The sequence below is a fragment of the Puntigrus tetrazona genome, chromosome 15 (assembly GCF_018831695.1).
Source record: "Puntigrus tetrazona isolate hp1 chromosome 15, ASM1883169v1, whole genome shotgun sequence".
Classification (NCBI taxonomy): Eukaryota; Metazoa; Chordata; class Actinopteri; order Cypriniformes; family Cyprinidae; genus Puntigrus; species Puntigrus tetrazona.
The window spans coordinates 9,467,670-9,530,619 of NC_056713.1; the positions used below are offsets into that span (position 1 = coordinate 9,467,670).

Genomic DNA, 62,950 nt, shown 5'->3' on the forward strand with positions numbered 1-62,950 from the left:
CAAACATCCAACTTTGTAATTAATATTTTCTGTCCTCTCGTTCCGTTTCGTCTCCGAGTTACACCGAGCATCTGTTCGCCAGAATGCAAGGTTGTTTTTCTCCGAGGGTCTCGATGGTCACACGTTTGCATGCCGGTTGAAAAAGATACGGCAGTTGCTAATGCTTGGATTCAGTGTTCATAAATCAGCGGCAGTGTTGCTACAGCTGCAGTACGGCCTGTTTTACGTTTTCAAGATAAAAGTCTTTTTTTTTTTTTTTTTTTGTTCAACAATTTGGGCTGCTTCTCAGCTGTATCTTAATGAGGCAGTTATTTGTATCGCTAATTATAAGCAGGAAAGTCTTGAATCATGTTACAAAGTCCGTATCGTAAGAGTTTACCACACTGTAAAAGAATTTGGAGGACAAAACTCAACATTTCATGTTCATTGTTGCAGAAATTAATATAAAACTTAATTTTGAACTCCACAATTTTTTATAGTGCATTCAGTCCCATTGTTTTATTATTTCACTTGCCTTTTTTCTAATTTCACCTGCAAAAGGTTTTATTTTATTTTTTATTATTTTTATTTTATATTCTGTATTTTTTTTTTGTTGGCTCTTGCCAGAAAACACATTAAAATGTGTTCATTTAACTACATAAAACATTTCTTTCTTTTGAATAAATGTATATGTACAAGCATAGTGCCTTTGGCCGTACATAAAAGCATCAGATATTTCTTTTTTCACTATTCAATGACACCCTTTTCTGTTCTGTATTCCTGAAGTGTTATTTGTGTTACTGTTATACTGTATTTTCTGTATTTGCCTTTCTTTAACAAGACAGCTCTTGTTTTAAAGTTTAAAAGCACCAGCAATGGTGCAAACTCACTGGATATTTACAATAGTAGCACTTCTAAGTGTTACAATGGCCAGTTGCGGTATATATTATTTTTTGTACATATTCTGGCAGGAGATATTTGTCTATGGAATAAACATATTTTTATATAAGGCCAGAACATTAGGCAGAGGATGTTCACGCTTACTTAACATGTGCTTTGTATCTTCCCATGTTCATTTTTTTATATTTAGTTCTCAGGAGTTTGAAAGATTATTTTGTACATATTAGAGTTATACAAATGATTGATGACTTGCGAATCATTTTGGAAATGAGGGAAAGATGTCGCTTTGTTTTTGATGCCTTCTGTTTATAATAAAAAAGTTCTTTTTGAACGTGTCAAAGTGTTTGTGATTTTGATGTGTTGTGTAACACTTACCCTGCGATAGATTGTTCCCACTTTGATTGATTTGGCTATTTTGGATAAAATAGATGAATAGTTCATGCAGTTATTATTTACGTTTTTTTTTTTTCTGGAACGCACAAGGATATACTTAACACAATGTTCAAGCTGCACTTTTCCATACAATGACAAATAATAAAGCTGTTAAAACTGCACTGAACCCAGAAAATTTAATTAAAATGACTAAAACCTTTTGAAACAAGATACATTTACTTGAGAAGCAACAGATTAAGACGTATTTTGTAGAGAATTTTATTTTGAAGTCAAAATTGAGAAAACACCAATAGCGTAAAAGAAAATACGTCAATAAAGTGATTTATCGTCCAACAGATTGGCCTGCTTCTCATCCTTATAACAATGGGAGAGTTATTTGTATCACTAATTTTCAGAAATATATTCTTGTGACCCAGGTATTTTCTAATTTCATCCAGAAGCAAATAATAATAATAATAATAAGGTTATAACTCATGTATGCATTTCTGATATAATGCTAAATTACTGAATGGCAAAAATATGTGAAATTTGATCATTCTTGTTTGGCTTCTTTTTTAATTAATTAATTTTAATATTTATTTTCCTCTTCCGTGTTCCCCAAGTTCAAAGAGGAAAACAAAATACATGCTTTTATTGACGATGCAATGTAAATAATATTTTATGCATTGTTGCAGAATAAACCGATCTTGTTTGATGGAGTTTACATTTTAAGTCAACAACAGAGGACGTACAGCAAATACTGCCTGCTTCTCAAACAAAGCTACTGTATGTACTCAACGAAAATTGGCAATAGACAACAAAACTACCTTTATGAAAACTAGCTTTCTGAAGCTTGGCTTCTTCTCGGTACTTGTGCGGAATGAAAAAGAGCAGTTCGGACTCTCATTTTGGGTTCAGCAATCAAAACAATGTCTCATGCCTCCGTAGCAATATAAGAGGGAGTAAATGATGACAGAATTTCCATAATGGCCAAACAACATGCCTTTAATCTTCAAGTATCGTCAATAACCAAATAAACCTGTTGGAGGTCCAATCGGTCACGGACCCCAACTATGAGCTTTTTTGTCATTGATTTCTGTCAGCAGAATATTCTTATGCGTCTCTGAAAGGATTAAGGGTATTTGTGTTTGGGAATACCAACAAAGCAAAGTCCATTTCTTCATTGAAATCTTCAACTTTGTGGGGCCTGATTAAATTTGAACTTCAGCACAAAACGGGACCCAAAAGCCACGTCCCCAAAGGCCCCATGTGAAAGAATGCTTCGCACCTGTGATTATTGGCTACTGACCCGTCGCATCACCCTCCATTAGGTCCAACTCAGCACCCTCTCCATCACCGGGAAGGAAAATAGATTTTTGGCAATGAGAGGTAATCGATCACATCAGCACAGCCCTGATGCATCATGCTGTCTATTCTTCTCAGTATTGACCAACCACACAAAAACATAGACACAACCCACACACAACGTCAGCTCTGGATCTGCCCCATCAGGACAGTCTTGAGTATTTCTCCCCGCTGTTGATTGATCCTGCAATGCGATCCTGTTAAAAAAAAACACGAGAACCCCTGAAGTTTTGGTTTCATTCCAGTAGCCTTTTGTTGGAGGACGCTTTCATGACCTGTTTGGAATAACCCAATTGAAAGTTGACATCAAATTGACATCCTTGTGGTTAATCAGCAGCTTTTATGGGTTTTTTAAGGGAAAGCTCCAGGAGGCAAGCAGGCCCTCGGTCACCCCTCATGTCCTACCCTCTGTTATGCTTTCAGCACTCAAGTGGCTCTAGTGTCTTCTCTGCAGCGGGACAGCTTTTGTGTTGTCGTGTTATTTCACCGCACTGGCCCCAATCTCATCCATCACTGCTTTCAGCAGCACGTTTGTCCAGTTTGTGTATAAATATCTCGCTGCTGGTGGCCTCAAGTTACCTTCTCCCTGCTTCTCTAATTTCAGCTATTTTTCATATGTATCACCTCTTCTTGATGTTTTACACTTAGTAAATCTCTTGTCCAAAACGACACTTCTGATACTAGTTATAGTTAAAAAAAAACAAAACTAAAAACATCAGTTTTGTATTTCTATTTAATATTTATTACCAATGATGTTATCAGCAGTGATAATAATAATAATAATTTGTTATTGTATTGTAATATTTTAATTAGTTGTTTTTTTTTCTGGTAAATCCTTAAAACAGTATAAAGTATGATGGCCAAGAGAGCTCAACTTGTTGTAAAGGAACACTTTTTTTTTAAATAAGCTCATTCTCCAACTCCCCATTTAGCTGATCTTTGGGTCTGGTGATTTCACTTTTAGCATATCTAAGCATAGATCATTAAATCTGATTAGACCAGAAGCATCTTTTTAAAAAATGGCCTTCTCTGAAATAGATGTCATCCGGAGGGGAGCATAAGTTGCTTTAAAACCTTTATATACCTTTCAGCATTCATAGTGCCTTCCAAAGCATGAAAACTACCAATGCCGTATGCACTTATGCACCCCCATAACATTAGAGACACTGACTTTTGAACTGAATGCTGATGACAAGCTGAAAGGTCTTTTCTTTAGGAGTACATGATTTTTAACAAAAATGTCAAATTCGGACTCGTCTGACCATAGAATACTTTTCCACTTTGAAGAAGTCCTTTTCAAAATGTCTTGCTTTTTCAACCCTTTGTTGCCCCCGTGTAAACTATTTTGAGCTCTTTTAGTAGTAGTTTAGTTTAGTTAAGTCTTTTAAGTCATTTTATGCTAATTTAAAAGATGTCCTAACTGGAATGTATAGAATTTAAGTTGTAAAAAAAATACAAACAATACTAAATGTTTAAATTATATAAGCTTAATAGAAAATTAGCATTTCGAGGAATTAGATTTTTTTTCTTTTTAAATCTGTCACGTCTTTGGACTCTGTGTTGTAGTTTTTGTCTTGTGCCATGTGCTCTGTGTGTCCTACATTCCGTTCTTGTTAATAGTATCATTGTCTTCAGCTGTGTCTTTTGTTAATTTAGTAAATTACGTCGTATATTTAAGTCCTGTGTGTTTGAGTTCACCTTTGTCCGATCGTCAAGGTTTTTATGTGTGGTTTATGTTCTGCCTGCCTACCTGTATATTATTATTTTGCCCGTTTGAAGAGGATGAAAACTATTTAAGTTTATTTATTCTCGTCGAGTGCTTCTTCATGCCAAACCACACCTTGACGATCTGACATACACTACAAAGTTAATATAGTTAATATAACAAATAAAAATGCTTCTTTCTTTCTTATTTTAAACGAAGCATTTGAATGAATTTATAATTTTTTCATAAAATACAAAATGTTTACTATATTGAAGCAGAAAATCTGACCTACAACTTTCTTTTTTTCTATTGAGATTGTTCTGAAAACAATCTCAAAACAGCCTCAAGCCATTCAAAATCCCAGTATTTGACGTCAAACTTTTTGACGTCAAACTTCCATTTAAATGATGAGCAGCACCGTTACACATCAAGGTACCGCGCTCTCCAGTAACTACTTAAGTGTTGTTCAAATGTTCTGAGGTCTGAAACTGGGACTCCCGCTGGGTTCCAGCAGCTCGGATTTAAAGGTTGTATAGCAGGCTATGCTCTCATTCTTGTTCATCCTAGAAAAAAAAATGAGCACAAGATCACACCATTGTTGGCTAATGAACACAACCCAAGCATCGGGGAGCTCACATCAAAGGCCACAACTGACACAGCAGAACACACAAATTGTCTGAGCTCATGGATTTGGAAATAATGAAATGCTTCAGAGGGGGAGAGAGTGGGTGATAGTTAAAACACAAAGTGGGGTCCTGTGGAAAGAATGCCTGGTTTGGAAAATTCGTCCAGAAAATGAAATAGAGTCGCAATCTACTTCTGTCTTGAACAAGTGTTCCCTATGGGTCAATGCTTCACGTCTGATTATGTGAGTGACTCTGGAGGTAAATGCGGGAATGTGGGGGGTTTAAAGAGGTTCTTCTTACATCAGCAGAAAAATGCGGTCTCCATAGAAACTTGGCTTGCTGCGCTCTGTGAATGAGGACAAGTCATTGAGCGCGACAGGCCTCTCCAATATTTACCAAATGACTCCCACAACTGTTTGTTGTTTGGTGTTAGAGAAACAGCAGCCAACTGCATGCTCAGAAACTTGTTAAGTCAACAGTACATTTTTAGCAGCTGTGTTTAACATAACCCTTGCACAAAATACAATGACGATGTAGAACAATAGCTTACAGTAATAAACAACTAACACATAACAATAAAAATGTGACGGAATTAACGTGGAATTAAGATGTATTCATAATTGATTCATAAATTAATGTATACAGGCATCTATCTATTTAGTGTATATTTATATATTGTGACGAGTCGGCTGCCCCTCCTCTTTATTGTCACCATCACCCCGTCCTTTATTCGCCGCCCTTCACCAGGCTCCCGACGGGAGAGGGTGTGTTCGAGAGGAGGGGCGTGGTATTGGCCAGGTCTGGCGGCGTGTGACGAGGCACACCTGAAGTGAGTTAGCCTCGTTACCGTCGCCGTTAAATACCGAACGCGCCTCTCCTCGGGAGACCGGTCTCTTCCCCCGTGCATGCACGCTGGTGTCCTCGTGGGTCCAGGAAGGGTGCGTGATGGACCTCACCCCGCCGTCCGAGAAGCGCGTCGTGGGACCCCGTAGTCCAGGCTGTGAACACAGAGCTCATCCCACTCTGCCGCCCGGAGCAACGAAGCGACGGAGACGCCGCGGAAGAAGCCGCCGCCCCTCGCGCCCCGGACCAGAAAAAGGGGAGCGCGTGCGACCGCCGGACTCCGCCCCTTACCTGGACCCTTCCCCCCTGGAACACGGCCTCAACCTTCACTTTCCCACGCGCGCACGCGAGGACACCAGATCCCCCTTTTATTTGGACACTTTTCCCATGGACACTTTATTTTGTATTATTATTATTTTGTCAATAAAAGCCTCTCCGAGGCCTGACGCCACGCCCACTGTGTCTGTCGCTGGCTCCTCCCGTCACAATATGTTTGTTTTTTTTCTCGTTTAAAAGCCTATTTTTACTGTACATAGTAAACTAACTTACACTTAATTACTGTAAAATTCTACTGTGAATATTTACACTCTTGTCCTGTTAAAATTCTATTTCTTTTTATAAAATGTTTAAAGAGAAACGTCTCGACTGTTTACAAAAATAATAATAAAAAAAAAATGAACCTAAACATTTACACAGAAATTCAAATAAGAAACGTTTAAACGAACCAGTGGACTCTTAATTGCTTTCTAAATGAGGCATTTTATATACAGAAATTTCTTGACCTCAAGGCAACAAAAGACTGTTTGTTATTATTGATCCCCAGTGAGAGGGAGAACAAAGACCCAACGGGTTATGTTTCATCACTGGAGGCAGATGGTAAAGGCAAAATGTGAGAAGTTATCACAGAATCCATGAGAAACCTCAGATGCCTTGTGCGTATTGGCTCCAGCCATTCGGCTAGTCTTGGGATCTGTCGAGAACCAGCACCTAAAAATACAGTTCAGTAGTTTGTGGTTTTGCTAATGAGAACATGTGTGATTTAAAGCTTCTCTCGTGACCTGGGCTCTAATTGGGATCGTGGCATGTAAGCCCTGTGAACAATTTGGGTGGGCAACAATTTCACTGTAAACTGACGGTGAAACAACTCCACGGTGTTTTCAGCGCTGAGGCAGATATAATCCTACATGAACCCAGATCCTTTGAAACAATACACAACCCCCGGGTTCTTGAAGGTCTGCACTTTTGGCTTCTTTAATGATTTCTTTTTCAAGCCTATTGATTGTAATACCATGTGTGGCCATCTGCCTCGCTTGTAACTTACTGCAACGGTTTCTTTGTGTTGCTGAGGTATTTTGATGTGTTTATCCCACCTGTTGTGCTGCTGACAGGTGGACAGTAACCAGACAAGAACCACAAGAAAAGACAGAGGATTTCGTACAGTGCCGTCTCAGAATGAGCATTATGTGGGTTCAAGGTCTATAATTAGAATATATGAGAGTATATTAATAGTTTGTGCACATGGTCACTCATCAACACTGCCTCTATCATTAAACATCTATCAACATCTGGTTTTTAATTTCCTAAAGCCTCTGTAGTTGCTGCCATATTGAGACTTGGAGAAAGATTTTATATTGTTCTCTATATCTTACAGATTGATGCAAATTGAACTGCATTTTAGAAATACTGATTTAGGAGTTATTTTGTCAATTTTGTGTTATTTCTTTATTTTTTATTTTTTTTATTTATTTAACGCTTTAAATGTATTTATTTATTTTTAAATGACAGTGAATATGTGTTATGTTTTGTTTAAAAAATCTGATAAATCTGTTAAATCACCAACCTTAAAATATATATTTAAATACAAAACAGTTCTTTGAACATTTAAGAATATTTCACAATGCTGCTGTTTTGTTGTTGGTTTTTTTACTGTTTTAAAATGTTTTGATTAAAATTAAGTGGTGACTGCTGAGAATTCAGCTTTGCCAAAATTACACTTAAAAATATTTAAATAGAAAGTTAATTTAAATTATAATATTAAATTAAATTATATTTCACAACTGTACTGGTAAGACAGTGCTTGTAAAAATATTAATATACATTTTACTATATATATATATATATATATATATATATATATATATATATATATATATATATATATATATATATATATATATATATATAAATGCACACACATATACTTTATACACATATAATTTATATTGTATATAAATATATTTAATACAAAAACCTAACATTTTTTTGTTAAATATATACTTGCATGTGTGTGTATTTATATATACATAATATATAAATTACATATATTATATAAATCATTTATTTTTATTTTGGATGCAATTACTACAATTAATCATTTGTCAGCACTAAATATTGTAATGTTTAATCAGTTGTCAAAGAAACTAACAAGGGGCAAGGAGCACAAACTGCCCACCGATGAACAGTTTGTGCTACTCTTATTATGAAGTGTTTGTTCCTCATCATGTCTGCGTTGCCTTGCCCCTTGTTATTTCCCTTGACAACTGATTAACTCCGCCCCCTTGTTATCTCGTGTATTTAAGTCCTGTTTGTGATTCAGCTCGTTGGCTGACCCCCCTTGCATTGTCAATTATTTTTGTGTTTTCGCCCACACCATGCCTGTATAAAAACCTGCATATGGATCCGCTCGTCTCCGTCCCTTTCATCACAAATATAATGTAACATAATAAAAATCTTTACTAAATAATTTTTACTATTTCACCCCATTTCAACACAAGTTCGTCAAACTGGTCCCATCCCTCACTCCCCATCTGCCTTACTGTAAGCAACTTAGCAGCTGCTCGGCAAAAAGTTCTTGCCACAGTCGTTTGCTTTGATTAATTGCCGTTTCTTCTTGATTCTTTTAATGAAAGCAGAGGAGACCAAGGATTAAGGCATCCCGGCTCTGCTGTATTTTTAAAAATGGTTCGCCACAAAATACATTTCTACAATGGCAGGGAGGAGGATGAGGTTAAGGAGTCTAATAAATTGCTTATGATAGAATGTTAGGGGAACAGGCAGCCTTTAAAAGCCATTAAAGGCAAGCGGCTTGAAGCCCTAATTACAGGGACTTAACATCGAGCTGTGCTGCATTCATGCTGTGACGGTCAGAAGTTAGCCTCTGTTTTGGCCTGCTGCGCTGGAGGAAGCGAAATAGACTCTCCCTGTCAAAGCCGTGAAGAGCTGCGCATTGCTAAGATTTTCGTCACATTGCCAAGAAACCAAACGAGAAGAGAAAATGGTAAGAATGCAAATTCAGACTTCGGTGTTTAATGCCACTCGACTTTATCCATGGTTACACCCCAAAAAGCCATTAAAACATGTAATAAATAAGTCTAAATTGCCCCCGAACGCTCTATTATGTGTCTGTGCCAACTAAAATTCCACAGGAAGAAAGATGAACTGTGGAGGAGACGGAGAAGAAAAGAGCTAAGCATTTCTAGAGTCGAAAAAGCAACCGTAAGGAAGCATTCATGTAACACCTCTTAACCTCGGCCTTGCTCCGTTTCTTTCAGCGTAATCTCTCCTCCGGGCCCCCGTTGCAGTTTTCTAATCAATACCACATTGCAGGGTAACTAATGTCATACTCTTTATGTAATGTTATTAGTTGCCAAACGTTTTAGACGGTGCATTAACTAAAGTTATTGAAATTCCATACACAACACACCCTCCATAAATTACTCCAAGACAAAATCTAAAAAAAATATTTTGCCTTCTTCATCCTAGCATTGCCTGACAACGATACAGGGGCTAAACGTTTTATAGCAAAACTCAGACGCAGTTTAATCTTGCTGTCAAAGTAGTCAGTTTGGCTTAGGTTTTAATTTGTCTAATGGCCTGCGTTTGATCTTAAAATGCGCGCTTTGTTTGCGGAATGATATTCAAGTGTAAACTATGAAAATTAAAATTCTAATCAGTGGAAAGAGAACAAAACAAAACAAAAACATAAAACTAACCAACTTTTTAGGCCCGAGGGGCCATTCGTAAAGAGAACACGCGGTTAAAAACACAAAACAAACGGGCAGAAGACATGTTTTTTAAACATTGCATCATGCCGAGACGCCGCAAATGCTGCAAGGCTCAAGTACAGCTGTCAGACACGTCCGTCCAGTGTGTGTCCACGAAGAAAGAGACGGTTAAAGAAACAACAACAATAACCAAAAAAAACACAAACGACTGCACAGACGGGTTTTGCTACAGAAGCTTTCTTTGGGAAATATGCATTTATTGTGCACATTATAGTCTCTACACTCACACGAGTTCGCAATTCTTACATTAAAACATTAAAAAGATCATTTCGACTTTATGACCCACAATTCTCACTTTGTGCGATATAAACTTCCGATTACAAGAAAACAAGTCAGAACCGCAGGATGAAGTCGCGGTTGTTACGTGAACGTACAATGGTTACGTAAAGTCAAAACCGCCTGATAAGAACTGGGAATTGCTAAATATAAAATAAAATATAAATATAAACTTATTTATAGTTATATATAAACTAAGAAAATGCGTATTTCGCAATTTTGATCCGTAGCTGTAAGGTTATATCTCACGGTTCCTATAACTGCGCCATTCTTCTGAGGTTAAAAAGGCTATTTTCTCACAATTCCTAGTTTATGTTGTTAAAAAGTGCAGCAAAAACTGGAAAATGTCAAAAAGTCAGAATTGTGAGCTGGTGTCTTCTTTTCCGGTTTGAAAAGTCAGAAATCCCGACTGTTTTTTTTTTTTAAACCTTGCATTACTTTCTCGCAGTTGTGAGTTCCTTATGCAATTATGATTTTATTTCTCAAAATTCCGACTTCTGCCAATTGAGTTTCTATCTAACTATCTTTCTAACCATAGCTATATATAAGTCGTCGCCGTTTTACATTTTTGCTGAGCAAGTCATTTAAAATCAGTACGTTTGTCGCTCTATGTTAATACAGCGAATAATAACACATGCGGTTTAATGGCAGACTTATATCTTAATTAAGTACAGTGTTATGTCCGAGCCTGGCGTCTGTGTAGTCTACTTGTGTAAAGTACATTTTCACCCCCAAACAAGCAGGTGATTAAATACAGCCCGCGAGGCCGCGAGACCTTAAAAAGTTATACTTGTAACCCCACCGACTGTAAATCACAGAGTAATATAGCGCTTTCAATTAGTTCCGTCTCGCTAGTGGCACCTCCGGTGTCTGAATAACAAAAGGCCCTCCGACAGCTCCTCAGCTCCCGTCCAGTCACGTTATTAAATTCACCACTGGCAGCGATACCTGGAGGGCTCGTGCATTTATGTCATTCCGTCATCGGGGGATAAAGGCTCTGGAAGCCGTGACAATGCAATTTCATTTCTCCCTGCTTTTGTAATGCCAGAACGCAATAAAACTGTCTGGACCTCACGTCTGGCTCCAGTCGGACCGTTTTACTGACCCCAAATTCGAGCCTCGAAAACTATTAGTAGCGAAAACGTCTCGTAGAATAATGGCGTCTTGTTCCTTGTAGGTTTAAATGTTAGACACTATAAAGCGGGTGCTGATGAACAAGTGAGTCACTAACTACCCGGGAGGTAAACCCTCACGTGTTTTAATGACTGGCCTGCACTGAAACACGGCTTGGGCTGCGGGTCCAATCAAAGATCTGCTTATATGATTCGGCAGTCGTAACTTTGGGCTAAGAGGTCTGTGTGTGGGAATTGAATGTCTCTTATCTGCTAGGAGTTTATGGAGTCACAGTTTCTCGCTTTTCGGTAGAAGCCGCTGATTTTTAAGGGAAAAAGGTGGATTTTCCACTCTAGACGGTTTTGGGTGATTTTTTTTGTTCGCGGTTATAAAATGTCTGCCTTTCGGTATTCAGGGAAATTATCGTGAGAAAAAAAAAAAACCTCCTCTCTTTGCGGTTTTATCTTTTAGGTAAACCACGTGATTAAACGAACTAGCAATTTATTTGTTAAGTCAGAACGCCCTTGAGGAGAGGAATACATTTACTGGGCATATCAGCCCAACTGATGCATAACATTTGCTTTTAATAATTAAATTTGTGGGGAGTGTGCCGTATGGAGATGTTTCGACTGAATTATAGCCGGCTTTTGCCTCAATTGCAGACCTGGGAAGGTCGTTCAGAAGGTTTGCAGAACAAAATAAATAAATATAAATGAACAGATTTACTACCCGCCGATGAGAACTTGGGCTTCTGCTGTGGCACATAAAAAGCTACAATATTTTTTTTTTTTTTTTAGCAGCTTAATATCGGTTATCTTTGAACTTTATTACAATTATTTTCTATTATGTATTTATTGTATAAGAAAAATATTTGATTTAACATTTGTTGACAAATGCATTATTAACAGCTAAATATTGTTTATCTTTGTACTTTAAATCCATTACAATATTTCCTATGCATTTATTGTACATATATAATAAAATATTACATTTATTTAACAGTTATTTATTTATTGTTTGTTTTTATACATTTCTTAATAGTCATCAGTAGCAACTAAATATATTGTTGTCATTATGTGTGAAACGTACACACACACACACAAGCTATTTATTAATTAATTAACTTATAATATTTCATTATTTAATTTAACATTTCATGTGTTTTGTCGCTTCTGTTGTATAAAGAGTGGATTTTTATTGATTGATACGTAACACTTTTTTTCAGCCTAATTTTCTGGGCAGAAGTGCATGGCTGTGCGTATCTTGAGCCGAAATGACCTCACGTTTAGCGTTAATAGCACGACTAATTACTAGCAATTAACACGGGCCTATTAACGAAAGTGATTTACTACAGCTGTTGTTTATAAACATCAAGGGCAAGACCTCCTGACTGATTCTCCTTCTACAGTCAGCACAAGCAAACTGAATCTTTTGTCTTTGTTGTATCACATTAAAGGCCGAGCAGTGATTATCCGGTCGGAGCGGTTTGGCTGGGAGCTACAAAATCAGACTTCTATCTCGAGTCCACCTCTTTCTAAACGTTTATTTGCGATAACATCAGTGCAGGGTCATCGTTTAGCTCTTTGACACTATCAAAAACCTAATTGCGCCACTAACTTGACGCTGAAAGCAAAGGCTGACTGTAAGGTCGTTAGAGCCGGATCAATAATGCAAATGGACAGACAGTTGCGAGAGCGAGTGTGACGGACCATTTTAGATGAACACCACTTTGAACCTATTAGATCAGCACAGAGACAGCTCCCCTGGGAAGTGCAGCTTTAAGGGGATTTTAGTTTGATTCGCTTCTATTCGTGCATTTGATTATTAGAATTTGAGGGTTTGAGATAATGTAACGAAAGAATAAATGTGTTTCTTTATTCTAGCTGCGCTGCTCATTACATCTAATGTGCGGTTAATACTGTTACAACGGCCCAATGGATTCACGTAAATGCAGCTTCCTCCAAAATTGAATTCAATGCACTTTTGGAAGGGGCCCTAATAGACATCTGTGTTAATTTGGGTCATTACTTTTAGATTATATGAAATATATGTATACAGTATTTTATATTAGACATGTACAGATACATATGTACATTTTGTGCTGTGCTGTGAAACAATTAACCATGAATAATCCAAAATGTATATATATATATATGTGTGTGATAAATCATGACAGTACTATACTGTATATATATATGTATGTGCCGGTGTAAAGAATATTAATAACATTTTAAAGTTTTAAAGAAATTCTAACAAATATTTAGCTGTTGATGACGAAATATATATATATATATATATATATATATATATATATATATATATATATATATATATATATATATATATATATATATATATATATAATAATTTATTATTATTACATATTATTTATATGCTGTTTCAGTTTAATTTCTATTTTGTTATTTACTTGTATTTTCAGTCTCGTCATCAACAGCTAAATATTTGTTATAAATAAATGTTATTAATATTCTTGTACACTAAATATATAAGCTCTCTAATGACCATAACCTGTGCACATTTGAATACAAATACACTATATGTATGTGGGTTTTTTTTTTCTTTTATTTATTGTTATTATTTGAGAATTTATTTACTTGTTGACTTGTTTCATGTAATATTTTCTAAAAATGTTCTCACACGCTAAATATGTATTATTATTATTATCGTTTTTGAAAAGTTTTTAACATTTCTTTACTATTCATGAATTCATTCAGTGCAGGTTTTGTCTGTCTGATGAACGTCTGTGTCATTGTGTTTTTACCCTTAGATGGCAGTCACGGGTTTTGCTTGACACCCTGGCGATTGTTTTAAGGACGTTTCCTTACAATTTCTTTTCCTTCTAAAATTTCCCTCAGAAAGTGACGCTAGTTTGATTGAGCGCTCATCATAAAAGACGGGAATGATTAGACCTATTGCTGAAAACAATAAAAAAACATAAAGTTTTAATGGCCTCATAAAAATACGTGATATCTGGTTGGCCGGCCAGGAGGAATGCTGACTATGCTTAAATTATATTCCCCAGGGCACGAAATATAGCACACTTAAGTGAGCATTTATGTATGATTCGGCTTCAAGAAACGTATCGATTAATCGCTCCAGTGTCGTGCCTCTACAAGCAGCGCTTTATGCTCTCATTCACGGGTTACGTGTGGATTTTCTGTTGTGTCAGCTTGAAGAAACAACGCATGAAAGGAGATGTAATCGTAATTACTTGCCGCTTAATTAATAGCATTCTGTTCCCAATCCTCACAAGCTCGTTTGCTCAGCATGCAGCGCTTTGATCACAACCGGACTTTCGTCTTTTTGCAGTTTATTATATGAAGGAGTTAGCTTTTTAAAATCAAACCTAGCATGAAAGTGCCACCCATTATACGTCTGTTATGTAAGATTGATCGATTTTATTCATCCGAAATGGAGCAGGCTTGGTAAAATGTCCCTCGAGCTCCGCTATGAGAAGGATGTTTTTGCTGATATCATCCCTTGGCTGGAGGAAATGTGGACTCCCCGATGTTAGGACATCGGTGCTTGTTGGCATGGAAAAGCTTCCTAGTTTGCTAGTTTTTCGCAGTGACAGAGAGTGGTTGATGGGTTGCCAGGAGCGGTGGGTTGAAAGTTTGGCTTCCTCTCAGAAACGTGGTGTGGACATCAAATCATCTGCCATCTGGTATCAGCGGCATCGGTATTCGATTTTTCTATATAAGCGCCATGCTTCCTTTTAAGTTCTAAGTACAAGTTTATCGTTACTACTACCATTATCAGACTAATAGACAACATGAAAGAAAGCTGTTCTGGCCACATTGCGGCTTAAAATGCATGGCCTTTCCACGACAATGGACGGCAATTCCCAAAAACTATGGTAAAGGTGTAAACTTACAGTTAACCAAAATATTTTTATTCTGTGGCAGAACTAAAAAAGACATGTAGCCTCAGAATTCCGAGGATAAAAGTTACAATTGTGGGACAAACACTTGCTATTGCATGTTTAAAACCTGAAACTCTAACATAATTCTTAGAATTCTAATAAAAAATCTGGATTGTGGCATAAAATGTAAGTTTTTGTGATGTAAATCACAATTGTTGGAATGAAAGGCTAGAATTGAAAAGAAAAAATATTTTTTTTATTTCATGGCAGAGAAAAGCTTTCATAATTCATTATTTTTACTTTCAAAGCCAATTGTTTTACAGTAAAATTACACGCGTTGTTTTGGTAAATACAGTGCTTCGCTGTATATGATAACGTACCAATACAGTTTTTTACTGTAACTTTTTTACACTGTTTTATGTGCTGCATTTTTTTATTATTATTATTTCCATATATTTGTAAGGTTTTCGTTGTCTCCTAATCAAAGTGAATCCCAGCGTAGGTCGTGTCAGCCGACCCTGTATCGATAAACAATTTATCCCCAAAAGTAATTACTGTAAATGTAATTGCAATTGATTTTTAGAAGTGATAGCTCCAGAAATTCAATTGCATTACAGTCCTTCCAAACTATAAGGTGTGACAATGATACAGTATCATTATAGACCAATCTAACAACATTTCAAACGCTATTTCTCTAGCAATCACACGCTGATATGGAAACGGAGCGAACATGCGATGAATACAGAGGGTTCGGCACAAGCTCCACTGCCTTTAAAGGAGATTTTAACAGTGACTAACAGGAACCCTGTGCTGAGGTTGGTGTCTGGCTCATAGTCTTCCTGTTTACCTTGATAACTGTCATTCTGTGGTGTAAATGTGTGAGAATACGAATCTGTGACTACGGCTGAGCATTACAGTTTTTCTGTGCCCATCTGAGAGTGTTTTTGTGCACAGTAATACTCGTAGCAAGTTACAGTTAGTCCTACATCTTCAACAGAACAGCCGGCAAACGATCCGGCCACCTACTATTTGAAGTAGGAAACTGAGAAACCTCAAGTGAAGTGTCTGCCGTGGACTGAAACTGCCTTTTCATTGTTTAGTGAATGAGTAAAAAATCTTGTTGAAACCTCAGTACCCCGTAACCCGATGAGTCAACAGTTTTAGCGCAGTTTCCTATGTGACCTCCATTCTCTACAAAAACACTTGTCAAACGTTACTGAAAGAGGATGCATGACTAAGAATAATAACTGAAAAATCGACAGTTGCAAGAGAATGGGTTATACTTGAAGTGACAGGAGCTACACAACTGTTTTGACTTCTTTCTACAGACTTCTGAAAGCTTTTTCAGCTATATCTAATCTGTTAATCTAGTAATTAATCACGTAATTTTCCTTATTCATATATAAAACCGAATTATTTTCGCTGTTAAGACCGATTTAGTTTCTCTATTCCTATTTTTTTTCTCAACGGTTGGCGTTAAAATGTTATCAACATGTAAATGGAAACTTTTGTGGTACATCTTTCCAAATTTGTGCTTTCATCTTTTTTTTTGTTAAATGCAGACAACTAGTCATCTTATTATAATGTCATTATCATGAGATCATTACAGGTTGTCATACCAAAACACGCTGGGAAGAGATGCTATATCATATCTATGACCATAATAAATGGGTGTGAAATTTATTTTTGAAGTAATGACCTAAAAATGTGTAGTGTAGACAAGCCGTTTGTGGGTTATTCAAAGCTTGACTATTTTGGGGTTTGGGGTGAGCAGCACACACACACACACACACACACACACACACATTCACACACTTCTTTGGCAGCTGACTATGACCTCTTCTGCCCCACAGTCTAACAGATTCAACCACACACACACCCTGGCACACACATTCAAGTGTTTTTGCTCCAGTTGCCTTCTTTAATGACTTCAACATGGGCCTGCCAATATTTTTTATTTTAGCAATGGCTCTGAATTTTGCTCACAGCTGGGACATGCAAGGTAGGTTCACATTGTTTCAGGTTCTGTTCTTTTTGCTCAATTTGATCAGATGATGCTGTTGGGTTTTCTGACCCTTTTGAAGATCCTGCATAGTTTGTTTGTTTTTTTTGACAGATTATGGATGTGAATGAATGCATTTGACAATTTTAAAAAAACATTGTGAACACACAATCTGTGCATTTCAGTCTGTGACTTTAGGCAGGGGAAGGGAGGGGATGAAAATTTCTGGTATGCTTTGCAGTTATGCATTATAAATATTGTTATTTTTTGCATTTAGACTTTTGTTTGAATTATTGCTATTGATATTTTGGGCTTTTTTTTGAGCATTTTAAGTATGTGATGAAGATGGTGATAAAAATCTGTTGCTCATTGAGAGAAGCTGCATGCAATGAATGAAGATTCTTTCGCAAATTCTGCTTTAGGCATTTCCACTGTCCTTCGCCAGACGTCCTTATTTGAGAAAAACATTTAACCACTTAACCTTTCATTCTGAAACTAATAAATGCTTAGGCATGGAAACAATCAATTAGATCCCTAGAAATGATTAAATTCTTTATATAAAAATGGGTTTAAATTGTTCAGTAGACATATAGTAGCAAAATATTGCAAGATGCTTTTTTAGATAACAAAAATGCTTTTTGCAATTGTATGTTCTGCTGGCTTTATAAATGATAATTATTATTTTTTTGTTATTTTAAGATTTATAACATCAAATCAGGGTAGTAATGACGCATTTAACAGCTGTGATTCTGAACACAGAATTGTGTTTGCATGTAATCAGTTAAATGACGTACAGTGGTATGCATGTGGTTTACAGAAGCACGCAACATGTGTGTAAAAAAACTGTGTTGGAAAGTGTTGTCACGTGACTGAAAAACCAAAAACATCTGCTTCCTTTTGTGCAAAGCAGCTCAATTTCCATCCCAGACTCTATGCACTCTGCATGTGATGCAGTATGTTATATGGAATGCATTTTAAAGATAACTTTAGCTTTTGTAAACAGTGAAAAATTTTGAATGGTCCTTGCAATTCACCCAGAATTCAAACGCTTTCATCATATACCGTACTTACCCTGAAATCCTTTCTTCTTTGTAACACAAATAAAGATATTTTGAATAATGTGCTATCACAATGAATGGCCACCTCATGCAAAAAGGATGTCGAAGCACCATAAAAGTAGTTGCATGATGCTGGTGATTTTAGTGATGCTTTTAGTTATTTAGGAGTTTGACAGGCCCAGTCCCCATTAACTTTAATTATATGCAAAAGAGCAGCCTGGACATTCTTCAAAATGTCTTTTTTTTTCCTTTGCACAAGAAAATAAAGTCTTTCAAGTTTAGAGGGTGAGCAAACAATGACAGAAATTCTATTTAAACTCTCCTTTCAAGAAAGTGATTTTGTAATTTACTTTGAGTTACGTAATGTGCCCTTCAGGATTAACTTCCCAAAATGTTAGGGGGTGTTAAATGGACGTGTCAAGAAATCCTTTTGTTGGCCACCCTATCACAAATGATTCTTTATTATTGTGCCAAGTAATGACACCGACTGTGCTTTATATATTTGGGGTTAGAAAGGGACATAATGGACATAAAAGAACAGGAAAAAAATAGTTGTTGCTGTAATGATTACTGTAATGGACTATGTAATATTCATTCATCCCTCTGTATTTTTTTTATAGACTCAGAGACCAAAGACTTGGTTCTTGACCAAACAGTGACAGGGATTTTGGGAGAGGAGGTCTACTTGCGTTGTCTGTACACCGGACAAAGTAGCATAACGATCTCCTCCTGGAACCGTATCGATTCTACAAACAAGGCAAAGAAAATGGCAGGCTACGCATTTGGAGGCAAACCATACAAAAGAGACAAAAACTTTGACATCCCAACATCAGTTTCAAACCTTACTGTAAAGTTGAATGTGACCAGTTTTGATCAAGAGGGAGAATACACGTGTGTCTTTGACTCTGATGATTATGAAACAAAGGACACTTTATTTCTCAGCGTTATTGGTGAGTATGCAAAAATGTATGTTTTCTCCCAGAAAAACAGAAACTTGTATAGTTTTGAAATGATGACAAATTCATCAATGCCTCTGTTTTGTCTCTAAGCTCGGCCTGATGTTGACATAACTGTGAAAAAGGAAGTTGTGAATAGGACCCTCTACCATGCTGTCACTTGCTCTGCCTCCGGTGCCAAGCCTGAGGCTGTGATTAGATGGGAGATCTCTGGTGCCCTTCCAAGAGACGACATCTTCTCTGTGAACATGATTAATCCGGTTCATCCCAATGGCACAACCAGTTCAATCAGTGTACTTCGCTTCCCCTTAATTATGAATAATGAGAGCACTGTTACCTGCGTGGTCGAGCATCCAGCTTTTACTGAACCCAAAAGAGCCAGCATAGAGGTGGACACGTTTGGTAAGTTCTGTTCTGTAGCGTTATTAGGAAAAGTCAGGCAGTGCAAGACAACATACGCTACTTTTCTGTGCTTTTGCATTGGCTAAGAATGTGCAGAGTGAAACCTAAAAGAAAGAACTGAGAAATCAAGTTAGTATTATTCAACTGCCTTCTCTTTGTGCCAAGGTTGCAATTGTTTCCTGTGGTACACCGTCACATTTGCTGCAGCTGTCTGACCACAAATGCAGCATACTGTGAAAATACAGAATAGATGTGTTCATTTTAAAATACAGTAACAGCAACATTGTAGAGACTAAACATGAGTATTTCTTTATTTTTTACCAGTTGTTACAGAGCAAAATATACAGTCATGGCCAAAAATATCAGCACCCTTGGTAAATATGATCACAGAAGGCTGTGAAAAGTCTGTTCGCCGTCATTTGTTCAGCTATAGCGGTCGTGATTGATAGAAAATGTACAGTAAAAGAGCAAGACAGACATTTGGCTTGTAATTTTAGTTTATAAGACAATCAGTAAAGGCTTCATTGACATATAAAGTGTTTGCTTATGGCAGTAGCGTTGGCGCTGAAACAAACAGCTTAGGTTAGTGAATGGGTTTTTGCATTCAGAATGCTGCAATTGGCACAACTAGTGAATTGGCCTTTTATCTTTTCTTGAATCATGCCATCTAAACCAAGCGTCTTTCATTCACTGAGAAATACCTTGCTTGCAGCTATAGTTAGCATTTCCAACAGCTTGGTAAACAGACAGAACAGCTGTTTAAACTCCTCTAAACTCATATGCTTGTTTAACCTTAAGATAAACTCACAGATACTCTTCTCAGTTTTCTACAAAGAACTCTTTGTGATGAACTTCCCCTGCTCTTATTGGCACGTTTCTTCTTTTTAACAGTTTCTCCTGTTATAAGCGTGGAGACTGTCCTAGTCCAAGAAGAAGGAGAAGACTTTCAAGATGTCATCTGTACAGCAACAGGAGGGAGGCCAAACCCAAATATCACATGGTTACTGCCTGAATTCAAAAACATGCCACCTTTACAGAGAAATGTCTCCGAACCAGATTCAGTTATCAGTTCATATAGATTCCCATTAGACACTTATGAAGGAGAAAATATCTCTTGTGTCTTCGGCTATGCGTTTCTCTCATTCACAAACACAAGGACAGTCACTTTGCCAGTTTACTGTAAGTACCAACGCTATTTAAACTGAATAGATGCACATATGTGCAATATTTGGAGCACTTTCTAATTTGTAAATCTTTTTCCATTTAGATCTTTCCTCCCTTCAGCTGAAGAACCTTGATTATGCCATTAACAGTGAGAACCAGACTTCACTGACGCTTGTGGAGGGGGGCACAGACATTACAATAAGGATGGATGTTTTGGGCAATGTACCAAGTTATAAAGTGAAATGTTACAGGTAAGACGTTGTAATATCATCCCTGAAGACCTTAAATGTGAGCTTAAAATTTTAATATTACAACAATGATACTGTCAATTTCATCCATAATAAAAAAGTTGACCACAGAGCTGTAAAAAGCTTGCTTTTCACTTTTGTATCACTTGATCAAGGGAAGGAAAGCCACTACCTGAGGAAATGAATGTGGTTGGCAACAATCTCTTCATCAGAGGACCTGTTGAGTTGCATTTTGCTGGACAATATCTCTGCCAGGCCTCTTACAGAAGACATCAAGTTTCCCTGCAGTTTACAATTGAAGTAAATCCAGAAGTCTTACTGCCAGGTACTATATTTCCTTTCATAATATAATCACATTGTATTGATATTCTACACTCTATAGCTAAAGGTGGTCAGCTAGAGTATAAACTTGATTTGATTTGATTTTCAGTGACATTTCCCCCAAATATCAGTGTGAATTTAGTAGAGAATTCAGACTACGTTCACATTGAGTGTTTGGCCTCCAATGCTGTACCCGCTGCAAATGTTTCCTGGGTTCTTCCAAAAGAAATTAATAGTACAATACGGTCTGAAGGCACAAACCATAATGGATCGTATTCTGTCAAAAGTGTGTTGACTGTGCCTAGCTGCATGACCCCCAAAAGTGTAATTGAGTGTGTAGTCGAACATCCTGACTTAACGGAAGAAGAGAGGCGGAAGATTGCTTTTCCTGTGTGTGGTAAGACATGGATGGATGGTACAATGATGATTATAAATCAATGAATGGATGGATGAATGGGTGGATGGATGGAGAGATGGATGAATGCATGCATGCGTGAATAAATAGCACAATGATAATAACAGAACAATGTATGGATGGATGTATAAGTTGACAGATGGATGGATGAATGGATGGATGCATGGTACAGTGATGATGATGATAGAACTATGGATGGATGGATGGAGAGATAGATCAGATGGATGGATGGAGAGATAGATCAGTCAATATAAACAATAGATGGATGAATGGATGAGTAGATGAATAACAAATAGATGTTTTAGCATATACGAATAGAATAATGGATGAATGTATAGAACAATGAACGATTGGTTGAATGGATGAATAGATGCATGAATAAACAATAGATGAATGGATGGATGGATAGATGGATAAGTGAATGAATAGCTAGATGGGTGCATGGATGGATGATAGAACAATCTAGGAAAGGTGGATGATAGAAGGATAAAGAAAAGATGGATGAATAGATGGTAGATGGATGGATGGATGGATGATGGAAAGGTGGGTGGATGGATGGATGGATAGAACAATGTACGAATGGTTGATGAATAGAAGGATAAAGTATAGATGATGGGTGGGTAAATGGAACAATAGATAATGTAATAATGGATGGTTGGTTGGATGGATAGAGCAATGGATGGATTGATGATGATAAAATGATGGATAATAGTATGAATGCATTGAATAATAGATGGATGGAGGTATGGATGGAAAGAACACTGAATGGATAGATGTATAGATAAATGCTGTTGACATAGGCACCTCGCTACTTTTACAACAAACCTATCAATCAAACATTCTGATCTTCTATATGTTTTTTGTTTGCAGCACCACCGAATATTACCCTGCAGTCTGGTGTTGAATGGGACAGTGACGTTGCTCACACAAGGCTGGTGTGTTCAGTGCAGAGCCAAACCCCAGCAGCGACCATCACTTGGGCTGTGGAGTGCAATGGCATTGATATTAGCTCCAGTGAATTTGTAATGACTCAATCTGAGCTTCAGCAGAGTCATACTGTTGTCGTTCAGAGCAAAGCTCGTATTCCTATTTACTCACATTCCGGATGCACCGTGACCTGTGTGGTTGAGCATCGAGGGTTAGAGAAACCAGAGAACAAGAGCGTTGTCCTCCCATCCTTGGGTAAGTTTTACTATTACATTGACCTCAAAAGTAGTTAAACGCTTTAGCCAGACTTAAACATGAATGAATGTGATTGCATTAGGAAGCCAAATGTCAATCCATTCATACATTTTAAACATAATTATCAGTGTGAAACTGCTATGCTTCTTACCACTTGTGTTAATCTGGGATCAATATAAGTCAAGTGTTAACCCTAAAATGTCCACAATATCAAATAATGAAAATGTCTTTGTTTTTAGGGCCGTCTGTAAGCCGTGTATTTCTGGCTGCAGAGAGTGACACTCTTACTTGGCATGCTGTGTGTGAGTACAGCGGCGTTGGGGTGAAACCCAACATCTCCTGGGTCTTTCCGGATAAAGACACTGTAATACCAGTGACTACTGAATCCAGATATGATGGAATTAAGGTAGAAGTCAATTCAACTTTTGAATTTCAACTCAGTCAGTATGAAGGGAAAGATCTGAGCTGTCTGATCCAGCACAAGCTCGGGAGGGATGAAAGACGGACAATACACGTTCCAAAATACTGTAAGATTTTGTCAGCCCCAAAATTTTGATTAGCATGATTTCTAGCTATTCATTCAGTAAATGTAATCCGCTTTTTCTCTCACTTAGCTATCTCATCTATTGAGGTTTTAAACAAAACCACACTTGATCGAAGAAGTCATGGCCAGAATGAGCATCGTTTAGCTCTGCAAGAAAACCTCTCGAATCAGAAGATACTTCTCAGAGTAAGAGGCAATGCTCCATCGTACAAGATGACATGTTACAGGTATATTGAATTATGCATGCTTCAAAAGTGTGGTTATTGGTAACTAATATTAACTTGTGTTAACTAAAATTAAGCTAAAATTAAGCACTTGTGTTAACTGAAATAAAGCTAATTAACAATTAATCTCCGCACACCCTGACGTCAATCGATACGTGCATAAGAGACAAAGACCAAAAAGATCAAAACCGAAATACAAAAACAAATCCCGCACACCATTTACAAAAATTGCTAACTGCAGCTAAGGAAATGAAGTGAAAGAAGTTTTTGAAATACTAAAATGACTAAAACTAGTAAATAGTAATGCTACAAATAAAAAGACAGCAAACTAGAAATATTTAAATATACAAAAAACCCCAAAAGTAAGATTTAAAAAAAAGATATATAAAAATAAAACATTAAACAAAAAAACTAAAATTAAGATATTTTTGTGTTCAGAGCTTAAAAGCATGTGCCAACACTGATAAGTAAAATATTAACATGCTCCACGAGTGAGTAAATTATAAAAACTTTTTTTTTTTAACTATCCCTTTAATTTTTTGTTTCATCCATTTTAATTCAGTTTTGTTTGTGCTAATTCCATACATATTGACCAAACCTCTAAATCCTCCATCTCCCAGTTTCTACACTGTAAAAAAAAACTTAAAATCTGAAGGCGATGGCTTCAGCAGATTTTTAAGTTTTCTCAACTTATTTTTGTAAGTTTTGTAAGTATTTTCTAAGTTGAGAAAACTCAAAAAGCTGGTTGCCTTAAAATGTTAAGTTTGCCCAACTTTTTTTCTTTTGCAGTGTAACGAAAAAGAGACTACTTAAAGTTGTTATTTAAGAAATGCCTCTTTTTTTCCCCCCAGGGAGGACGGCTCAGCGGCAGACACAGAGGGCATGGCGTTGGTTTTCACGGAGCCGGTGTCTGAACTGGATGCAGGACTGTACATATGCCACATCTCGTACCACCACCACACGTCAAACGTTTTCATTCGGGTGGATGTAACTAGTGAAGAGACTGAACACAGTGAGTTTTCCACATAAGGGGCCTGGATTATCGATACTGATATCATATAGAAGTGTGGTGAATTGGTTTGTAATGCATGTTTGTTTTCCACAGTGATATTCATCATTATCTCCTTCTCATCAGCTGCTGCAATCAGCCTCATCTTGATTATCGTTTTGCTTGTCCTCTGGTGAGTAGACTCGCTTTCTAACAAACTTAGGTACATTTCTGCAGTTGTCTTTTTGGATATTACCAATACAGGTGAGAACGGTGGAGGCAAACAGGAAGCAAGGTAGCTCACCTAGACCAATGGCATGCATGGTGTGCATAAACAGGATACACGGTGGCTTGCATAAAACATGACCACATGCCACATTTGTGCTTTCACGCGACATAAACAGATTCATGTGCATGTCTCAGCAGCCAATTTTAATTGCAAACGTACCTGTGGCTTTGATTTCGAAAAAAAAAAAAAAAAAAAAACCTTGAGATGTAAATATCCTATTGTTATTTCTTTCTAGCAAAAGTGGGAGAAGTCACTCATCAAAAAAGGTACAAAAGGTAGACAAGCTGTTATATACTTATTTCAATTTTGTCCAATAAATATCAAAGGCTCATTTCGGTTTTATTTTTATTTTTTTCAAAAGAAAAACCGGACAGAGCGCGAGTCTCTAGCGGCCCTGATGCAGGACCCTCGCTGCCCAGAGAAGATGGTGATTCCAGGCACGGCTGGGCCGCATTATGCCGAGCTCGTGCACTATTCCATTGTTTTCGATGCTAAAAGCACCGTGTGACACACCTGTTGGGTTTTACGACTGTAATATATCAGTTTTTTTGCACATACTTGTGGAGTTCGTGGCAGCTTGAGTGCATGCTTTTAAAATGGCGACATGCTTAAGACGTTTGCTCATTTTTAATCAGACTGTTACGCCGGTTATGTAACTGGCAACGTAAAAAGAAAATGGAAATGCAAGTTTTCTCAACTCAAGCCGTCTAAGATTTAGATGAGTTCGTTTCTTCATCGGAACAGATTTGAGAGAAATTTTGCATTAGTTGCTCAACAATGGATCCAAACAGACACCACAATAATTCACAAGTAATCCATGACTCCAAATAATATTTTGTGAATTTGTTGGGTCTGTCGGGTTTCTCCAAATCCATTCCAATGAAGAAACAATCTTGACTGGTCAAACTTTTACGTTTTGAATGAATTATTCAGTTAATGTGAATATTTTACTAGTGGCCTCAGGGGTTTTGTACACATTATATACATATTGCATTTAATGTTTGTGATATGCAGTTTGTCTTCCTCAAATACAAATAGTAAGGAAAAGATTGAAGTAGCTTAGCATTACGTTTAGCATTATGATTTACTTCAATAAGTAGCATTGTTTTGGAAATAATATAGGCATATTTTTATTGTTTTAATACTTTTTAAGACTGTTGTTTTATTCAGACTTACTCTGAGATATACTTCAAAGGTCTGGTTGGTGTCTTCTATCTTGTTTCTTCGGTTCTCTCAAACTGACTGAATGTGCAGCGCTTTAGCGCTCTCTGGTGACCCTGCAGTATATCCACATCTGGGCCTGTACAATCCAGTCTGATATTTTGGTTGTATTTTGTCTTGCTCCCCTCATTTGAATGATGACCGTTCTTCCTTTGTGTTGCTCTGAGATGTTTAGGCATCTCCAGAGTAAATAACGTCACTGTGACACTTGTAAAAATATAATAAAATACCTGACAAGTTTAACACTTTGAGTCTTTGTGTTTATCAGGTAAAAACTAGTATTTAAACATAAGACAGTAAATGACAAATACAGTTTTCACAAATAATAAAATGTACTTTCCTGACACACTCATTTACAAAACATACAAACCAACGTTAAGAAGAGATTTGACTTGCTCATAAAACGTCATGCACAGTCCATACATAAAGTAGCAAAATATTCACTTTATGTACATTTATCGTTTCTTGTACAGACAAGGTTTAAGCTGAAGACCGACTTTCTTCACGTTCCCAGGTGCTTTTCCAGTCTTTATGAATTCAAAGGTGAAAAAGTGGCTGTTTTCTGTGTCCTAGAAAAAAAAGAAGAAGATGAAAATAGCTTGAAAACAGCACTTTCCTTTAAATAGTAAATTTTACATTTTGCTTACTTAATTATGATCTCTTTTACCTAAGAATGGAGAACACTTTATGTTAGTGCTGTTAATATATTCTATTATTGATCTCCATACTTGCAGATCAGCACAATTCTAGTCTGTAAAACTGCACACTTGACCTGACTTTCCATATCTAGTACAGCATTAGACCCGCAGCTAACAATCATTAATGATAATTAAGGAGGAGATTATTCTAATGATTTAATATATTTTTGACAGCAGTTCTCTATTACTCGTATGCTTGTCCAATTTTGTTTTGCATCTAAAGAATAAATCGTGATGAGTAATTACCATTTGCCTCATTTTTTTTGCTCTGCACCACGGTTATTTTAGTATTAATAATGCACTCATAGTATTTATTAATATTTCGAATTAGCTTATATTTTGAGTTTTAAGTAATGACAAGCACTGCATATTAAGTAATGTGTTTAGAAGCTGCTTGTTTCCAAAGGAAGTACAGGACATGAATATCCTGGTGTAAAAAGCAGAAAACATGACCCTGGAATAAGTAATGTGACCAGGCGAATCATATTTTACCCTGTTTTCTCCATGCCAGGGGGTGCCTTCAGCAGCGTAATGGTCTTTCTCATGAGAGTTATTAAACGGACAAAATATGAGGCCATTACGCCAGAAACATGTTTTTTAAAACTCACCAAGGATGTATTCATTTGATGAAAAGTAAAGTAAAATCCATAATAAGACGATATATAATTTCAAATAACTGGTTTCTATTATAATACATTTATTCGTTTTATTTCTGTGATGAAAGCAGAAACCTTCAGAAACCATTCCAACATGCTGATTTGATGAAACATTTATTATCAATGTTGAAAACAGTTGTACTGCAAATTTTTTAAGGAAACTGTGATATATTTTGTGATTCCTTCATTAATAGAAAGTTCAACAAACTATAAATAATAAAGTAAGTTCTTTGGCGCATTACCTTTTGTACTAACTTGAAGCCCAGACTTGACAACGCACTAATGAACGAACGCACATTTTCAAACCTGCTGGCCACTTCAGCAATTTTAAGAACGCCCCTGCAAGAAAACAAATAAACGGTAAGAACGCGTATATTGGCTAAACACTGGCGAATAGTAACAGAACAGTTACCCCATCACCAGGACTCTGTTAGCTTCTGCCAAAAAGTCTCCCAGATTTGTCCCCATCAAAGAAAGACAGAAAACAGCAATATTTACAGTAGAGTCACGAAGCGGCACCTGTGGAGAAAGTAATAAACGGTGCTGCTTTTAGTCTTCCAGCAGCATTACGAATTAAAGCTTTATTACTACAACGACTTACTTTTGCCATGTCGCATGCGGTGGCGAGATCACAAACCGGAGCCAAATCAAAAGAATGCACTTTATTCTTTACACTCCGAGCTATTTTACAGTCTCCACAGCCGAAGTCAGCAACTACTAAAGAAGTTGGTCTGGGGGAAAAAAGAAAACAGAAATTCATTGACTTTCATTATATATTATATACACACACATATACATATATATATGTGTGTGTAAAAGTAATGAGTGCAAAAAAAAAAACAAACACTGCATAAAGGAAGCAGCAAAAGGAAGGCCATCTCACTTTTTACAGATATAGGAAATGATTGAATCCACAGGGTTTGTGGGCCAGTGCTGAACTTGTGCCATGTAGCCCTTGTGGTAAATTGCAATGGCCTCTGGGTCCTGCTGAAACATGCGCTTGGCCTCGCCGCTGGTCGACGTGTAAAGCTGCTCATTGATGTAGCGGAATCGAGCGGCTTCTAACCGCTTCTCCATCTTCGTCCTTAAAGCAGCCGAGGGGTCAGGAGCCACTCGCTCTTCATGACCCTTCAGACTTATTGTTGCATCTTTGAGCTCTTCTGGTTCCTCCGAGGCTTTATCGCCGTCATCGGGAAGCTGCGACTTAAAAATGTGGCGCAACCTTTCTACCCGTGATCTATTCATCACTTTCGTATGTTTCACTTTATCGTCCACTTTATGCGAGACTGCATTATTACTCAGGGATTCATCTACTTCTACTTCTCCAGCTCCTGTGCTGGGCATTTGATCTGTTTTAAAGTTTTCGCAATTTTGAGCACCGTCCGTGAAGGAAACACCATTCTTTTTATGGGATTTCTTCGTTTTTTGGGACGCCTTGTCATGTTTCTTCACCTTCTTAAGCTCTTTGATATCCTGTGTTTGAACTAACGGTTCCTCCTTTGCACTGGAATCCTCTACGCCTGTCGTTTTGGGAAGATATTTGTTCTTGCTCTTTCTTTTGTTTTTCATCTTGTTCTTCCACTGCTTTCTGCTTAGCTTGTTTTCTGCTTGACTTTCATTTTTCTCCAGCTGAGGTCCGTCTCCTTTGCCAATCTCATATTTTCTGGACTCTCGTGACGCTTTAGAATCTGCAAACACAAACGTTATTGACTTTTTCTCATCAGTTTAAGAGCGTACACATAAAATGACTCGAACGTGTTCTCACTCTTTTCTTCAACGGTCTTCTTTTTTGGCTGCTTCTTCTTTTTCACAGGCGGTTCAGATGTGTCCCCTTTATCCTGCTGCGTTCCTTCGTTTTCAGCGTTAGACTTTCTTTTACGCTTTTTCAACCTTTTCTTTTTTTCTGGTTTGACTGTAGCGGAGGCGTCCTTCTCTTCGTCGCTATCCTCTACAGCATCCCCGGCTCCCCAGTCTGGAACTGAACCCAGCGTTTGCAAGGTTCTCAAAAGGCTTCGTTTACCCACAACCTTATTCTGTTGGGATAAAAATGCTAGATGAAAAACTCAATTCATAAGACAGAACTACACTTAAATATGATATAATCATAATACCTTTCTGGAGGCAGGAGACTTGCTAACGGTGTGAGATGATACATCTGGTATTAGAGGCTCGGCCCATTCTTCTTCAGCAAACATGTTTGTAAAAACTGATAATTTTGGATAACGCTGTAAACCGTCACAATGATTTTGAATTTGCAAACTAACTATTACGCGCTAGCATATTTTGTCAGATGATAAAATTGATCATAGTGCTGGTTGAAATAATTGCTGACATCCCCCAGACACTTATGGAAATATCCTACAACGCTTTTTAAATTAACTTACAACATACTTACATCTTTCTCGCTCTTCCACACGTGCGATGAGCCGTCACGTGGTTTTGTGTACATCCGGGTTACCGCGACAACTTCCTTTCCAGCGTATTTGGATTCTTAAAATACGCCAAATCTTCAATTAAATATATGTATTTGTATAAAGCTTGTTTATTAGGCTCAGTTGTTTATAACAACATGAAAGACAAATGGTCTATTAAATGAAAATCGTGACCGTATTAACACTTAGATGCGTAAAGTTATAATAACGATAACTAGTCATAAGACAAGGCAACTTTTCCCCTTGGAAATTTATTAAAATCGTGTTTTTATTCTTGGGCATGAATGATTGTTCGGAGCATTTGTGATAGATGTATTTATTTATTGACCCTGGTGAAAAAGATGTACTTTAAAAACAGTATTTATCACAGAAATAATATACTTATATGTGTGTGTAAATTTAATGTAAAGAATGGTTTCAATATTACTATTATGTATTTGTTGTTTAAATTAATATTAAATGGAATTCGTTATACTTTTTAGCAAGTAAAAGGCATCTTGGTATTTATGTAAAAATGTCCCACTTCTTGTAGTTACAGATTTTTATTAAATAGGTGTAAGAATACTTTTTATATTGTTAGTAATATTTTTGTAAATATTGCTTAATAAACTGAAGCAACTGGGTTTACTTGATCATCCATCCATACATCTTATTGTTCCTTTGAATATCAAATATGATACATCAGGGCAGCCTTTCGAGGAATGTTTGCACATTACTGCACTGCATTGACATGTTAGATCAAATAATACACTTTTTAAAATATAATTAACACGTTTTTATAGCATCCATCATATTTCAAGCAGACTGTCTAGTCGCTTCTCAGAATAAAAGTATAGTTTATTCCTCTAGATGGCGCCAATTGATTTCATTTCAACCAAGTTTGGCTCCACGACCCTGTTGTTTGACCAAAGATTTGCTTTGACCTTCCACTTAAATCAAAAAATGCAATTTATCAGTTTCTGAGTACATTCCTTTTTGTTGTTTAGGTTTATTGTCTTATTTAGAAATCTAAATTTGGCATAGCTTATGAATTATATATATATATATATATATATATATATATATATATATATATATATATATGTGTGTGTGTGTGTGTGTGTGTGTGTGTGTGTGTAGTATATATATATATATATATATATATATATATATATATATATATATATATATACACATATATATATATATATATATATACTATAATAAATTAAGCATATATATGTTTCTTTGAAATATTAATAGCTACAGCAACAACAAAAAGACATATGTACACTACGGAATTAAATGGTTCTTCTGAATTTTATCATTTTAATATTCTTCGCCGTGTATTAGGAGCCTATTGTCTTAAGTTTTCAGTCATTCGAGTGAGTCAGGCCGTAATTAATCATGTATCTGTTACTTCTCTGAGCGCTGGGTCTCTTCTAGCGCCCTCTGTTGGAGTCTGTCTTTGTCTCCTGACCAGCAGCTACTAGCTTAGCAACGTTTTGGGTAGTTAGCCTTTTAGCGGAAGTGCTCGCGCGTCTTCCCGGTCGCATCAACGATGGCGTCGCAGCAGATGGTCGCTAACAGCGCTCAAATGGGCGTTCAGCAAGGGGCTCTTTTACAGCAGACCCAGTCTCAGCAGCATCCGCAGCAGCAGCAGCAGCTCAGCCAGCAGCAAGATTTCGACCCCGTTCACAGGTTCAAGATGCTGATTCCTCTGCTCAAAGATAGTCTGCAGGTTTGTTTTGGTGCCTTTCGTTGAACACTGGGAGCTGGAAGCGGGTTTGAAATGTAATGTTAACATTGTGTCTTTTCAGAACGTCATGACTATCGCTTCACTAAATTTTGGACACAATGCAGCTATTGACAACGGCTTGAAAACAACAGAGTAAGTTTCCATTATTATTATTAAGTAAATACCATTGTAACGTTGCATGAATATGTAATCATGCTTATATGTATGTATGCAAGCTGTATTTATGTGTATAATACAAGGCAACTTTTCCTCTTGTTTTTATTCTTGGGCACGAATGACTGTTTGGAGCATTTGTAATAGATTTATTTATTTATTGACCCTGGTTTAAAAACAGTATTTATCACAGAAACGTTGCATGAATATGTAATCGGCCCATGCTCATAAATACAGCTTGCATACATATGTTTATGCTTGTTTTGTCCATTTAATGTACATAAATAAACGAAAGCCTGTTATTGCAGTAGGAAAAAAATCTCAAAACGGTTCTTTTCTTGTTATTCTGACTTATATCTCACCGTTCAGACTTAATAAAGACAGAATTAAGCATAAATCCCAAAATTTGGGTTTTTTGTTATTCTTCACAGACTTATTTTCCCCCTCACAATTAATGCGTTCTTCTCAGAACTGAGCTATAAACACAGTTTTGAGAGGAAAACATTTTTTTGAATTGTGAGATAAAGTGTCTCGATTTCATCCCTGCGACGGAAATAAGCTTCACCAGAAACATTTCTGGCTGTTTAACAGGAAGGGTAACGATGCAGCAGTCCAGCGGTTTGACAAAAGCTTAGAGGAGTTTTACGCTCTCTGTGATCAACTGGAGCTTTGTCTGGTGAGCACCTGCTGTGATTTAAAAAAAAAAAAAAAAAAAAAAAGGAATCTCAGGTATCTTGTTTGATTTCGGTTAACGGTGACGTTTTGTTTTTCCAGCGGCTGGCCCACGAGTGCCTGTCGCAGAGCATCGACAGCACGAAGCACTCCCCGAATCTCGTACCCACGGCCACCAAGCCTGACACGGTGCAAACAGAGTCTCTGTCTTACTCCCAGTATCTCAGCATGATCAAATCTCAGATCTCTTGCGCTAAAGACATTCACAACGCTCTCTTAGAGTGCTCCAAAAAGATTGCTGGGAAAGGTCAAGGAGCTTGCAATTAAGTAGCTGCCAACTGTATTTAGTTTGCTTTATTTTTTATTTGTACTTTAAGTGTGTTTGATGCTGATCGAAGAATATATATTTTTTGTATTGTCAATTGCTTTTGTCTGTTTACTGTTGGGACAAATGTACTCGTACAATTAAATTTATATATTCTTAAAAATAAATGTGTGTGTGTGTGTGTGTTATACATACTAACAAGCTACTAAATTGCAAAAAATATTGTAATATTTATATGCTGTGCTAATGTTATTCAGTAATATTTATTGATATTTATAATTAGCTTTTATTTAATTTTTTTTCCCTTTTTGGTTTTTATTTTTTTTATTTTATTCAGCTTTAACTACATTAAAAAAAAAATTGTTGTAGTATTTAGCATTTCGACTTCTATTTCAGTAATTTGCCAATATCTACGTTTTGTGATATTTAGCCAATAATTATATTTAATTGTAATCTTTGAATTAGCAAAAAATAAGTAATTTAAAAAATGTTCTCTCTCGTGTGATTTAGTATTTTTACTGTACTCAAGTCATGCTTTTCTTAGGATCTGAAAAATCTGCAATGAATATGTGAATAGTGATAAGTTTGAAACCAACTTTTTATACAGAAACATCGCTTATGTAAACATAACAGAGTTGAAAAGAAGTGCACCGAACACAAGGATCACTGTAAATGTCATAAAGTTAGCTTTTTTTTATGTTTTTGAATTATTTTTCCTCAGTAATTTGAATTCCACTGTACTGGCACAAGCGTGTTTTGAGTGGTTTATACAATTAATTTATCACAGTAAAATCTGTTTAAGTATTCGTGGGATTACGATTACAATATTTGTGTTTTAAAAAATCTTCGTGGTACCCTTGTAATTTCACATCTTTCCTTGAGAGGCGCTAAAACCCCCTCCGCACCACTTGTGAAAGCAAAGAGAAGAAGTCGCTCCGGGCTCTGATTGGTCGAGCCGTTGCTCAGCGGTATTATGTTTGTTAATGCAACTGTCAACAGAGTATGTTAGCTTTGCTTCATTAATAACATTATTAAGTACACTCTCGATGTGAGGAATGAAGAATAAAAAGGCGAAACCCTCAAAGGGTGTAAGCAACAGAAAATTAGGTGAGTGTAATGTGTCTATAACTTGTATTTGTCGCAAATCAAGTTAAAGAGATTTAAATATCGTAACCTCTGCGAGGACAAAACCTGCTTCTTAAGATGAATCTGTCTACCCAGAAAGCATTTTCGGGCTTCCTGAATTTTAAAACAGCCGAAGCGAAGACGAATGCTAAATTGCTGTTGGCTGCGCTTGGATTATTAAGAGAAATTTGACAGCTGTGCACCGAGTATCGGACGTTAGGAAACGCTTTTGGTCCTCATGTCTTTCTTATTGTCCTCGTTCTGCAGTGCTCAGTGATGTGACTCCATCCACCAGCATCCCTCCTCTGGTGGAGGGTCAGCTGAGGTGTTTTCTGAGAGTGACGGTGAGTAAAGTGCTGTGGACCATCACCAGACCTCCTCCTGTGACTCTGATCAGGCTCAGATGGTGGGGAGAGTCATCTCATGGCACCTTCTTCAGGCCCAGAGATGGGCACGGTGAACAGAAAGGGATCAAATCGACAGCCCGCTTTCCAGTTCGATGTGGGCCCAAACAGTTGACGTCTTATTTGACAGGTTTGGCTTGATTGCTTTTGCTGTTAGTATAGTTTTGTGTAGCTGATGGATCATTATTGCCAGTTTATTTTGAGAGAAGTATATTTGACCTTACATACCACATGTGTGGATTTCAGGGTTTTTGTTGTCTTTGTTGAACCTACAGAAGCCCTGAATTTATTCACGTGATGCGTAACTGAGTATAATATGTCTTTGCTCACAGATATGGGCTCATTGGTGCTGGATGTGCTTACAAAGGTTAATCATCTGCCCATAGCTCGAGCTCAAATCCCCGGGATTGCCCGACTTTCTCTGTCTCACTCCATAAATGGATATTTCACTCTTGTTTCCCCATCATCAGAAAAACTTGGAGAGCTACAGGTGGGTGAGATGCTCAGAAGAACTCGCATTTATTTAGCTGATCAAATTAACTGTAATTTTATGTTCTCAGTTTAACTGTATTCTGTTCATTTTGACCCAGAGAGAATTTTTTTAACCTTAGTTAATGCAATCGAATCTTAATGTGTATCTTTATTTTTTCCCCCACCTTGTTACATTTTATGGAGTTCCCAGTCAAAAACAGAATTGCCTGCAGAAATCTCTCGTAATGCTGTATTACAATACCGTATCACCAAATATTGTATTTAATTATTTTTTGTCACCTTGTTTTCTTTCAGTTAGCACCGTTTTGTTTTTGAGTGATCACACAACGTCTTTATTTGAGCTTATATGCTCCTTTTGTGAAAGACTGTTGCCATAACTATCCACAATGACATTTTTATCCCTCTCAAATACTGAAGTACATCATTTCATCAATTTGGACTGGGAACACAAATTTAGGTAAAAGATTTTGAGCACAGCACAGTGGTGAGTTATGTGTTGCTTCATGTCTACTGTAGGTCACACTTGTACTGGAAGCGTTAACTGAGGGATACGACAGCAGTAGTTCAGTTCCCACAACCGATATGAGCCTCGACGTACGGGCTCCTGGAGTAACACCTGACCACAACATGTCTGTACATTCATCCCTGGATCGGGCTCTCCCAAGTGTGAAGGAGACAGCTGGCAGCAGCTCTGGCTACATGCCTAGGTTTGTTTTTATATTTTGGATGGTTTGAGTGTGAAATGAATACTGAGAAACAAACTGTCGTTAGAGCGTTAGTTCAGTTCACAGCTGATCTTGTAATTAGTTACAGACCTGACTGTGGTCTATGAATGGACAAGTTAAATTTGAAACACTGAAGATTTTGGATAAAATGTCTTTAAAAGTAGTCTTTTAAAAATGTTGTTATAATAGAAAAATGTTTTAAGTAGTTATGTTTACAGTTCTTCCCTAGTGTTTTTTTGTATTGTTATTATTATTTATATTTTTTTAATTAATTATCTATTAACTTTCTAATGTAATTTCAATATTATTATTTCTTTAAAGACAATAATTGTAATAATAAAAATGATAATAATTATTATATATTATTTATTTGTAATATTTCTTAATGTTTAAATTAACGTTTGTTAAGTTTTAATGACATTGTGTTTTTATTTAGCTTTACTTAATTTTAAAATAATTTTTTGTTGTACTGCAATTTTTCAAGTCATTTTCTTCTCGTTTCTAATTTTTTTTTTTCTTTTTCATTTTAATTCATTAAGCAAATATTCTTTAATTCATTTGTCCAATATTCTTGTTTTAGAGGAAAGGATTACTTGTATTTTCAAGAAAACAATAACGTCATACCGGATTCTTCTACTGGAAAACATAAACCTGGTACTGCCCAAACTCTTTCAGCAAATATCCACACACCTGTTGACCTTTTGTCAGGTAAACTTCAACGCAATACCTTCATTTACTTAATTCACTTTAATTGACTTTACTGTTGAACACAGCAGCATTTTGGTTGAAATACATCTGTCTTTAGTCTGTGTGTTTTGTATTCTTCCAGTTCTTCTGGAGCGTGGCAGCAAACTGAGAAATGCTATGGTGGTTTCAGCCTTGAAATCCGATGTGGCATCAGATGTTCCTCTGAAGGACATTCCCCTGCCTCTCTCCAAAGACAACACTGATGCCTTGTATGAACTCTACTCACTCTTTCACATACCTATCAGGTGGCAAAATAGATTGATAAATCGGCAGAATGTTGTTGATTATAAATGTCGTTAAACATCATTTTCCTCCTAAAGGCCAGCCAGGCCCTCATCGGGACAGTTTCTGGAGAACATCCTTCAAGCAGAACACCAGCATCCTGTTCAGGACCTCGAAGAGCCAAGTGAAAATAGAGTCACAGAGGACATGGCTGTGGATCTGCTGCTGGGAAGGTAGTCAAGGCTACTGATTGCTTTCGATTAAGTGATAAAAGACTTGCTAAAGACTTGATTGAAAAGTTTTTTTTGTCTGTGTTTGCAAACTCTATGCTTTAATGTTTGTAACGCTCTGTTCCTCAGTGTTAGTGGATCAGTGCTGCAGTTCTGGGATGGAGAGGGTTCTTTCCCAGATTCTCTTTCTGGTCACAGTAGTGTGCTCATGGACAGTGAACTTAACGACCCTCAGTATGATCAGAGTCTTCTGGAGAACCTCTTCTACAAAGCTCCTGTAAGTCATGCAGTGTAACACAGCACACTGTTATATGTAGTTCAGTGTACTTAAACACATAACTAATTTACTAAATAATTTCTCCTATTTTTTTTAGATGTCAGATGAATGCTTGGAAGAGGAGCATCAAAAGAAAGATCCAGGAGAGAAGCCAGTTCACATAAGACCAACTAAATATGCCCAGTCAGTTACACCAATTCAAGGAGAAAAAATATTATAATACATTAAAAAAATAAAAACTGTTTAATTCCAAACAGGTTCTTTCTTATCTGCTGTTGTGCAAACTCCCTTTTTTCGAAGGCTTGATTCTGAAGATGTCCAGCATTCAGAAGCAGGAGATGATTTCTCTGGACTTAGCATGGATAAAATATCCCTGCTTGGAGATATTCGTTTTGCCAGGGCCACCATCATCGAGTTAAAAATTTCCACTGAGAGTATTTCAAGAAGCCTCTCTAAAAAAGGAAGACCACCTCGCCCCCTCAACACAAAGAAATGGTACAACATTTATATTATTTCATATCTGATAATAATAATAGATGTTGATGGCTAGAAGATAAAGATTAACCTGATGTAAATTTTGTATATCTAGCTTTTATATCGTAGAGTACCTCTTTCCACTGGTCTCTGCTGGGTTTGAGGATGTTCAGCTTGTACCTTCAGAGATTACAAAAGTTGTCTCTAGTAAAGTAACAGAGGGCGGTGAGTATATTTGTTTTAGAGAACTACGAGAAACCAGAAGTACTGTAATAATCTGGTGATTCATTTTTGTTTCAGTCGTGACGTTTCAGCACCAAAGTTTGTTTCCTGTGAGGTTCAGTAGGTCATCTATTAAACAATGGTGGGAGATGAACGTCACATTCAACATCTACTCCAGAAATAGCCTTCAAAAGACAGTAAGTCCAATCACGTAATCAAACAACCTCAGAAATAAAGGCTATTTTGGTTTTATCTGTTAGAGACCTGATCTTCTCATTTGTTTTTTTTTTAGCCCATTCTCATTGGATCAGCAATGTTTCCACTGAGCTCCCTGATGCAGAGTGAATCGCTGAGCATTTCTGCTGTCCTTCCTGTTCAAAAAACAGATGGAAACACTGATAAACAAGCAGTTGGTCCCCTGAAGGTAACGAAACGATTATAAGAACCAAATTTCTTTCTTTTTTTTATATAAGCGGGTTGTTTATTGTCCCTTATTTTTTTTAAGGTGTCATTTGAATTAGCAGCAGACAAAAATGATTTCTCCACCAAAAAGAGACCTGCGAAACGAATGCTAAGTCCGACAAGACCTCCCCCTTGTCATTTAACTGAAGAGCATGATGGGCCGAAGGGTTTATGTGTGACTGATCACAGGAGAGACCCATCTCCTAGTGCAAGCGTTTATCAAGTCCAGAGTATCCTGATACCTCCAACCAGATCACGATCCACATCACCACGTGTCAGATACCAGAGCTCTCTTCATGAGCCTCTGCAGCAGGAAGTAGAGGAGGAGACTGAGATTTTGCTTCATATGTTGCTCATGGTGCCCGATGGGAAAGATTTTAACTGTGCACCTATGCAGCCTAACATCTACTTGAACTGTAAGCTCCTCGGGTCAGATGAAACCGCTCGGTCGGCGGTGAGCTGGCGTCAAAAACATCCATCATTCGGCTTTATCCAGGTTGGTGCTAAATATTGAATCAAGGAAAGTTCAGAGGCTTTACCCATGTTACTCTGTGGTGGCAAGCTTTTAATCTAATTTCTAATATGATGTAGGTGGCTCCAGTCACACTGACCAGCAAACTGCTGGAGAGAATGAAGAACAACATGATGGTCATTGAAGTTTGGTTGAGGGCCAGTAGTTCAGACAATGATAAACTTCTTGGTTTGGTAAAACTACCTCTTAACCAGTTCTACATGTCCTTCAGGTAGATCAATCTGTATGTATGTTGTCTGTCTGTCAACATAATGTATGTAATGTGTATAGCATAGATATAACATTAGTTTTTTTTTTCCTTTGCACTTTGTCACTAGAGAGCCCAAGATCACAGAGCTGCTCCTGCAGTCTCAGTATCCAGTGGTTGGAGTGGACAGTTTTATGCCAGTGGTTGATGTGTTCAGCGGAAGCACTCGTGGAAACCTCAGGGTGTGTCTAGCGATGGGTTTAGCTCAGCAGATCACGGCACTGCAGCGAATGAGGGACGGCGAGCAGACCCACGAATCACCGCTGCATCGACCAGCGCACATGCTAGACCACCGGCCTCGAGTAGAAACCAAGGCTAGTTCACTTTAAAATTCCCAAAAGCAGCACTTAAAGAGTGCTTAAAAAAAATTAAGCTCATTTGTTTCTGAATTGATGTTCTTGTAGGCCAGTACCACTCTGGATGTCCTGCGTGAGCATGTCTTCATGGTCCGAGTAGAGCGAGTAAAGGGTCTGACACCTCTGCAGTCCACAGTGTGGGGAGAAGCCGACTGTTACGTCCAGTACTCATTCCCTGCGCAAAATGAGTCGATAGATGACACGGACCCACACGTTGTGGAGAGCAGTAAGCTGTTTTTTTTGCTGAATGTATTAAAGGCCTTTTTTCTGTTCAGGTGAACTAACTTTCTGTTCCACAGATGTGGAGCTTAAGGCCTACCGCACTGAGACCACTCTCTGCGTGCCTGACCCTGTGTTCGGACATAATGAGACTCATGTCCTGCTGGCTCCTCCTGATGTCCCAGTGCAAAGAATCCTGCTGAGCTCACTGGCCACTCAGGGGCTGAAGAACGGTGGAGGGGTGCAGTTTGAGGTCTGGTGCAGGTACAGTAAATGTATTTATTACAATTCGAATTTAAAAAGTGTCTTTTTTGGCAATGTTTTTTGTTGTTGTGTGTGTTTATTCATTTATTTAGTTTTACAATGTAGTGTTATTTATTTGCTGTTTACATTTGCTGACTTTTTGGCTTTTTTGTGTGATTTTTATTTTTTTTAATTTTGAGTAATTAAAAGCACATTTTAAAACTTTTATTTATATGCTTAGTTGTCTCTTTTATTTGGTAATATTTTAATTGATTTATTAATTAGCTTTTTATGTTTAAGCATTCAAAGCATCGTTTCATTTTAGCACTACTTATAATGTTATCATTTTAGTTTTATCAATGCTTTCATTTTTTTACATTTCAGCTTTTAAAAACATGTTGCTTTGTTTGGTAACATTGTCATAATTCTGGTCATTTCTTTTCGTCTCATAGTTATTTTTAATATTTATTTGGAAAATATGACTTATGATTTACAAACCTGTTGAAACATTTGCAGGTATTATTATCCAAATGTCAGAGATCAGCTGGTAGCCAGAGGACTGCTGCCCATGTCCAAACTGTGTGCCATGGTAACCATGCAGAAACAGGGTCAAACCGATGAACAGCTTTTCTCCCTTCCTCTGGTACCAAGAACTGACCGACCTGTTGAAACACAGCCTCAACCCCCTGGTAATCATCTTAAACCTTCAAATAACATACATACACATGTATTACATGGATTTTAAACCAGTATAATAAAGCTGATATATCTGTTCTTACCTGTAGGGTTGCTTGAAGTGAGCGTTCAGTACAAATCTCGACCAATGAGGAGTGTGGGAGTAAGGAGTGGGGTTGTGCCGACCCGCCGAGTGATACTGGTTGTGCATGTGCATAGAGCGTCCGGGCTACAAGCTCTGGCCAAGTAAGTCAATCTGCCTCAGATCTGCCTTCAGCTTTTAAACAATAACCCCAACAATCTAGCCTAATTAAATTGCTTTAAAGAGTTAGTTCCAACTCTTTAAACTCCAACTCTTTGTTCCAAACCTCATCTTCGGAGCACAAATAAAAATATTTCTGATTAAATCCGAGAGCTATCTGACTCTCCATAGACAGCAATACAACTGAAATGATCCAAGTCCAGAAACGTAGTAAATGCATAGATAAAACAGTCCAAGTGACATCGGTGGCTCAAGTTTTTACGCTAAGATGCAATGTATTTCATACGTTTCTGGGTCTGGGTCATTTCAGTTGGGTTTCTCTCTATAGAGGGTCAGATAGCTCTCAGATTTGATCAAAAATATATTAATTTGTGTTCCAAATAAAGATCTTATGGGTTTGGAACAACGTGAGGGTGAGTAATTAATTACAATTTTTCCATTTTGGGTTGAACTAACTACATGGAGTATAATTTTGGCATCTAAATTGTATTTTCATTTACCATCTTTTTGTTTCTCAGAGCTCTTGCAGATGCAGACAGCTCACTTCTGTATTACTCTGAAGTGGGGCTCAACTCCTTCATCAGTATGCAGCTGTCCTTTCTGCCGGACAGTGAGATTCGAAGCACGCGTGTGGCTGCTCGAAGTTTCTGCCCGGAGTTTGAACATCATGTCGAGTTCTGCTGTAACCTGCTGGTGCAGAGAAGCAGCGGAGAAAGCGTCAGCCTGGCTGAACTCCTGCAGGAGGCAGTGGCCATCTTCACCATTTACAATAGAGACACACGCAAAAGTGAGTTATCTGACTTGGAAAGGTAGACCGATATGTGGAGATTTAAGTTGTTGTTTTTTTCTTACATGGGATATTTATGTTAAGGATGTTTGGATATCTTTGCTTTATAAATGACTCCACAAAAACATACAGCCCATGCAACAGATCCAAAAATGTGTGTACTGGTCTGGAGGTGTAGACCTGTGTTGTAAGGAATAAAAATGTCTTAATGAGTGGGTAGATATTTTTTTCTGCAGATTTACTATTATTAGTAGTACTAAGTGCATATACGTATATACATATACAGATAGATAGATAGATAGATAGATAGATATATAGATATAGATAGAGATATATATATATATAGAGAGAGAGAGAGAGAGAGAGAGAGAGAGAGAGATATAGATAGATAGATAGATAGATATAGATTTTTAGATTTTATTAAATGGATATTTCACCTTTTTACTGTTCATATTTTTTTGTTTAACACTTACTGTTTAGTGTATTTTACTTGTTAGTTATTAGTATTAACACCCCATTCTACCATTATTAATACTATAATATACTGTGCTTTGTTTATTTCATTGTAGTGGCTGATACCACAAGATTGAAGGACACTGTCTTGGGCACTGTGAAAATTAGACTTGCAGATCTGATTCATAAAAGAAGTGGTATGAAAGTCTTGAATATTTATAGCATTTAAGTTTTTGATGTATTTTTATGTTGTACTGTTAATTTGTATAGTATTATTATAAATTAATCATTATGCTAATATTTACACACACACACACACACACACACACACACACACACACACATATATATATATATATATATATATATATATATATATATATATATATATATATATATATATATATATATATATATATATGCATTTTTTTTAAAGTGTTTATTTAGTATTTAGCTTTATTTGGGTTTATATTAATATATCTAAAATTAACAGACACATAGCAGTTGTTTAAATATGTTTGTTTGGGTTTTTCTTAAAGGCATATCTGGCTGGTACAGTTTCTCTCTACCTCAGAGCACAGCTCACAGTCTGACCTCAGCAGGAGGCCTTGAAGTCTCCATCAGTTTTTCCCATCATACAGATAGAGAGCGGGTCATCAGTTCAGCCCGTGGACTAGGATGGGACGTGGGCCAAGACAGCGAAGATGAGGCAGATATAGAGGACGAAGATACTTTGGAAGAAAGCGCAAAGTCTTTGGCATTATCATTTTCTGTGCCTAGAGCGTGGCTGCCCATCCATTGCCTGCTGCTGCCAGGACATGAGGAATTACAGCGCTCCACCTACTGCTACTACAGATACAAGCTCTACAACCAGCAGACCTTCTGCTCTGAGCTTAGACATCCCGTTCCAGACGAGAGTGAAGGAGATGAAGGTTTGGCCACGGTGGCATTTCAGGGAAGCAGAAGCGTGGTGCTGAGGAGGACTCAACCCCTGCGCTGGTACCTGAGGGAGGAGAGGATGGAGGTGCAGGTGTGGGTGGCGTTTGGGAAGGAGAAGAGAGCCCGGCCTCATAACGCTGATCGTCTGGTGGGCTCTGCTTTTGTGGATCTCTCTGCTTTTTCTGGGAACTTGAAGCCGCATCAAACTATCAGCGGTAGATATTTGCTCTCTTTATTTATCTGTGATGGGGCTATTTGTGCACTTTTATTTTTATATAATATTATGCTATATGTATATGTGTTATATATATGATTAATTTAATATTATATAACTGCTATAAAAGCACTGTTACCACATTAGAATTTTAGTAGATCGCAGAAGTACTAAGGAAATCCTCCTTTCCAGTGATGTGTCCTCTGCTCATATCTAACGTCATATTTTGTTAACAGTTTGGTGTTCTCTCTTCACTAACACGTTTCTCTGTCATGGTAGGTGTGTATCCTTTGTTCAAGCGCTCCGCTGTAAACCTGAGCGGTGCTGCTCTCAGAGTCCATATCGCTGTCACAACAGACCCTGCAGCCCATGAGCCTCAAGTCACTGAGGAGCTCAACAGCTCAGTAGAAGATGAGGAGGATGGAGACCTTCCCGCCACAGGGCTGTCAAAACCATCTCAATCCCCCAGAAAAAAGCTGATCAAATCAACCGTGAACACTGATGCTCCACCCTCCAATGAAATCAACGATGAAGACACCTTCATAGCCAACATAACTGTGGACAGAGCCATGCATCTGAGTCTGAAGGGTAAAATATCCGCAGGGATTACCGATTCTCTTTTGCAAGTACCTTGTGTTTATGACGAGTTAACACTAATCCTCATCCTAAGGTTGTCCTCTCGCTGAGCGCGGTGGAGGATTGCCTAGTTGCTGTGTTTCATACGCCACAGCTGATGCCCCGGACTCAGTGACCACAGCTCTGATCAAAGACAGCGACTGCCCCGTGTGGGACCACCAACAAGGATGCAGGTAAACCCATCTGACATCCCTCATACTTTTCCCATGGGCCCTTTTCACTGAGAGCGGGCCCATGTTAAACTCGTGGCTGTTTTTTTGTTTTCAGGCTGTCGAAGGAGCTACTTTTGGATCCCCAGCAGTCCTTGGTTTTTAAAGTTTGGCATAAAGGAGGTAATGGCGTGGCAGGCCATATTTTCAGCAGAAAGTATAAAAGACTAGTTTTATGCGATATGTTTTCATTTGCAGAAGTCGAGAGGGTGATTGGATTCGTGTCTGTTGACCTGTCGCCACTTCTGTCAGGGTTTCAGTCAGTTTGTGGCTGGTATAACATCACTGATTTCAGCGGGCAGTGTCAGGGGCAGCTGAAGGTGTCCGTGTCTCCTCTGAGGGCAGTACAGGAACTCCGGGCACAAAGACTGCCTGCCCACGAGACCACTGCTCCAGACTCAAGTGTAAGCCATTTTACTTAGAAACCGTTCTTATTATTTTCAATGTTGAAAAAGTGTTTGTTTTAGAAGCCATATAGTACCATTCACAAGAGTCAAAGCATTCTGAAAAAATGTATCCTGAATTCCAAATAAATATTACACAGAGAGAACAGAGCAACAAACAGCATATCAGTGATTTCCGAAGGGTCATGTGTCAATGATGCTGAAAATTTAGCTTTGCCATCACATTTTAAAATGTATTAGAATGAAAAACATCTTATTTTAAATTGCAATAACATTTCAAAGTATTACTGTTTTTGTCATCAAATAAATGCAGCATTGGTGAGATTTTTTACCAAAACCAGTAGTGAATAACAATAAATATCCAGTTATTTTGTCTACACAGTGCTGATGACTTAAGTGACTTTTTTGCAGGCTCTCTTTAGCGCCCTTCCACTTTGCTATCAAACAACGGCTACTTACAGCAGCTTTCCCAGCCACATCAGTCGATTCTCAGAGCAGAGGATCAACACACCGCCTGAACAGTTTGAAAGACTGCTCTCTGACAGGTATCTATTAAGGGAAAATGATATAGCAGTGGCCTTGTTATCAGATTTACTGTATGAAGTAATACCCCCCACGGTGTGTGTATAGGTCCAGTGCGACGGATCGCCACGATGAGCACATGGACAACATAAGACTGTTCCATCAGAGTTTGCATGAGGAAGAGAACGTGTCCCAGTCCTCCTTAGTTGGAGATTCCCACCCATCCAGTTCAACACTCTTCTCTGCCCTCAGGTACACACAGTGTCTTCTGCTTCCTGGATGAAAGATTAACACCAGATAATGATCAGATTCTGTGTGAAATTCAGATGTTGTTCACACGAATTTCAAATTTCAGAGGTTCTGCATATGCAGCTACTATTACTTAATAAAAGTGACAGTTAAAGCATTTATAATGTTAGAATAGATTTCAGTAGGTTTCAAATAAATGCAGTTCTTTTGAACTTTCTAATCATCTGTCACAGTTTCCAGAAAAATATCAACAGTGTTTTCAAGATTGATGATAATAGTAAGAAATGTTTCTGGAGCAGCAAATCAGCATATTTGAATGATTTCTAAATTTTCATGTGACACTGAAGACTGTAGTAATGATGCTGAAAATTTACATTACATTTTAAAAGACAGTTGTGTTAATATTTAACAATGTTTCTGTTTTTACGGTATTTTTGATTAAATAAATGCTGCCTTGGTGAGCATAAGAGACTCAAGATACTTATACTTATTATATATGGAAATATGTTATGGATCTAACACAATCTGATCTTTTTTGTTTCAGATTTTGGTATTTATGTGGACTGGCAAATTATTCCACTTTCATTTTTGATTGTTAATGGATTTGTTTTGTTATATTTTTAGGAAAAACCTCAGTGAACTGGATGATATTCAGAGGTATTTCAGCCGAAAGTTGTCCACTCCAGCATTCCCGAAACTGAATGAGCTGAGAGGAACCTCCGGGCTGGACGAGCACAGAGACTCAGAAGCGGACACCACTCAACTGCTGCTGAAGTCCAGTCAACTGGTGGGAGAGGTCAATAACATCATAAAAGGTGAGTTAGATGTTAGCTCTAATTTCCTGCTTATTTAAAGGCATTTTTAACTTTTTAATATATTTAAATCAGGTTTAAGTGAATACCCGACAGAAGAGGCGACAGCTCCTCATAGAAGCTCTGCTGCTCTTGATGTGGTTGAGGAGCGCTTAACATCTGGAATAGATCAGCTGATTTTATCAGAGTCTGATAGCTGTGAGAAAGAGCCACGCTTTCATAAAGAATCAGACATGACGTCGGAAGATGAAGATGAAGTCTCCCCCATCAGCTCTCCTGCTCCTGCACAGTTCAGACAGTCACCAGCCGCTGCTGAAGGTGAAAAGATCTACCACAGCTCCAGCGAGCACTCGTCTGATGAAGAGGAAAAGACGAGGACGAGCATGAAGACTTTGAGGAAACTTTAATACAGCCTCGAACTCTTAATGAGGTCACTTCAGTCACAGACAGAACCAGCCCTTGGACCAGCCTACTGTCTGACCCAGATATGGGATCCCTGGAGAGTCTGGAGTCAGTGCAGCATCACGCTCACGACGACGCCATCCACACTCACAGAGAGGAAAGAAGCAGCAGAGAAATCCTTCCAGATTTTAACCAGCAGACATTGACCGCAGAATTGCAAACCGTTGATTCTGATTCAGATATCTGTGATGGATCTGAAACCGATCTTGATACACGTAGGAGTGAATGCGCTATTGCTACAGATCATCGGGAACAGCAGCCCTCTCCAGATGGTCTGGATGGAGATGGTCCTCTTTCTAGTATTAGTGAGGTGGAAGATTATGAACAAAGTAATAGCGGACCTGAAGAAAGCGATGAGAGGCCAAACGCGCCTCCCTCAGGAGAGTCTGGTTCTGAAGCAGATGATAGGACAGCAGAACCGTATCCTTCTTTGTATGATCCGAAAATGTCAGGGTTTTTTTTTTTCTCTGTAGTTTTTTTGAAAGCAAATGTGGCGCGCTGTTGATTACCACATAAAAATATCGATTTTATCTTAACACCCCTGTGCAGTTTAGAATCTGTAGAGATTCCAAATTTCTTCCTGTCCGCTCACCATCTGGAGGCGTCCATGAGGGCTTTGAGGATGGCGCCTGTCTTTCCATCGGCAGCAGCTGAGTCTGTAAGTACTTAAATTTTTTTGAACTATAAGAAAGCTGCTGCTACTGTTTGCTGCATGAATTAATACATTTTGTGACTGCACTAAAGCATAAAAATATTGCAATATGTTTGCAGATATTTGGTAAACATGCTAAGTTTACTTGTTTCTTTGAAAACAATACTACAGCAAGTTGAACCTCGAAATGTGCATTCTATGGCATTGTAATGTCTGTTTCTTTTGGTTTGTGTAACTCCGCCCACTGCCAGCTTACCCAGTAGTACTTCAACACCCTTTTTTGCAAGCTTGTGGAAAGCACGGTGTATTGCAAACATGAAAGTCAGTAAAAAAAAACACTGGGTCAGGGATAGCAGATTCAACCCAATCTTGAATGGTTGCTCCACCCCAAAAAGAACATTTTGTTATCAATCACTTACCTCGATGTTGTTCCAAATACAAACACAATTTAAGATATTTTGGATGAAAAGCAGGAGGCTTGTGACTGTCCTATTGATTGCCTAAATAACACTATGCTCCCATATGCCATCAGTGGTTCAACTGTAACGTTATGAAGCTTCCTTATGAAGCTTAATTAACATAATTGGCATTGTTTACTTTTAGCATGCACGCACTCTATCCTGAACACGTACAACTACATTTTCAAATGTGGTCTATAACGACTAATAATTTATCTTGTAAGCACAGCCTATAAAATTCAGGAATCGTGATACTCTTTCTTATTTGTAAAATTATGTTTTTGACCATGTTGTGATTTTAGCTGTTAAAATTCATTCTTTTAGGAAACCGTAAATCCTGGAAATCCATATAGAAGAATGCCTCGAACGAGACCAAGCGTCCCTCCATCACAGAGAAGTGAAGAGACTAGAAGAATTGCGAAAATATTTGCTTCCAAGTTTACAGAAGAACGTTAATGCTTTCGTTCTAGATTTCTGTTTGTTTGTTTGTTTGTTTGTTTGTTTGTTTGTTTTATGTTTAAAGTATGGGATCCTTATTTATTTCTTACCTGATGCAATATGTTATATACTTTTTTTTAACAGTAATTTTAATAATGCAAGCATTAAAAAAGGTTTTTTATTTGCAGTAATGAACCTATTTTTCTAATAAAGAATTTTGTATTTCCTTCTACGGGTAATTGTTTTTAAAGGTCCTGTTCTCAGTGTTTAGTTTTACCTCTTATAAAGGTTGTCAGTTGTCTGGGGCAGTTAATGTCTGTCAGAACGAGCTGCTCAAAGGCTAGATGCATTTAGCTGACAGATGAGAAAATTGCCCAATTTGAGCTGCTGCAGACAATGGCACACACTGACAGTGATGTAACCAAAGTATTATCCAGAGACAAAAGAAGCCAACGGCCTGACAAAAGCTCTCCTTTACCCTCTCAGCCTGTTTAATGAGCTCTAATTAGAGAGATGAGTCCGATCAAGCAACTGGTCCTCGTGTTGACCTTCTTCTAAACCAGATGAATCAACTGACAGCTTCTGAGCTGGAAGATGGCAGCGGATCAAGCTGAATGTAATAGATAAACTACGAACCATCACCAATTATTAATTACTTGGCTGAATGTCTTTATTTGACTTATACATCAATGACAAGTTGCACGCAAAATTTCCGAACTCAAACTGACAGCGGTTCAAGACTGACCGAAACTGAAAATGAACTGTCCAGTAGATCAGAATATGTTTAGTGTATATGTTCTGGGTAATCTATTCCTGCAACAAAATGGTTTGAAAAGAAAGCTTAAAGTTCCCAGATCACCAGCACAGCCTCTACTTGGGAGTCTGGTAGATGTTAGATCGAATCTTATCAAGTGGCTGTAAAGCAGCATGTCTTTGTGGCCATCGGCGAGTCTCTGTGCTCGATTCTTTTTTTGATGTAAAAGTCAGGCATGCGTTGACGTAGCCAATACGCTTCAGAGGAGGAAGATGTGATATTGGAGATAAATGAGGATACTGGAAACCAGGCAGCAAGATAACGGGAGCGGTGCCGCTGAAAACACTGATTGTGGTCGGTGAGTGCTGGAAGTCTGGAAGATGCCCTAAATGGCAAAAATCAGCATCTTGATTGCATATTTCTGCATGCATTATGAGGTTATGGATCTTCTCGGCTTGAACAAGACGTCGATGACACAACATCTGAGAGCTTTGAAGTGATTCCACAAAATCTGTCAGCAGAAGCTTTCCTTCGGTGAACTTCTGCCAGATACTCTGGAGAGTGAAAGACCGAAATCTCAGTCAAAACTCTGAAAGCACACTTTTGAGTCTTTGAAATATGTGAAACGTATGTATCTCAGATGTACCTCAGACCGACTCAAGGAATGATTGGTTTTCTCCTTAAGAAGCTCATGAAGCGTTCGAAGGCTGAGTTTCTGCTGCAAAGATTCTGCACAAGAAGCATTAAGTCAGTGATACTCACATTAAAACAAACTACTAACAGGCCAACAAAGATCTTACCCAGCTTTCTCTGTTTGCGTCGCACTGAAGACACCATTTGACCCAGAGTCTGGTACTTTTTGGCTAAAAGCTTTTTAGAGTTGTTCAGATGTGGCTGATGCGCTAAGTTCTGCTCTGCAAGCCGACAGCTGGAGGCCATCGAGATCTTTTTACACCTCTGAAGATGCTGTAACTGCAGGCGAGTCCTTCAGATCAGGTTAATTCATGTACAATGGCACTATAATAGTATTTAGACACTTTCTGAGAATTTCTGCAATCAGATAATCTGTCAGTTTAAGATTTGACAAACAATTTCTTGTCTTGAATTTTTGAACGTGTAAAACAGTACCTTCGCACTGTGTCTGATTGTGTCTCTCATCCTTTCCTCGTCTTCCAGGAGCTCCAGAAGTTGAGCAGTGTTTAAACACTTGAGATAGTCCAAATTTAGCATCGAATCCCCTTCAAGAGGCATTGCAGCCCATTTATGAAAGCACTGCCTCTCACCGAGGACTCGAGCTACTGATGCTGTGAGATCATGCTGCATCTGCACATCTTGTAACATGATCATGGGCTCCAGAGAGGTTGGTTACTAGGGATTTCTGAGCTTTCATTGGAGCCAGACTTCCAACACAGAGCTACACATTCTCCTCCAACACCCTTGATAACCGTAGACGAGGACACGAGTCAAAATGTATGAGGGCCTTCAGCACCTCGGACAGCTCTACAATTGTTACCCAAAATAACTTAAAATGTAGAAAACAGTCATATAGTATCATTCTATATTTTACCTTTTATCTATGTTTCATTTATTCCATTTGTTACAATAAAATATGCTTATATAACTAGTATTTATTATCTCAGAATGTATTATTAAAACACTTGGCAACCATGATACCATTTTATTTTCACTTGTTTTATCCCTCTTATTATTCAATGCAGAAGCGCTGAATGTGCGAGGCTTCTGGTTTATTAGTGATAAGTAACAAGAATAATAACAACGTGGGGGAAAACAGTATACCCATAGATAGATAGATAGATAGATAGATATTATATTTGTAGATGTATCAGCATTAAACTCATAATATAATACCATAAATAAATTCCACCATCAACCTTGTTTCTTTACATTATCATGCTAGCATATTTTCATTAAATAACATTAATATTCATCTAACTGATACATGGCTCTTCTGATTATCTTCCAAACAGGGGGAAAGTGTTACATGACAAAACAGACAATGCTAATTATAAAAAGCTTGACGTGTTTTATAAAAGAGTCTTTGTTTTGGATTAAATCCAGTTTTGCTGTCCAGTCGCATGAGGTTATATAACACTTGATCTTCTTTCCCACCTTATAAACTGTCTCGAGAGTATGTTTCTTTAACTCTAAAGCGTTATCCTGTTATACTTTGACTTCAAGGTTCAAGAACTTAGCCACTTAGTCATTATTTCCTTTCCACCCTGCAACAGGACTGACTTGTCGGCGTGTGTTCACACCATAGGTGCTTTACGGCACTTGCCCTCAATGACGTAGTATTCCTCATTGATCACTGCTCATGTCCTTTCACTGACTGCATGTAAACAGTCTTTTGGAACAGATATAGCCACGCCGGACTAAATGTGACCATGCTAGCTAATCCTCTTTGCTTCAGTGATCCCAAAGAGTCTGGAGTCCTCTGGGCTTCAGAGGCACAACAGTGTTTTCTTCCTGACGAGTGGAAGACCATGCAACACTATGGCTGGCAATTCAATCTCTTGCTGCTCTATGTAAGTAATATAAACCGAAAAACTAGAAATCGATGTCACACACTTATGCATCATACAAATACTTTGTTTGTATGTTTTAAATAAGATGTCAATATTTCATACATCCTATTTGATATACCTATGACAATGTATGAGGTTAGACAGATGTTTTTTAATATTTTTTTCTAAATCAGACCAATGTTATTTAATGTAACTTTTCGTTTTTTATTATTATCTTGAATTAGATTTTTATTTAAATTATTATTGCAAAATTTTTGTTAAAGTTTTAGTAATTTTGTTATGCATTTTTCATTCATATTTGTACATGTCTATATAGTTTTTACATTTATATTATATAGTGTACAGTTATGTTTATAGTTAACTATCAGTTTTAGTTTTAATTCTTTAACATAAAAAGTGTTTCGTATTTATTGCAGTTAATGCGTGTTATATATTATTTATTGTAAATATAAATAAAGTTTTAGACGATTAATTTAGTTATCGTTAGAGGTTTGTACAAATGTCTATATAGTTTTCATTAAGTTAATAACTAAAGTTTTCCCTTTTCTTTTCAGTTAATATTTTTTATTTCAATTAATTGTGTTTTTTAACGGTTTTAGTTCATAATAATACCCTTGAATAAGACAGGACCATGACTGAATTCTAACGTTGTACCATTTTGTCTTTTATTTTTGCGCTTCCCTGTTAATGAAACTATTATGAAGCCGTTATTTTACAATGTATTTTCTCTGTAGATGCGTGTTCGTAAGTACAGATGGTTTTTTGTTGTTCTCTTCATATGCAGTGCTTTCATAACGGCGTTCTCCTTATTGCTGTCAGACTCAACCGTGCGATTCTGTTTTTACAGTTTGACGTTCCTCTAGAGCCTCTGAAGAACGGCGGGCTCTGCAATGTTCACTGACAGGAGTGCTTTGTTGTAAGCAGCTCAGGCTGAAGCGGGACACAGTCATGAGTGCTGACACAGCCAACAGGGTGGATCTGGACCCTGATTACCACTCTGAACTGGCCGACATGGTAGTAGCTATGAACATGGCTGCCAACAGACTGACCCCTCCTAACGGATACCGGACCACCCCGCATCGCCTCAATCTCTCCGATCGCAAGCTGTCGCTGCAGGAGCGCTCCAGTTACCAGAATGGCGTCGCCCCACGAATAGCCAGGAGACCCACTATTGAATCGAAGCGGGTGTCTATCTCTGATGGGGATGTGAGTTGGGCAGGAGCGTGTAGAATTTAAAAAAAAAGCTGTTATTTTATATGAAAATATCAAAATGTAATGTGTACAGTGTTACGTTTTTTTTTTTTATATCACCTACCACTTTCAAGATTAATCGCGATTAATTGCATCCAAAAAAGTTTTTGTTTGCATAATATATGCGTGTTCTGTGTAATATTCGTTATGTATATATCTTGAAAATATATATAATTAATATTCATATATATATATATATATTTTAATATTCATATATTTCTACTCGCAGGACTGCGTTCAGCTAAACCAGTACAAGTTAAAGAATGAGATAGGAAAGGTTGGTAATTCTACTTCATGTCATTTTATTTGACATATTTATGATTGATTGGCTATGTGTGGTAATCTTTTATTTTTTTTTTTACCCAGGGTTCATATGGGGTGGTCAAATTAGCATACAATGAAGATGACGACCAGTATTATGTACGCATATATTATTTAATTTTTTTTCTGTAAGGATTTAGACGTATAATATTTTTAAAATATTTTCACTGTTCTTACAAGTATTTTATTTAATTAATTTATTTATATTGCAGGCTATGAAGTTGGTGTCCAAAAAAAAGTTAATGAAGCAGTGTGGATTCCCACGTAAGCAATAATAATGATGTATATTTAATGATGGCCTTCTGTTTGCAGAATAATAATGCCTTGATATTAACGTTGTGATGGTTGCGCAGGGCGACCTCCTTCCAGAGAATCCAATGGATCACAAGAGAATCTGTTAAAGCATTCCGGCCTGTTGGACCGAGTTTATCAGGAAATCGCTATTCTGAAGAAACTTGACCATCTTAACGTTGTTAATCTAGTTGAGGTGAGTCAAGCATAGTGATTCACTACCATCATTTCTAAAACGCATTTCTAAAACACATTTCTAAAACGCATGTGATATTTCACCGAAGGTTCTTGACGATCCAGCTGAGGATAACTTGCACATGGGTAAGAAATTCTGTTAGTCAGCAATCTGCGATATGAAATGCTTTTTACTCTTTTATCTATTTTTTTCTATTCGTTCTGTGTCCCTTTCATAGTCTTTGAGTTGGTACCTAAAGGGTGAGTATTTGTAACAGCAGGTCATTACCACACAAACACAAACCGGATGTTTCTTTAGTTTTGTTTGTCTCTGTTTAAATGTAGTCCAGTGATGGAGATCCCTACGGACAGCCCTCTGTCAGAAGATATGGCCCGTTTCTACTTCAGAGACGTCATCCTAGGAATCGAATACTGTATGTTTTCCTAGTCTGGGGTATTTTAAGTTGTATCGCATTTGCCATAAGCTTTGGGATTAGGCACTAGTTTTAGTCTCATGTTGTATTTTTAGTGCACTATCAGAAAATCATACATAGAGACATCAAACCGTCCAATCTGCTGCTGGGGGATGACGGACACATCAAGATCGCAGATTTTGGCGTCAGTAATGAGTTCGAGGGGAATGACGCTCTTCTGTCAAACAGTGCAGGAACGCCAGCTTTCATGGCGCCTGAAACTCTGACCGACCAGGACCTGAGGTTCAGCGGAAAGGCGAGGAGGTTTATCGAATATGCGTACAGTGGAGACACTGGTTCTTCATTACTTACAAATGAGTCTCTTTGGATTCAGGCTCTGGACATATGGGCGATGGGGGTGACGCTGTTTTGTTTCGTCTTCGGAAGGGTGAGACATTAACCTTTAAAATATGTGAACGCAGTTAAGAGGATCTGTGGGTATAATACGGATCTGCTCGTATTTCTTTGTGCAGTGTCCTTTTCGTGATGAGTACATCTTAGGCCTGCATGAAAAGATCAGGACTGCGCCGGTGGAGTTCTCAGACGTGTGAGTCACAAGCGCTGTACTAAACAGTGATGGCTAAACAATAACGTGATATTGCATTGATTAATAATTCAAAATGTTCATTAAATTGTGTAACGTTATGAAGAACTGAAACTGACGTAAGAGCTGTATCTTCTAGTTTGGAAAGGCACTTGTTCTTTAAATGTTAATTCAAGTAATGGTAATATTAAGATAAAATAATTTTAATATTTTGATAATATAGTAACTAGACAGTCAGACAGACATATAAATAGAGATAGACAGACAGACAGATAGATGGATGGATAGATAGATAGATAGATAGATAGATAGATAGATAGATAGATAGATAGATAGATAGATAGATAGATAGATATAGACAGACAGACAGATAGATGGATGGATAGATGGATGGATAGACGGATGTATAGATAGATAGATAGATAGATAGATAGATAGATGGATAGATAGATAGATATAGACAGACAGATAGATAGATAGATAGATAGATAGATGGTGTAATTGTTTGGTGTTGTCTGCACAGGCCTGTGATCAGTGATGGACTGAAGGTTCTTATCATCAGAATGCTGGACAAAGTTCCTGAAACCAGAATCACGTTATCAGAAATCAAGGTGAAATCATATTGAAAGACTGCAGAGAAGTGTTTTTAAGCGTAGATGTTAGCGTTGTGTAACATTGAGTCTGTGGGCAGCTGCACCCGTGGGTCACACTTGATGGCACGGATCTTCTGCCTCTGGAGGAGGAGCACTGCACCGTGGTGGAGGTCACTGAGGAGGAGGTGCAGAACTCCGTCAAACTAGTTCCCAGCCTTTCTGCTGTGGTGAGTACATTTAGATTATTTTTTAATCCCTTAAGTTCCTCTCTGCCATTTCTGCCTGTGCAATATGACTTATTTATAAAATGCAAAATTTAATTTGAATGTTTTTTTCCCCACCAAAAATAAGCATTCTGTCAGCATTCGTGTAGCCACAATTACTTCCGAACCTTTCTCCTTCTGCATTCTCTCTTTCTTCTGCTAAACACAAAATAAGATACTCTGAGGAATATTGGTAACCGAACAGCTGACGGTAGCCATTAACTTCCATAGTATGGAATAAATGAAAAACGCAATGGCTACCGTCAACTTTTTTAATATCCGTAGCTTTAAAAAGCAAAAGTCCCACGTTGTGAACCAAGAATTGAAACAGAGTGTGTGACTGTATTTTAAGATCCTGGTGAAGTCCATGCTGCGGAAGCGCTCCTTCAGTAACCCGTTCGAGTGTCCCAGCCGCAGACAAGGCAGGTCCATGTCTGCCCCCGGAGGTCTGACCGTGTAAGTCCACAATCACGTCACTACATGATATTCAGTGCTGATGCTCATAAACCTTTGATTTCACTCATACTGAGATTTTGTTCTTCCTTCTCTCGATGATATCTGCAGGGATATGTCGCTATTTCGCCCTCTAAGGTATCACACGATAGACCTCGCTGCCACGATAATCAACTAAATTTAGTATTTCAAATTTGTGTGTGTGTGTGTGTAATACATATTCATATTTTGATGGTCTGTGTCTCCAACAGCAGAGGGAGTAACAGTAACAGTAACGGAAGCAGAGAGGGGGAGCTGGAAAACCTTATAGAGGACGAAACCTTTCCTTAAATGTAAAAATATCATTAGTTGTGTGTTTAGATTACAATCTGCATTACCATGATGTGTTACATTTTAAGTTCTGCACGCTGTACACACTGCATTGACGAAAGGTTAGACTTTGGAGGTACCTTTAACATATAATGCACAATCTGGTAATATTTGATATTAGAGTCATATTTGTGTTTCATTGCATTCACGTGCCAAATTAAAATTTAGATTTAAACGTATAGAGAGAGTGCATCAGCGCTTTTGACAGATAAGCATGTGATCATTTTGATGAGATGTATTAGAAGTCTGTGTTATTATAAAGGTCTGTATGCTGTTTCATTGGCCTTTTGAGGTTTTGATGTATCGTGCAACTGTGGACACACACATATATGAAATAAAAAGAATTTATTTTAATTATATGTATTTAATTCAGTCATATATATATATATATATATATATATATATATATATATATATATATATATATATATATATATATAGATAGATAGATATATATATATATATATATATATATATATATACATATATATATATATAAATATATAATTTTTGTGATAGACTTGATGGGATAAAAATGTTATAAACTGGTGCTGTTAAACCATATGTATATATAAATACACACACATGCAGCTTATATCTATAAAATATTTACAGTAGTGCTGTCAAACAATTCAAATTGTGATTCAAAATAATGCATTTGCATAATGTTCTGTAAATTATATGAATAAAAATGTCTTTTTTGGATACCATTAATCACGATGAATCATTTGACAGCGCTAATTTACATGTACATATTTATATTTATAAAATGCACATTCTATTAAAAAAGATATTTGCGATATAAACATATTTTTCTGAAATATATACGTTTATATTTATATAGATAATATACACAGTACATACACATATACTGTGTGAACCAAAGCTTTTATTTAGCATCAACATTAATCATTTTACAGCACTAAAACAAATAAATAATTGAAATTAATTTAATAAAAAATGAATTAAGTTAAATACAGAGAGGCTTTTTTAAACAATAGTCACAGGATAAACGTCTATTAAGTATTTTTGATCAACAAAAAAAATAGGAATATTAGGAACATACTGCATCCTGAGTACAGGCCCCTGGGCTCTTTTAGTGTGCACTATTATTAATCACTACGGATGTGCTCTAGTGCCTCTGTGAGGTTGTTCTCTGATTAGCAACACAAACCCCAGGGACTCTATGCCACTCTTTTTAAAAATAACCGTCTAAGGGAGATAGTATGTCAGGATAAGAGCTCCATTATGGCCGAGACAGAAGTGTCGACACGTTCAACGTCACCGCTGTCTCTTTTTAACGTTATGAAGACGATCAACGATCTTTATTTCCTTCCAAACGCACTTTCAGGACGTGTTACAGAGCTTAACTATATGTGTCAAAGAGCGTTCATTTTACCTAAATAAGTGAAAAAAAATGTGAATGGTTGTTAACTACAGCTACATGCAGTTTCAAGAGGTTTAAACAAACTATACGGCGATACTATAGTTGATGTATTTTGTCTGTATTTTAGTTTATTGGCTTCTCAGGACACTGCAGGATGTTTATCTACTTTACGGTTCAACAGTTTAGTCAAATACCAGAACACAGCTCTTATCTTTATTACCCGCACGCCGTCAGTCCACAACATTGAACGAGCTGAAATGAATTCATGGCTTTGTCTTTCTACAAACGGCTGTGTTTTATCGGCCGTGACGAGCTGTGGGTCGGTGTGTGAGGTGCTGTCTGCAGCTGTGAGGAGGTTTGGGATCGGGCTGGATATTGAAGGAAAATGGGCCACTGGATTTTACAATGTGGCTTTTTATATCGGCGCCCCTGCCTCGTGGGTAATTCAGGACACAGGATGCGAGCGTATTAATTTGATTCATATTTAGACTCCCACTTCGTGGTGTCTCTCCAAAGTATTCTGCAAAAACCTGGCAAACATTAAAATAGCGTAATTATCATAGAAAGGCAAAGAACAGATAATCCCAGTGTGTTCGGTTCTCCTGGAGAAGCTTTTATTTTGCCTTTGTCCAAGACCAACCCATATTTCACCCCGTATTAAATTAGATTTATCAAAAACAAAGCTTAAAATCAATATCCTCTCTCAAATTCTACAAATATTTGTATTACTGCATATTTTTTTAGTAATGTGTTGTTCGGCGTTCATATGTATGCGTGTATGTTTGTGAGAGAGAGAGAGAGAGAAATACAAGAGTAAAATTATTCTCAATTGTCATAATATACGTTTAATTTAAAGAAATGTGATTTAGAACTAATAACCTTAAAAGTGTGACGTTCTCTAATCTAAAGCTTGTTAAAACGAGTGCTGTCAGGAGATCAATCATGATGAATCACTTCCAAAATAAAACCTTTTGTTTACATTGTACAGTGTATATTTATTAATTATATAGGCCTACACATGTGCATGTAAATATTTAAGACAAATTTTACATTTATATATTTTATACATTTTATGAAGATAAAATTCTTAAATTATTTTCTAAATATATGCTGTATGTTTGTGTGTGAATATATATATATATATATATATATATATATATATATATATATATATATATATATATATATATATATATATGTATGTATACATGTGTGTGTAACAAAACGTTTTGGAAATACTATTATTATTATTATTCGTTTGACAGCACTTTTTCTGAAAACACTGTAGTAAAGATTGTAATAATAACAACTGTGCAATGGTTTTCTGCTTGGTAATCTAAAGAATGCAAACCCCTAGGCTTCAAAACACATGAACAGGGTTTCCTGTTATATAATTCACTTTCACAAACACTTACAGTGATAAGACAGCAGTCCGTCGACTCTTCACATTATCAATATTCAAATGACTTACTCAACATATGGCAATCGTCCGTGTGTTCGCCTGCTGTTTTTCTCCGGGGTGTGTGCCGTGTACTTTCAAACAGCAAACCATTTATCAGACGCTTATAACCTAAAGTTAACACGCCGTAGCGTAATGTTCACAGATCACAGCTTGTACTTTTCACGTTTGTTTTCACGGTGTAAGAGCTAATGTTAGCTATATTACCTCATGAGCCTCGAATGTGCGTGGCTTCCTCTTGTTTCGTGTCGTTTGCCATTTTAGCTATTTAAACCCGACTGCTTTGTCGACTGATATCGCGGGTGTTTCTAAACAAATAAACGCTGGTTTGTAGCGGAAACAGGTTATTGTAGAAATAACGTCCGCGCGGACAGTAAATACAATCAAAAATCCTCATTCAGAATATATATATATATATATATATATATATATATATATATATATATATATAGTTAGAATTGCATTTCCGGGTTGGTATATTTTCATTAGGCAGACCGTTTGTGAAAACAGTGGTGGATGGAGAGGTCAAAACCACTGTTAAGTGCTCTTTATAGAGTTATATAATGAAAAAAGCGTCGAAATGTCCCTTTTCCCTCTGGACCATTCAGAGACACCCCTGCTAATATTAGGGTAGAGTGAGGGAAAACGTCCCTCTTTTGGACTGTATTTTGTTTTTCTTTACAACAAGAGCTAAATGTGTTCGGAAAGGCTGTTATAGTTTTAGTGGCAATTATAAACTTAATCATAAGCGGAAATTATACTTATAGTCTGAAAGACTGACTTGCTTTAGACATTTACAGCAGAAGCAGAATATAGGCTAATCAGTGATTATGAATTACCTGATGCTAGCTGGCTAGCTAACCGGCTACTTGATGCTAACTTCGGGTGGGTTTTTTTAAATATAAAGTCTAAATATTTATATTTAACCAACTAGTTAGAATACATGTGAGGGGAAAAAGAAAGGATTTCAAGTGCAGAACTAAACTAAACTAAACTTGGCCCTTCTCAACACCGTCCGTGGTTACAATAAAAAATAATATTGATATTATCTTGTGGTTATTTTGGGGAGAACAGTAGGGGGCCTTCCCCCACTCTGCAATATCACTGTACATATTTCAATGCAAATGCTGTTACAAAGATAACTAAATGTAAAAGTAAACCTAAAACGTTTTATTTAAATTGAGTTCGTAATATGTAAATATGTGGTTTGTTTTCTCATTTGTACAGCATTGTACTATTTTAGTTTCTGTAATCTCATATCTGCTCATATTTGCAGCATTTGTAACAAATTAAGATCATTATCTCATCTTAAGTGTGAAATGCTAATAGTGGCCTAGAGTGAAATTCATATCTTCTTTGGTGACTGTTTGAACAGGTAGGCCTACAAGAAAAGAAAAGAAACATTTATTTCTATAACACCTTTTACAATCATTTCAAAGCAACTTTACAGAAGGTCATATTGTCTGTAATGCCTTGATGTATTTAAATAAATTGATACATTTAAATAGATTAATTTTTCACACACACACACACACACACACACACACACACACACACATATATATATACATACTTTCATCTTACTTTCATCTTTTTATTTTTAAAAAATGTCCTTTTTTTTGGTCAATGAAAGGTTTGGTTGCCAACATTCTTCAAAACTTCTTCTTTTGTGTTCCACAGAAGACAGAAAGTTATACAGTCTGTAGGTTTACTTATCTATAACCATAAGTGGCACAATTCATTTAACTGTGGTTTTTAATGACTTATATCTCTGCATATTTTTTGTTATTGATTTGGAAGTCGTTTTAAGCAGATGGGATCTTAGACCAAGGCACATCACAGATCCTTGGCATTCGGCTTAATACAGATGGTACAGTGTGTTAATGAATGTTCTCCATTTTGTTCTCCAGATTAAACTTTAAATGTGAACACCCTTGAGGGGCAGAGATGGACGTATCACATCCTATTCCAATTGTACGTAAGTCAGAATGTCCCTTTTAATCAGACGATCAAGTATGAAATCGATAAAATAAGCCTCAACAGAACAGTAAGAAATAATGCAGCACGTATATTTGAGGTGGCAAATATTCAGCTGAGAAGCCTTATCTGAACAGTTTAACCAGGGCAAGCGTATTCAGATCTTTCTATCTTGCATCCGATTATAAAGCAGCAGAAAATGGTGGCTTGTTTTTTTTGTCGACATGACAGAGTCTCAATGTGAACGAGGGGAGACAGGTTTCCCTTGAATTTTAATGGTGTCTCTGATGTTCTGATGTTTATCTCTTTGCAGGTTGTTCTAGATGTCTGAACAGTGCCAATGGGAAAGGGGATGTTTTTTTTCTCCAGCCCTAGCAACACGCACTGGATTGGTGGATATGACGGCTCACTGTGCCTGCGATTGGCTGTTATTGTGGACCGTTTTGAGCAGAGAAATTCATCTCTTGCTCTACTGGGTGTGGGTTGCTGTAGGAGGCTGCAGCAGAATGCCGAAAGAGCTAGCAATTCAGAGTGTAAGTTTGTTTTACCTTCATAACGTGAAAAAAGAAATAGATACCAATGCGAAAGGTGCTAGAATGAAGCGTGATTTCAGATGGCAGTTCAGCAGTCACACGTCACGTTCCTTTCAGACAGCTGAAGAGATCAGGGTTTAGCATCAGTGAGGTAATTATTCGAATAATTAGTCACGCTGATAATAATTTCAATTGGAAACGTCTACAGGCGTGCAGGTTTGTCATGTGACCTTCAGATGAAGAAAGACAGCCATTTCTTTGCGGATTCTACCAGCAACAAACATCAAATGATTTTTGATGCAGGCATGCTGTAACTAAGCCCAATAGTACGGTCCTTATCGAGGCACATTCTTATGTCAGGCACATTATTATATTGAAGAGAGGTGAGCTCTGCAATGCAGTGCTGAGCACTAATCATGGAGAGTAGGTGCAATGCAGAGAAGAACCATTTGGTCTTAAATTCATTGTTTGAACCTGTTGGCATCTTGCGTTATATATAATGATGCTTAACTGGAGACTGGTTGACCAGAACAACAGGAATCAGATTCGAGAACACATTGCAAATTTTCGTGCTGCAAATCAGTTTTTTACGTTTTTTTTTTTTTTTTAGTCAATAATGAAAAAACAATACACACGACCAGCATTGATTGACATGATGCATCTATGACTACTTGAACTCTTTTTTCTGTCTTTTTATTGTTATTATTATTTTGGCTCTTGTGCAACTGCTACATAGTTATTCACATTCAAGATATTGTCACTCAGGATACAGCTAAAAGTAAAAAAAAAGAAAGAAAAAAAGGCAAAGAAATGAATTTAAAAATACTGCCAAAGACAATTTATGGTCCATGTTGTGAATCGGTCACGGAAACACTAATTCGGTAACGTCACTGTTGTTTAAACCACACGTTCAATGTGCATAATATGACAAGAAGAGCACTCATATATTGTTCAGAGAGCAAAACGTTGCTTAACAATGTCATGGTTACAATTTTCCAAGAAAAACACCGGTACATTTAAATGATCAGTAGTGTTTTTCGAAAGTCAGCCTAGCTAAAGAAAAAACATTCCATGTCACAACGGCAACGCCCATAACAGATCGATTTATTGTTAACAATCACAATTTTGGAATAGCAAATCAAAACGAAAACTGATCAATTATAAATAAACAATATGAAGCCAGTTTACTTTTCAATTATAGGAATACATAACATCCAAGATATAAGTTAATAAAGTCAAGCTATTGTATAAATACATCACCAGCATGCACAATATTGAATCATTGATAGTATCGTTGTAATTATCTTACACTGACAAAACATTATACTTGGCAAGTGCAAAAATAAATTAAACACAGAAGTAAACCACAAACTTTGAAGCTGCAATATTTTCCTATTTTCTTTTCTTTTTTTTCTTTTTTTTTTTTTTTTTTTTTTTTTTACCAGATCAGTCTCTGTCTTTTCCCCAACCTATCCTTCAAAAAAGTCAATGGTTCCAGTAGTATCAGACTGTGATGAATATACGACAATGACTAAACTTTATCAGTTTTGGTGCATTCAAAAGAACACAATTTTGTTCAACGCACTTCCACCTAATAGC

At 37.3% G+C, this 62,950-nt stretch overlaps 6 protein-coding genes across 11 annotated transcripts in view; 5 read left to right on the forward strand and 1 right to left on the reverse strand.

Moving 5' to 3' along the window:
- nectin3a (nectin cell adhesion molecule 3a) overlaps positions 1–1,214 on the forward strand; it is a 30,868-nt gene extending 29,654 nt beyond the window's left edge. The window contains exon 6 of the mRNA XM_043258143.1: positions 1–1,214. This exon is cut by the window's left edge and continues 2,185 nt beyond it. The gene's annotated coding sequence lies outside the window, so the exon portion shown is untranslated.
- A 15,719-nt stretch (positions 1,215–16,933) lies between these two features.
- Positions 16,934–26,383, forward strand: si:ch211-149e23.4. Of its 3 annotated transcripts, none has more exons than XM_043259347.1 (14): positions 16,935–17,128; positions 18,807–19,136; positions 19,236–19,544; positions 20,436–20,723; positions 20,812–20,959; positions 21,112–21,281; positions 21,387–21,674; positions 22,563–22,874; positions 23,114–23,401; positions 23,489–23,645; positions 24,494–24,654; positions 24,748–24,823; positions 25,155–25,194; positions 25,281–26,383. In XM_043259347.1, the coding sequence occupies exons 1-14, from the start codon at positions 17,062–17,064 to the stop codon at positions 25,425–25,427; spliced, it is 2,781 nt and encodes a 926-aa protein (XP_043115282.1). In that variant the 5' UTR covers positions 16,935–17,061; the 3' UTR covers positions 25,428–26,383. The 3 variants fall into 3 exon arrangements, with proteins under 3 accessions (XP_043115284.1, XP_043115282.1, XP_043115283.1); XM_043259348.1 differs by having other exon boundaries at positions 25,155–25,185; XM_043259349.1 differs by lacking the exon at positions 21,387–21,674 and having other exon boundaries at positions 16,934–17,128.
- Positions 26,379–29,965, reverse strand: rrp8 (ribosomal RNA processing 8). Of its 2 annotated transcripts, none has more exons than XM_043259351.1 (8): positions 29,890–29,965; positions 29,606–29,700; positions 29,260–29,527; positions 28,378–29,182; positions 28,096–28,225; positions 27,907–28,013; positions 27,737–27,833; positions 26,379–26,709 (listed from the first exon to the last, which is right to left on the reverse strand). In XM_043259351.1, exons 2-8 carry the CDS (start codon positions 29,687–29,689, stop codon positions 26,596–26,598), a joined length of 1,605 nt encoding a protein of 534 aa, XP_043115286.1. In that variant the 5' UTR covers positions 29,690–29,700; positions 29,890–29,965; the 3' UTR covers positions 26,379–26,595. The 2 variants fall into 2 exon arrangements, with proteins under 2 accessions (XP_043115286.1, XP_043115285.1); XM_043259350.1 differs by having other exon boundaries at positions 29,606–29,719; positions 29,890–29,955.
- A 1,455-nt stretch (positions 29,966–31,420) lies between these two features.
- med29 (mediator complex subunit 29) lies at positions 31,421–32,981 on the forward strand. The gene is made up of 4 exons (XM_043258310.1): positions 31,421–31,646; positions 31,726–31,796; positions 32,409–32,493; positions 32,592–32,981. Exons 1-4 carry the CDS (start codon positions 31,467–31,469, stop codon positions 32,814–32,816), a joined length of 561 nt encoding a protein of 186 aa, XP_043114245.1. The 5' UTR covers positions 31,421–31,466; the 3' UTR covers positions 32,817–32,981.
- A 784-nt stretch (positions 32,982–33,765) lies between these two features.
- Positions 33,766–48,189, forward strand: c2cd3 (C2 domain containing 3 centriole elongation regulator). The gene is given in 34 exon segments (XM_043259670.1): positions 33,766–33,921; positions 34,207–34,473; positions 34,676–34,833; positions 35,352–35,542; positions 36,141–36,268; positions 36,390–36,516; positions 36,628–36,762; positions 36,889–37,036; positions 37,134–37,219; positions 37,337–37,531; positions 37,626–37,735; positions 37,811–37,929; positions 38,025–38,156; positions 38,238–38,690; positions 38,786–38,937; positions 39,044–39,287; positions 39,378–39,555; positions 39,629–39,812; positions 40,308–40,480; positions 40,577–40,712; positions 41,247–41,515; positions 42,085–42,165; positions 42,508–43,122; positions 43,401–43,709; positions 43,792–43,930; positions 44,025–44,089; positions 44,165–44,370; positions 44,782–44,915; positions 45,001–45,144; positions 45,766–45,956; positions 46,029–46,319; positions 46,322–46,835; positions 46,965–47,073; positions 47,850–48,189. Coding segments are annotated over 34 exon segments (6,567 nt in total). The 5' UTR covers positions 33,766–33,869; the 3' UTR covers positions 47,982–48,189.
- Positions 48,190–48,285: 96 nt separating this feature from the next.
- camkk1b (calcium/calmodulin-dependent protein kinase kinase 1, alpha b) lies at positions 48,286–56,305 on the forward strand. 3 transcript variants are annotated; one of them, XM_043259673.1, is made up of 17 exons: positions 48,286–51,263; positions 52,111–52,469; positions 52,744–52,791; positions 52,881–52,934; positions 53,048–53,099; positions 53,189–53,322; positions 53,411–53,447; positions 53,540–53,561; positions 53,646–53,734; positions 53,830–54,029; positions 54,108–54,161; positions 54,247–54,320; positions 54,841–54,928; positions 55,009–55,137; positions 55,526–55,629; positions 55,738–55,764; positions 55,878–56,305. In XM_043259673.1, the coding sequence occupies exons 2-17, from the start codon at positions 52,212–52,214 to the stop codon at positions 55,954–55,956; spliced, it is 1,449 nt and encodes a 482-aa protein (XP_043115608.1). In that variant the 5' UTR covers positions 48,286–51,263; positions 52,111–52,211; the 3' UTR covers positions 55,957–56,305. The 3 variants fall into 3 exon arrangements, with proteins under 3 accessions (XP_043115608.1, XP_043115606.1, XP_043115607.1); XM_043259671.1 differs by having other exon boundaries at positions 53,830–54,161; XM_043259672.1 differs by lacking the exon at positions 48,286–51,263 and having other exon boundaries at positions 51,890–52,469; positions 53,830–54,161.
- The last annotated feature ends 6,645 nt before the right edge of the window (positions 56,306–62,950 follow it).

Excerpts from the sequence above, each read along its gene's own strand:
- si:ch211-149e23.4 (XM_043259347.1), top strand. The coding sequence starts at position 17,062 with ATGGGCCTGCCAATATTTTTTATTTTAGCAATGGCTCTGAATTTTGCT. Across the intron at positions 19,137-19,235 it reads TTTATTTCTCAGCGTTATTG|CTCGGCCTGATGTTGACATA; the intron begins GTGAGTATGCAA and ends TTTGTCTCTAAG. Across the intron at positions 21,282-21,386 it reads TCCAGAAGTCTTACTGCCAG|TGACATTTCCCCCAAATATC; the intron begins GTACTATATTTC and ends TTTGATTTTCAG.
- rrp8 (XM_043259350.1), bottom strand. The coding sequence starts at position 29,943 with ATGTACACAAAACCACGTGACGGCTCATCGCACGTGTGGAAGAGCGAG. Across the intron at positions 28,226-28,377 it reads ATTTCCTATATCTGTAAAAA|ACCAACTTCTTTAGTAGTTG; the intron begins GTGAGATGGCCT and ends TTTTTCCCCCAG. Across the intron at positions 26,710-27,736 it reads GCTTCAAGTTAGTACAAAAG|GACACAGAAAACAGCCACTT; the intron begins GTAATGCGCCAA and ends TTTTTTTTCTAG.
- camkk1b (XM_043259671.1), top strand. The coding sequence starts at position 52,212 with ATGAGTGCTGACACAGCCAACAGGGTGGATCTGGACCCTGATTACCAC. Across the intron at positions 53,100-53,188 it reads GAAGCAGTGTGGATTCCCAC|GGCGACCTCCTTCCAGAGAA; the intron begins GTAAGCAATAAT and ends ATGGTTGCGCAG. Across the intron at positions 55,765-55,877 it reads TCGCTATTTCGCCCTCTAAG|CAGAGGGAGTAACAGTAACA; the intron begins GTATCACACGAT and ends TGTCTCCAACAG.
- med29 (XM_043258310.1), top strand. The coding sequence starts at position 31,467 with ATGGCGTCGCAGCAGATGGTCGCTAACAGCGCTCAAATGGGCGTTCAG. Across the intron at positions 31,797-32,408 it reads AACGGCTTGAAAACAACAGA|GAAGGGTAACGATGCAGCAG; the intron begins GTAAGTTTCCAT and ends GCTGTTTAACAG. Across the intron at positions 32,494-32,591 it reads ATCAACTGGAGCTTTGTCTG|CGGCTGGCCCACGAGTGCCT; the intron begins GTGAGCACCTGC and ends TTGTTTTTCCAG.